The sequence below is a fragment of the Polyodon spathula genome, chromosome 9 (genome assembly GCF_017654505.1).
Source record: "Polyodon spathula isolate WHYD16114869_AA chromosome 9, ASM1765450v1, whole genome shotgun sequence".
In the NCBI taxonomy this organism is placed as follows: Eukaryota; Metazoa; Chordata; class Actinopteri; order Acipenseriformes; family Polyodontidae; genus Polyodon; species Polyodon spathula.
The window spans coordinates 2,768,112-2,829,059 of record NC_054542.1 but is presented as its reverse complement, the minus strand read 5'-3'; the positions used below and the strand labels follow the sequence as shown (position 1 = coordinate 2,829,059).

The 60,948-nt window shown below is 37.4% G+C and overlaps 6 protein-coding genes and 1 pseudogene across 6 annotated transcripts; 1 reads left to right on the top strand and 6 right to left on the bottom strand.

Annotated features, from left to right (window-relative positions):
* Positions 1 to 5,697: 5,697 nt before the first annotated feature.
* On the bottom strand, positions 5,698 to 6,666 carry LOC121321175 (olfactory receptor 1-like). Its single transcript, XM_041260072.1, has one exon. The coding sequence runs from the start codon at positions 6,664 to 6,666 to the stop codon at positions 5,698 to 5,700; it is 969 nt and encodes a 322-aa protein (XP_041116006.1).
* Positions 6,667 to 11,684: 5,018 nt separating this feature from the next.
* Positions 11,685 to 14,829, bottom strand: LOC121321304 (olfactory receptor 1509-like; the record flags this gene model as incomplete). Its single annotated transcript, XM_041260203.1, has 2 exons — positions 13,869 to 14,829; positions 11,685 to 11,704 (listed from the first exon to the last, which is right to left on the bottom strand). Coding segments are annotated over exons 1-2 (981 nt in total), but the record flags the coding sequence as incomplete, so codon positions are not given.
* A 9,047-nt stretch (positions 14,830 to 23,876) lies between these two features.
* On the bottom strand, positions 23,877 to 24,885 carry LOC121321292 (olfactory receptor 1-like). The gene has a single exon (XM_041260190.1). The coding sequence runs from the start codon at positions 24,843 to 24,845 to the stop codon at positions 23,877 to 23,879; it is 969 nt and encodes a 322-aa protein (XP_041116124.1). The 5' UTR covers positions 24,846 to 24,885.
* A 7,037-nt stretch (positions 24,886 to 31,922) lies between these two features.
* Positions 31,923 to 32,932, bottom strand: LOC121321310 (olfactory receptor 1509-like). Its single transcript, XM_041260209.1, has one exon. It carries the CDS (start codon positions 32,889 to 32,891, stop codon positions 31,923 to 31,925), a length of 969 nt encoding a protein of 322 aa, XP_041116143.1. The 5' UTR covers positions 32,892 to 32,932.
* A 3,001-nt stretch (positions 32,933 to 35,933) lies between these two features.
* On the bottom strand, positions 35,934 to 36,943 carry LOC121321303 (olfactory receptor 1509-like). The gene has a single exon (XM_041260202.1). It carries the CDS (start codon positions 36,900 to 36,902, stop codon positions 35,934 to 35,936), a length of 969 nt encoding a protein of 322 aa, XP_041116136.1. The 5' UTR covers positions 36,903 to 36,943.
* Positions 36,944 to 43,596: 6,653 nt separating this feature from the next.
* On the bottom strand, positions 43,597 to 44,565 carry LOC121321329 (olfactory receptor 1571-like). Its single transcript, XM_041260224.1, has one exon. The coding sequence runs from the start codon at positions 44,563 to 44,565 to the stop codon at positions 43,597 to 43,599; it is 969 nt and encodes a 322-aa protein (XP_041116158.1).
* Positions 44,566 to 59,997: 15,432 nt separating this feature from the next.
* LOC121321174 overlaps positions 59,998 to 60,948 on the top strand; it is a 973-nt pseudogene continuing 22 nt past the window's right edge.

Here is a 60,948-nt window from a genome sequence, read left to right as displayed (position 1 = left end):
TATATCTCTGAATACCTGGTGCAGTTGGCTCTTTTAGTTGCAGGCCTCAAAAGTTCCACGACAAGGAGCAGCAGCTTGAAAGAGACGAGTGGGGAGTGGATCCAGGACGCACATGGTGGGTATGTGGCCCTGGAGGAGGGAGGAGAGGTCAGAGTCTGAGAGGGGAGAGAAGGAGAAGAAGGGTGAGTTAGTAGGGGAAACAGAGGGCGTTGGGGTTGGAGTGGGAGGGAGTATGGTGGAGGGAAAGGTGTTAAAGAGTATGCAGATATGAGAGATTTTACAGGAGAAGAAAGGCAAAGTCATCAGAGGAGATAGAGGAGGGTTGAGGAGGGGGAGGAGGTAGAGAATAGTTTCCGTGGGTTATTAGTGGAGGATTGGATAATAGATTAGAAATAGGAACATTTAGCAGAGGAGAGAGTAGAGGAGAAGGAGAAGAGGAGGGAGCGGTAGAGGTCTAGGGCAGCAGGGAGTTTGGTTCTCTTCCATTTCTTTTCAACAGAGGGCAGTTTGGTTCTTGCTTTGTATGTTGCCAAACCATATAACCCACTAAAATATAAACTGATTTGTTTTTATATACAGTAGTTGTAATGTGTTCATCTGAAAGACCTGGGGATAGTTTGCATATCATACAATGTCGTGCTATATAACGTTGCTCACACAGATTGCAGGTGATGATAGCTGATCGAAAGACCGATCATATTTGAACTTACAATCTCGCAATATAGAAACGACCCCCCAGTTGGTGTCTGAGCAATACAATTCTCATTGAGCTCAAATGAGTTGACTAGTATTGCTAGAAACAGGAGCAGGACTAGTGGTTACAATCTTGGCTCCTGTTCCAGAAAGTCTGTTGCTTTGCTATGCAGTTGTGGAATTTACAGTCCTTTTAACAATTTTTTTAAGTATTTATTTTAGTTAAAATTAGTTAAATGTTTACCCATTTAGCAACCTTTTTTTGAGGATGTTTATTTGAATGGTTTCTTCAGCCGTCAGTTCTCGATTCTAGCTGACTCTAACCAGCAGACCAGTTAGTAGATAATTGAACTCACCAGCAGTGGTAGTGTCCCATCCTTCTAGTATGATTGACGCTCAGTGAGAAATACTAGAGTGAAAAGATCATGCCAAAATTAAAAAAATGAAATCAATCAATAAATGAATAAATGTAATGTATTTAGGTTTTTATTTATTTATTTATTTTAATTTTGGCACAAATTATTCTCCATATAATTAGCCCTACAATATCTAAAACTGTTTAATGATTAACTGTTACATTACCCTAGCTTGACTTGTTCGCTTTGTTTTGGCTGCATTTTGTCAGGTGAAACTGGAGGAAGCACCGTGTAACTGCACAATATAAGACTGATTTGGCATTCGAGAATTAAAAAAAAAAAAAAAAAAGAAAAAAAACGCATGTTGTGCTGAATATTCAGATAAATTGTAACATTGAAGAGCTGGACTTTGTATCAGAAAACTGGTGACAGAGTCAGAAAACGTGTCTGACAGTTAAGTGCATTCATTTTCTACACACATATAAATATACACAGTACCGTGAAAAAGTATTTGCCCCCTGTCTGATTTTCTGCATTTTTGCATATTTTTGACACTGAATGTTATCAGATCTACAACCAAAATCTAATATTAGATAAAAGGGACCCTGAGTGAGCAAATAACACAAAGTTTTGATATTTATTTCATTTATTTATTAAAGAAAGTTATGCAACACCCAATGTCCCTGTGTGAAAAAGCAATCGCCCCCTTAGACTCAATAACTGGTTACGTCACCTTTAGCAGCAATAACTGCAGCCAGTCGCATCCTGTAGTTATTGATCAGTCTCTCACAGCGCAGTGGAGGAATTTTGGCCCACTCCTTCATGCAGAAGTGCTTCAACTCAGTGACATTTGTGGGTATTTGAGCATAAACTGCTCGTTTCAGGTCCTGCCACAACATCTCAATGGGGTTTAGGTCTGGACTTTGACTAGGCCATTCCAAAACTTTAAATTTCTTGTTCTTCAACCATTCTGATGTAGACTTGCTTGTGTGTTTCGGATCATTGTCTTGCTGCATGACCCAGCTGCGCTTCAGCTTCAGCTTCAGCTTCAGCTCACGGACGGATGGCCAGACATTCTCCTGTAGAATTCTCTGATACAGAGCTGAATTCATGGTTGCTTTAGTGATGGTAAGTCGTCCAGCTCCTGATGCAGCAAAGCATCCCTAAATCATGACACTACCATCACCATGCTTGACCGTTGGTATGAGGTTCTTACTGTGGAATGCAGTTTTTGGTTATCACAAGACATAACGGGGCCCATGTTGGCCAAAAAGTTCCACTTTTGACTCATCTGTCCATAGAACATTGTTACAGAACTATTCCTTGTGAGCAGAGGTTTCTGCCTTGCTACTCAGCCATGAATCCCATTTTTACCCAGTGTCTTTCTGATGGTGGAGTCATGAACACTGACCTTAGCCGAGGTGAGAGAGGCCTACAGATCCCTGATGTTGTTCTACGATTCTTTGTGACTTCCTGGACGATTTTACGCCTTGCTCTTGGAGAGATTATGGCAGGACGGCCACTCCTGGGAAGATTCACTACAGTCCCAAACTTTCTCCATTTGGACAATATGGCTCTGACTGTGGTTTGGTGGAGCCCCAGAGCCTTAGAAATGACTTTGTAACCCCTTCCAGACTGATACGCATCAACAACTTTTTTTCCCCGGAGGTCTTCAGGAATTTCTTTTGATCGTGGCATGATGTGCCTCTAGAACCTGTGTGCTGACAACTTAACTCTGATGGTAAGGGCCAAAGTTAGTCTGATTGCATGTTTGATTACCTTGCACACCAAACAAATGAAAGAAGCACCAAACTTTGGTGTTATTTTTTCTCTTGGGCTCCCTCTATATACTACTACAACCCACAAAAAAGATCTTGCATGTTTGTGAAACCTTGCACAAAATGCAGAAAATGAAAGAAGCACCACTTTTTGGTGTGTATTTTTTCTCTTAGGCTCCCTCTATATACTACTACAACCCACAAAAAGATCTGAACAAATTCAATGTAAAAATATATACAAATCTGCCTATCTTCAGATATCTTTTACATACTGTATGACATAATATGTATGTATATATATGTATATATATATATATATATATATATATATATATATATATATATATATATATATATATATATATATATATATATATATATATTATATATATATATATATATATATATATAATGGGGACTGATTGTATTTTTAATACAAGGGCGGTAAAACGTGACTGACATATCTGGCCAACAGATATCTGAGTGCTGACTGTACCCCAGTGTTAATAAAACAGCTACAATGTAGTATACCGAGTCCCTCTGAGATACAGTATTTTCACATATCCAATGGACCGCTGGAACCAATCACATCGGATATGACTACTGTATTTCACAACTATATAATTTAGGCTATTGTTTAGTGAAAACCAGAAATAATATTAATAAAAATGAAAAAAGTACTATAGCCAAATATGTCTGTACCTTAAATACTACATATCAATGTGTGTTTCTACATAGAGAAGGATGAAGGCATCTACCAAATAAATAAGTAAATACAAAATAGTGATAAGAAATAAAATGTACCAAGAAAAAATTAATAATGAAAGAAACCTAAACGGTACAAGAACGGAAAGTGAGGAACAGAGCTCTTGCATGGGCAGTGGCTGAATGAGACACTGTGAGAACTTACACCTTACTAGTACTTGAAGCAAATATTTTCAGACACTTTTTGATCAGTTAGCTGAACAAAGAAATCTCCATTATGTGTAACACACTGGATCACCCATCATTAATAATGGATAAAGGGGTGTGTCAACAAATGTGTGTGCCAGACCTCATCTTTCACTGAGAGCACACCAGCTGAGGTGTGAAATGTTGCTCTGTTGGTAAAAAGCAGCAGGTACAGGTTCCAGAACCAGCAGCTGTGAAGCAGTGCAGTCAGCACATGGGAGGGGCACACATGCATGACGTGGTTGTAGAGATCTACAGGATTAACTTTAGGTCAAAGAGGTACGACCTGCAGATCGTATTTCATATTGTTAACACGTGTGTAATCAGTGCAGTCAGCACATGGGAGGGGCATTCTGACAGGGTACACAATGCCACTGTGTGCATATGTATTATTATTATTATTATTATTATTATTATTATTATTATTATTATTATTATTATTATTATTATTTAAAATGTATTGTTTGTGTGTGAAAACATGCAGTTTTATTATTATTGTTTGACAGCCTGGATGGGGTTAAAATGCCTTATCCAGATAAAATCGTGAGAATGCGTGGTCAAGAGCAAGTGATTATTGACAAACTGGATGTTGACCATGCATATGAGAAACCCTGTGATTGGGGGATAAACTAGGTAACTGGTAGCCAGTTAATCCCTCGGCCACAATATAAAAATAAGCAGCTTTGGCTGAACGGGGAGTGTGTTCAGTGTTTTGTTTCTTCTGTTTTGGCCACCGTACCATTTTGTTTCGAGTTCAGTGTTTGTTTCTGTTTAAACCTTTTATTTTTCAATAAATCTGCGCACCAGTTCATTCATTCATTACTCCAGTGCTGACTGTTGTCTGTCTCCTCCCTGGTCTGACGTCACCTACCAAGGAAATCTGTGACAGGCACACAAGCATAACATGCTTGTAGAGATGTACAGGAATAACTTCAGATCAAAGAGGTACGACCTGTAGATCTTATTTCATATTGTTGACAGTTGTGTAGTCAAAGCACAGGTCAGAATAAATCACACACCCCTACTTGGGGTGTTTATGTTTTTGTAATTTTATGAAATGCTTAATTTTCTGAACCTCAGAAGTAAATGTGGGCAGGAAAGGGTTACATATGAGGTAGATGTTTTAAATGCTTTGTGCCGTGCATCTGCTGATGCAGTTTTTAACAATGCAAATAATACAAAAAGGTGATGAAACTGGTACAATAAAAAGGAGTTCAATGCATCAAATATTCACAGAATTGTATTTTTAATATTACACATATACAGGTCTACCAAGTTTCATAAATTGCATTAAACAATTGTTAAAATAAGAAGTTTTGTAGCTCAAGTAATTCAAGCAATATGGAAGTAACTGAATATGCACACAAGTTTAATATAATATTACTGTCAGATGTTTACAGTACTGGTGAACTGAACAATGATTCAATTGATTACAATTAAGTCAGTTGCCATTAAATAAAAACGTTGTAGTTTAATCCAAGAACTGTTATACTCAAGTCACCTCAGCATTACAGCCAATTCAACACACACACAGACTTCGACAGTATTTTATAATTTAAAGAACTGAACTTCTAATATTTGCTTTCTGTAAGTATTTCACAGTTCCACACACAGAGTAAATTGCAATCAAAGTAGATATGTCTGTTAAAACATATTGTAAAATATAGGAGCTTCAGCCAACATGACTAAGACCCAAGGCAAATAAAAACTAACACAACAGGTTATCACAAATCATCATTCATTCCAGTTACTGTATGTGAAGAACAAGAAAAGAGTAGAATTACACAAGAACATCTGCAGTAGGGTCATTGTATCCACTAACATTTTACAGTATATACCTATATTTTATTAAAATGTGTAGATATATTGTAATATAATATGATACAGTCATTTGGTGTACAAATTATGCCATATTAAAATCAACTTTTCACCTGGAAAATTTTGGTTTTTTTAAACAGTTTTTTAATCGCTTCCATTATTTCCTCAGTTTTCAGAGTGTAAATGATGGGGTTCAACAGGGGTGGAATGGTAGCAGACAGTGAGTTATTTAAGATTCTAGCATTGGGATGAATAGCAGAGACCATTGCTGTTATATACGTCACTAATATTGGTAAAAAAAATATTATTACCAAAATTAAATGGGAGGTACATGTTTTAAGAGCTTTTCTTTTGCCCTCTCTAGATGCAATTTTAAAAAGTTCAAATAGAATGCATGCATAAGACAGTATAATGAGGGCCACTGGTAAAATTAAAAATAATGAAATCAACAGTATAGAAAAAATATAATTGGCGGATGTGTCATTACAGGCCAATTTGTAAACAGGTCCATGGTCACAAAAATAACTGTTAATCACAGTAGAGTTACAGAAGGACAGCCGTGCAACTAAAAGGACTAGGACAAGCAACATAACTGAGAGAATTACCCAAATTACAGCTATAATTATAATCATTCTAGTGTTAGTATTAATTGTGTGATATTGCAATGGGAAACATATGGCAATTAATCTGTCATATGCCAACAGCACAAGAGAAAGGGACTGCAAGCCAGTAAAAAAATGCACAAAAAACATATTAGCTAGGCAGGCCTCGAACACAATAAACTGGGAGCTGAAAATGAATGTGTGAATTAGATTTGGGATTACCGCTGTACTGCAACAGGTATCAACTACAGCTAAATGAAAAACAGCAACATATTTGGGGTTATGTAAACTTTGTTCTACACATATTAATAGCATTAGAAATGCATTGGCTAATATTGTTAAAACATAAACAACAGACAAGAATATAAAGTAATAGTTTGCATACAACATATTAGAAAAACCATTAATATAAAACAGTGGTCTACCAGAGGTAACATTCAAAGACATTGTTGTTGAATTGGGAGACATTGCAGAGTGAAAGATTCTTGAGTACCGGTATCTTCTCTTGCTCACCTAAAAATAAGAAAATGATTAAGAAGAAGCTGTTTCATTTCAAGGCTAACACTACACTAATTAACTAATGAATAAATAGAAGATCACGTGTATGATAACTTAAATTTGTATATATTACAGTATTTATTGTAATGGTATCTACTGCATTTAAATGAACATTAGAAAACATTTAACCTGATTGGTCAATACGAGGGCCTTAATCTCTGGTAAACAACCTTGAATGTTTAATCACTGTTTCAAATAAATCTGCAATCAAATACATAAATGCAGTATTTGTGTATTTTATGTTTTTTCTGCTTGAAGAAAAAAAAAAATCTCTCTACACACCGTCTGAATGTTGTCTGTCACTAAGATTGCTTCATCGCTGTTCTATACGCTCAGTCTATCTTTTTAAATTGAGTACAGCAAATTAATACAGTTTTAAAGGCAATTGGGAATTGTGTCTGCTTTTAGCAGCAATGCAGTAACCACAATAGCAACTCATCTCCGGTTTCAATGACAGGTTGACGGTAATAGAACAACACAGCACAGTGCTCTCTGCACTAACAAAGCCAGGAAGGAGGCTTTGAATAAACTTTATGAATACACTGTGAACAAGTTCCTGAACAAACAGCACGATCAGCATTAACACACAGGCTACTAGATAATTTGAATTACTAATATAATACATGTTCAGACCTGATGGTAACCTAAACACTGAAACTTACATACAAACATGAACCTGCACACAAAACCTAATTAAAAAATAAAAAGGTTAGCTGAACTTTATTCTTTTACACACTTTACAAACAGTTCACAAAGCAGGTTTGCTTTTCCGTACGAGGTACCTGAACTGAAGAACTGAAGATTTTGATTTAGTATTGAGGTATTATTTAGGCTATTAGAAATATCAACAACGCGACATAGTCCACCGGGGGGATAATGAAGCCTGAGTGAAGGCTATTCCAGACCGCAGACGGAATTCTGAGCAAACCGCATCACTCATGGAATAGTGAGAAAATAGTTTGCTTTTATTAGCAACAAAAACTAGTGCTCCATAAAATCACAAAAAAAAAAAAAAAAAACAGAAAAATTTTAAATGTTTTTTTTTTTTTTTTTAACGTATCTATTTTCTAATAGCAGTTTAACCCTCAAAAGAGGACTTTACCATCTAGTAAGGCCCTTCCTGTTATGTTAGATTCCATTGACTTCAAGATATTAAACCAGACAGCAAAGCCCTCTTCTTTGGGTTCTATTGCTTAACTAACAAAGGTTTTAAAATCAATTTTCTTACCTCTCAGTAGCTTGAATTCATTATCACTGCCCCCCCTTATGTTCTGTTTAGGATATTTTGTTCTTTACTGGTATTGTATACTTGAATGTGTAATATGCAGATATTTCAAAGACTACACTATAGTTGAAACGTTGAAGCCGTCTGTATCCTGTCCATTCTGTATCCTGTCGATTGTTCCTTCTCTTTTTAAGTTTGTCTTGTTTTCCCACAGGAGTGTGAGCGGGGTGTTTGTAAAGGGTCATGCTGGTACTTATCATCCTCAAGAGTGATGACTGGTAAACTTTAATGAACTGGTAGTCTACCATTTGTACTACAGAGAGATAGAGCGTATCAGTGGATATATTACAACAAAATGTTGTAATTGTGGCCACCTGGGTTTACAAGAGATAACTGAAGCATTTTATTTTTCATCCTTGCTTTTTTTCTACTAAGCAAAGGCTATCCCTGGTACTACTGTATGTTCTATATATTTTCTAACATAGCATTCGATTCTATAGGCTTAGATAGCACAAGGAAAGGCATTAACGATTAAACTACATGGAGAGTTGAGCCTTGCTAATTACATCGTAGTGTTTTTATCTGCAACAGTCTGGAGGTGTATGTTGACAATGTACTATATTTGTAATGTATATTCATAATTAAATCGATAAAATATGCAAAATGCCTATGCTTTGAACATACTTTTCCAAAACCTCTATAAATATAGTACAATTTGATGATAGAAAGGTCTTGCGAGTGTAGTGTTTTTTTTGTTTTTTTTTTTTTTTTTATTTATTTTTTTTTTAAAGTGCAGCAAAGGAAGTCTGCCTGAAGGAAAACTAGCCCCAGTCGATTGTTCTCTTGAACCCGCTGGGGCGCGAAGCCCAATCCAACATTCCCTGTGGGCCCAGCATTCAAACATCAAGCTTGCAAAAGTTAAATAAAAAAATTAAAAAAAGTTTCCCTAAATATTGGTTGCAGCCTATAAATTGTAAACTTGGTTGCTTTTCTGGGAGGAGCATCCCCCCATAACCAATACGTCATCAGCAAGTGCATAAAAGCTCTGTGTACTATTAATTCTTGTCGCTTCTTTTTGTTTCGGCTGCTCAGTCAAGTGCTGGGAGGCCGAAACGGGAGTTGACCGCTTAGAGCCTGGAGGAAGGGCTGCCCTCAGCCACGGATTTCCTGAGGTTTCCCCCTAAAAAAATATGTGAGTAGGGGGTTTTTCCTTACCAGAGTGCTGAGCGGTTCATATTTAGTAGTTCTGCGGGGTGCGTGGTCGGGTTGAGAGGCTGGGCTCTATCCCTTGGTGCAGTCATGCTCTGGGGAACGGGCTGTGTCTCAGCTGCTGATTTTCATTAAATTCTATATTTGGGGGTTAGGTGGCAGAATGCCACTGTGGAAAGCCTAAATATTTTTCATTATTCATTCATTGTTTGGCGGCCTCGTCATTTCGGGGAGAGGTGGCTACAGCCACTTCTTATCTGCGGCACTGGGATGCATGTATCTGTTCATGTATTTCCAGCCGGCCTCGCGCAGGAAGCCGTCGGGCACCCACGGACGAGGCCTCCAGCCAATTTTACCTCGCAATTCTGGGGTAAGTTAATTATTTATTATTCACCATTCATGGTTTGGTGGGCTCGTCTTTTGGGGGGAGGTGGCCCATAGCCACTTCCGATCTGCGGTACTGGGATGTATGTATCTGTTCGTGTATTTCCAGCCGGCCTCGCGCAGGTAGCCGTCGGTCACCCGCGGACGAGACCTCTGGCCAAATTTATATTTCACTCGGGCCCTGAGTGCCCTTCACAGTCATAAATCATCTGCAATTGCAATCGCTATCATCATCATTCATTCACTGCCATTCTTTTAAGCATATTCTCTGTGCTGAAATATTATTTTTATCTAATGGTACATTTCCCCAGTCCTGGTAAAGCTGGCTTCACATTACCCAGGTATGCTGCACTGTTCCTTTGCCTGGGTACCTTCACTTGCTACAGAAACATTTCCTATTACCCGGTGTAAGGGTTTGCTTTAGGAGGAGAAGGTGCATCTAGGCCCATATGGCCTATATATACTTTTACACATAACACTTTGGCTTTCAAATAGTTATTTAAAAGGCTCTGGAAATCCAGTCCTTTGTTCTTTATCTCAGCAAGCTTGGAGATGAATGTGTGGAGAACCCTCACGACTGCCTGTGTGAGCAACGACTAATCACCATGTGTGGACTGGATTAACCACAGCTGTAAAACAGGGATTAGTTTAGGGGATTCTAATCCCACTCAGTTTATTTGAGTGCGTGTAGCACAGAAGGTTCCTGGACCTGGACCCCCCTTTTAGTGGAGGTAGTGCTCAGCCGTTTGTAAGCCAACCTTTGTTTTACTAGTGTTGTAATGGTTTTGTTTTGCATGATTGTATATATCGTGACTTGCAATATTGGTGGTATTGGAGTATATCATACATCCTGAAGTGTCTTATTGCACTTATAACATGGATTAACTTACTAAATTGAAAAAAAAATAAAATAAAGTAAAAATAAATAAATAAATAAATATCCTTCCACCTAAAACTGAGTTAAGAAAAGATAGTTTCATTGAACTTTTTTTTTTTTAATAAAACCAAAAATGCATTAATATATATAAAAAAAAAGAAGCAATTTAGAGAGGTTGAATTGAACATTGCCATTGAAAGTGCAGTTTTTCTTTGTTTGATTCATTATACTTCTTGTAATTCTTGGTTAGTTCACTAAATTTTAATGTAAAATATTACTGGCCATTTTGTGCTACCGCTTCCCAATGGCAAAAAAGATGTTATTTGCATTATGGAATACCCAGTTACTTATCAAACTGGCTTTGCAGTTTATGGTTGGACAACGTGGAGAACTACTGGGCCAGTGTTACGAAACAATTTAAAACAATGCAGGGCACAGCAGAAGAGATGATACTATCGTACAGGGACACATTTATGTGGAGAGAAAGGTACAGCAGGAATTGTTGAGATGCATTTATAAATATTCTGGATCAAACAACACAGCTGCACAGGGGGTGGGACCTGTGGTAGCAGGCAGGGCAGGAGATGCAACTGACCAGAGAAGAACACAAAGAGACAGGGGCAGCGGCAACAAGACATCCATGTAACCACCACAGTCTCCTTTAAGAGCGATCCAAATCTTTTTAAAAAAAATGAAAGTTTAAGATTTTTGTTACAACTATTTACTTTCAGAATGGGACAGGGAAATGCTGCAGTGTAGTTTAGGGAGAAGCAGCACAGCGATCAGAATGGCAAGTTTTAAATTGATCTGAATACTTTTGCTTTTTTTCACTGTTTTAATGAATCATTGGTGCCCGATTGTAGACTCATTCAATATCCCATGCATACTTCGGTTTTCCAAAAGGTCAACATTTACATGAATATCGTCAGTCAGTTATTGAGATAAATTCCAATACTGGCGTATGGATATCCATCAGTGATTTGCCCCTTTTTGAAAAGAAGTGCTGACCCATGGTAATATATTTTAATATCATCACCCCATGTGAACTGTTTTGACTAATCAGGATAGAGTATTTGAAACATTAGGTTATTACCATAACCCTGGTTCCCTGAAAGAGAATGACAACCATTACCGAATGGGAAAGAGCCCTCTTTGACCGTCAATCACTGAGCATATATAAAAAAGCTGTCCTATCAGAGTGCTGCTGTGAGGGGGAAGTCCCTCCCACCTCCTGTTGGAGAGGGACGTCCTCACAGTAACATATCGCCATTTTCTTTCGAAATCAGAGGTCAGCTGAGGACACGATCTCGAGGGGTAATGGTTGTCATTCTCTTTCAGAGAACCAGGGTTATGGTAATAACCTAACGTTCCCTTTCAATTGAATGACAACCATTACCGAATGGGACGCTGTACCAAAGCTGTCGTGGCTCCAGATTACCAACAGTACAGCCTCACGGCGATTGCCACAGAGCCCACATGACGCCTCAAATTTAGCACAGAGAGAGAGAACAACAAGAGGGCATAAGTGGAAGCTGAATAAAAGTTTAGAACAGAAGGTAGGAAGCACTTTTTTAGACAGATAGTTATACATGTAAAAAAAAAAAAAAAAAAAAAAAATTTAAAAAAGACTAGATTCTGTGCTTTTAAATCCCTCCCCCGCCCCACCCCACCCCGTAGGGGAAAATGGTCTGCTAACATGGGACGAGCCTTGATGGGCCGAATGGACTTTACTCATTCTCAAATGTTTTTCTTATATATCTGTCAGTGGATCCCCACGCCCCCATTGCAGTGACATTGTTAATTTATAATACCCCAACGTTAATAAAACAGCTACAGTGTAGTATACCCAGTCCCTCTGAGATACAGTATTTTCACATATCCAATGGAATCCTGGAACCAATCACATCAGATATGACTACTGTATTTCACAACTATATAGTTTAGGCTATTGTTTACTCAGAATAATAATAATAATAATAATAATAATAATAATAATAATAATAATAATAATAATAATAATAATAATAATGAAAAAAGTACTATAACCAAAAATGTCTGCACCTTTAATGCTGCATATCAGTGTGTATTTCTATAGAGAGAAGGATAAAGGCACCTACCAAATAAATAAATAAATATTAAAAAGTAATGATAAAAAATAAAATGTAGCGAAAAAAATTCATAATGAAAGAAATCTAAACGGTACAAGAACAGAAAATAAGGAACAGAGCTCTTGCATTGGCAGTGGCTGAATGAGACTCTGTGAAAACCTACACCTTACTAGTACTTGTGTGTGCCTGACCTCATCTTTCACTGAGAGCACACCAGCTGAGATGTGAAATGTTGCTCTGTTGGTAAAAAGCAGCAGGTACACGTTCCAGAACCAGCAGCTGTGAAGCAGTGCAGTCAGCACATGGGAGGGGCACACATGCATAATATGCTTGAAGAGATTGACAGGATTAACTTCAGGTCAAAGAGGTACGACCTGTATATCATATTTCATATTGTTAACAGGTGTGTAGTCAGTGCACAGCTCAGAATAAATCACACGCCCCTACTTGCAGTGTTTGTGTTTTTGTAATTTTATGAATTGCTTAATTTTCTGAGCTTTAGAAGTAAATGTGGGCAGGAAAGGGTTACATATGAGGTAGACGTTTTAAATGCTTTGTGCCGTGCATCTGCTGATGCAGTTTTTAACAATGCAAATAATACAAAAAGGTGACGTGTTAATGGTATTGTTTTTCATAACAGTGTGAAAAGGTAAATCCATCAAGAAATTGGTAAAATAAAAATGAGTTGGTCGTGGCCTTTGTCAATAAATACATTCCATAGTTCTATACTGTACCTGAACTGAAGGGAATCAGATATTCACACAATTGTATTTTTAATATTACACATATACAGGTCTAACAAGTTTCATAAATTGCATTATTAAATCGATTGTTAAAATAAGAAGTTTTGTAGCTCAAGTAATTCAAGCAATATGGAAGTAACTGAATATACACACAAGTTTAATATAATATTAATGTCAGATGTTTACAAGTAAGTCAGTCGACATTAAATAAAAACGTTGTAGTTTTCTTCAAGAACTGTTATACTCACAGGTCATCTCAGCATTACAGCCAATTCACAAACACAAAATATTTCTACAATATTTTATAATTTATAGAACTGAACTTCTAATATTTGTATTTCAGTTTCAACTTCACACGTGCACGATATTAGAATCAGAATTCCAGTTAGTGTATCGGAAGAACAAAGGTAGAAAAGGGTAGAATTACACAAGAACATTTGCAGTAGGGTCATTGTATCCACTAACATTATACAGTATATACCTATATTTTATTAATTTTACATATATTGTAATATGATATGATACACTCATTAGGTGCACAAATTAGGTGAACAGATATCAGCTTTTTACCTGGAAAATGTTGTTTTTTTTATGCAACTTTTTAATCGCTTCCATTATTTCCTCAGTTTTCAGAGTGTAAATAATGGGGTTCAACAGGGGTGGAATGGTAGCAGACAGTGAGTTATTTAAGATTCTAGCATTAGGATGAATACCATAGACCCTTGCTGTTGCATATGTCACTAATATTGGTAAAAAAAATATTGTTACCAAAATTAAATGGGAGGTACACGTTTTAAGAGCTTTTCTTTTCCCCTCTCTAGATGCAATTTTAAAAAGTTGAAATATAATGCATGCATACGACAATATTATGATGACCATTGGTACAATTAAAAATAATGCAATCAAGACTACAGCAAAAATATAATTGGTTGAGGTGTCATTACAGGCCAGTGTGTAAACAGGTGCATGGTCACAAAAATAACTGTCAATCACTGTAGATTTACAGAAGGACAGCCGTGTAACTAAAAGGACCATGACAAGCAACATAACTGACAGAATTACCCAAACTGCTACTATAATCATAATCATTCTAGTGTTAGTATTGATTGTGTGATAATGCAATGGGAAACATATGGCAATTAATCTGTCATATGCCAACAGCACAAGAGAAAGGGACTGCAACCCATTAAAAAAATGCACAAAAAACATATTAGCTAGGCAGGCCTCGAACACAATAAACTGGGAGCTGAAAATGAATGTTTCAATTAGAAATGGGATTACAACTGTACTACAACAGGTATCAACTACAGCTAAATGAAAAACAGCAACATATTTGGGGTTATGTAAACTTTGTTCTACACATATTACTAGCATTAGAAATGCATTGGCTAATATTGTTAAAACATAAACAACCGACAAGAACACAAAGTAATAGTTTGCATACAACATATTAGAAAACCCATTAATATAAAACAGTGGTCTACCAGAGGTAACATTCACAGACATTGTTGTTGAATTGGAAGACATTGCAGAGTGAAAGATTCTTGAGTACCAGTATCTTCTCTTGCTCACCTAAAAATAAGAAAATGATTAAGAAGAAGCTGTTTCATTTCCAGGCTATTAACACTACACTAATGAAGTGATGAACAAATAGAAGCCCATATGTATATATTAAAAGGTTTACTGTAATGGTATGTACTGCTTTGAAAGGAACAGTATAATTGGAACGTTTAAAGGAACACTAACAAAGGTTTTAAAATCTATTTTCTTACCTCTCAATAGCTTTCATGTATTACCACTGGTCTCCTCCTATTCTGTTTAGGATATTTTGTTCTTTACTGGTATTGTATACTTGAATGTGTAATATGCAGATATTTCAAAGACTATACTATAGTTGAAATGTTGAACCCGTCTGTATCCTGTCAATTGTTCCTCCTCTTTTTATTAAGTTTGTACTGTTTTCCCACAGGGGTGTGAGCGGGGTGTTTGTAAAGGAACATGGTAGTACTGATCATCCTCCAGAGTAATGACTGGCAAACTTTAATGAACTGGTAATACAAGAGAGAGAGAGAGAGAGAGAGAGAGAGAGAGAGAGAGAGAGAGAGAGAGAGAGAGAGAGAGAGAGAGAGAGAGAGAGAGAGAGAGAGAAGGCAATCCCTAGTACTACTGTATGTTCTGAATATTTTCTGAAACAGCATTTGATGCTATAGGCTTAGATAGCACAATGAAAGGCTTTAATGATTGAACTGCATGGAGAGTTCAGCCTTGCTAATTAGTCAGGGAAGTCTCTTGTGAAATGCCAGACAAGTAGATTGTTTTACAATCGTGGCTTTGCTCTAATGCAGCTCTGTGCCCTTTCACATTTTTTTTTACATTTTTTTTTTTTTTACTGCATTATTAGTGTTCATGTTGTGTAATAGCATTTATTAAAACTATGTTTGAATGAACCAAAATGTCACTGACCAAACCCTTACAGGTGTTCTATGCTTTGAATACAATTTTCCAAACTAGCAAAATATAATACGATTTTGGGTTCCAAAAGTCGTTGCAAATGTAGTGCCTGGAGGTAAACTAGCTCCAGTCGATTGATCTCTTGAACTCGCTGAAGGTGTACGCAAGCAAGTCTTGGATTTATTGTGAAATTTTCAGGATCCCTTTGTTATACACTCGGAATTTCTACAAATAGCCCTTTCCTGTACAATTATTAATCTCACACTTTAGCATACTCCTTCTCTCACTCCATCACACTCTGTCAGCTGCTCCAGCTCAACTAGTGCTCTGTTATCTGTGTGCAGAGTGAAGAAGGAGATAGACTCACAAAGAAGAGTGGTTACAAATACAATACCTTGAAGGTGGAGTACAGCTTAATAAAAGGGTTCATTACACAGGCATGTCAGCATTTTCCATTACTTGGATTACTAGCACTTTCCTTTACATTGATAACCTGCAGTTTCTCATTGCTACCCACCTTGTCAAGTTTTATTTAATGCTGTTTTATTTAAAAGAAACTATTAATTTATCATATAAGTAGCAAGAGTTTTATGGGAGACATATCCACTGTTAGAGTACACATGCCCGTGCACCAGTGACCCCTGTAGATTGACCGGGCGCCTACGGGCTTGCCTGTAAGCTGCCCAGAGCTGCGTTGTCCTCTGATGCTGTAGCTCTGGGTTGGTTGTACCAGCAACAAATGTTTTACCGGCATGCAGTACTGGGCTGCACCAGCTTACTTTCACCTCTGTCTATAAAACAGTAAATTCAGCTCTTAGCAGGACAGAATAGATTCAACTGCATTCAAAAGCCAGGTACTAGATTAGACTAGAGGGGTATTGCTGCAGACCCAGAGGCATTTGAAAAAAAGTGCGTTGCGTAATGCAGTTTCACCTTTTACATGCTAGCTGTAACTAAGCTTATGTGAAACCAAACAACAAAGCGAGGTATTCACGTAGTTACTGTGCTGTTAAAAAGGTGAAATACATTTTGTTCGCCGATCTTCAAAGCCAGATTATGTTGTGGGCGCGCTTACGTTGTTGCTCTTGTTGTTGCACTTACGGTGAAAAGTGTCTGATTATTTTGGCATGGACTGAGAAAGCACGGTTAGAACTGTTTTTGGAATGCTGTTCTGTACATTGACAAATACTGTATCACAGTGCTTTATTTTGCTAATTTTCTTACCTTGGTGTTTTAGACACACTGATAGAAATAGTGTATTTTTATTTAAATGTATTTGGCAGGTCCGGAAGTTAGAATCCCCTCCTTAATTAAGACAATCCTGGAATGTGGCCAGGAGCTAATAGATTGAGTGAAACCCGGTTAGCAATGAGTTTTCATTGTGTGAGGATTGGAATGACCACAACTGTAAAACTGGGATTCGTTTAGGGGATTCTAACCCCTCTCAAAGTGTGTTCCTGCGGCAGGACCCTGCTTTTAGAGGAGGTAGTGCTCGGGCACTTGTAGAGCTTCTGTTTTACTAGTTGTTTTGAAATAAATCTTTCACATCTGACGGGCATGTCGACCACAACCTCGTCTCTCTCATATACCTTTCAGCAGATACCCACAGCCTCTATAACATTTTATAAGTAACTGGAACTCTGCAACTGTTTAAGAGCTGAAAATAATTAAAAAGATCTAATTAAGCAAATTACCATTTCAATCAAGAGTCTAGTTAAGTAATTGAGAGCTCAGTTGGAATGAAGACCGACAGACACAATGGGTCCTCAGAACCAGGGTTGACAGATCTAAAACCCCAGTGTGCTAGAGTGGACTTTTTGAAAAGAGCTTTGAAACACACTTTAAACTTATAAAGTTATAAGTGTAAATTATAGATGCGTTAGTTAAACAGTTATTGCAACACATGGGGACGTATAACATCATATTTTCTTAGAACCTTGCTACTTCATCTTTAATGTACATGTGACAAGATAGCATCAGTAAGGAGACTTCAAAGTCAGGAAGTTGCAATTAAAGCACTCTTGTGCATGTCTATTGACCCATAAACAAGTAAAATCACAGAAACAAAATAAACGAGACGCAAGGGCCAAAATAAAAGGCTCAAACAAAGCAATAATTGCACTTCCAACTTAAATTCAAAGTAATTAAATAATACACGCAAAAAATGCACTATATGCTTGTGCGTGTGCATGTGCAGCACTTCTGTCCTGCCACGGTACTCTATATCTAGGGGTCTACCTAAATTGTGATTTCGCGGAAATCGGGAAATTGAGGGGTCACTCTTAATTGTACACATCAAATCGTATTGCAGCAGCAGGGAGGAAACAATACGCTTTGCCAATATGACTGGAAATGACATATGTGAATAAATGTATGAGATCAGGTCATGTGAACAGAATCCCTGCAAGACAGTGCAGTGCATGAGGGTCAACAGATGCTAAAGACAGAGAGAAGAAAAAAAAAAAAAACACTGCGGGTTCCAGAGCGAACGTCCTAGAGCTGGGAAGAATTTCCAAGGATAAATATCGCGACTTGCTTCCTGTGCATCTGGACGCAGGACATTTGCTCAGAAATCAGGACTGTCCCGACCATATAGGCACTGTTGACATTTATGCTGTTATCGATTACTGTAACACAAATTGTGTTGGACGAGGAGTCATACTTTGTCCTTGGGTAAGGATGTTTCAATGAGTTGGGCAGGGTTTTAAAAATTACAGGTACTGGCAAGCAGACTTCTGACATGAAGGAGAGAAACACTGAACCTCTGAGCTGCAGAGGAAACAGGTCTGCTTGGGATGACAGATATTCAGATTTGAAACGTATGGTAGGAGCTAGAACAGAAAAGCATACCCACAACCACATTAGGGTGAGCTTCTTCTGATGGATGCTTTTATACCAGCTTGTGTCTCGTGTCACACACACACACAAACACACACACACACACACACACACACCTTGATATGACTACATAACTATGAACTCTAACAACAATGAAAACTGCAAATTCTTCAGATGCTCAGCACCGTACATTAACGCTTTGGCAGTAAAAGATTCGCTAATTGGTCGTAAACCATTGACGAAAAAATTTGGAGGCAGGTTACTTGCACAGTCATGTGATATAGACTGTTTAATTTGAAGGTTTGAATTTTCTGTGTCAATCTACATCTATTTACGTGAGCCAAGATCTTCTAAACATTATTTTGTTATATTTGTTAGTGATTAATGTAATCTTTGTTGTGTAGCTGTAGGTGATCAGAGACAGCTGATGTGCATTTCAGCTTCCAGATATTGGCTTTTAGATAGAAATAGATAATGTAAAAGGGGAAAGAGTGGTAGTGAGGATGATGATGTTGATTATGTACCATGGCAGGAAAAGTAGGTGATACCAGTTTACTAGACAACTGAAGATGAAGACGAGCCCTTCTGTAATGCAATCCATGGTAAAACAAAAAGCAAAACCCAACATAAATGGTGCAAGAATAGGAAGTAAAGAAAAGCATAACTTTAGCGTGAATAGTGGCTGAATTAGACATTGTGAGCACTGAATAAAAGGGCCAGCTGCCACCAACTCCATACAGTGAACTTACACCTTACCAGTGCTTGAAGCAAACATTTTCAGACAATCTTTTTGTTCAGTTAGCTGAACAAACAGATCTGTATTCTCTGCAATGCACTCGATCATCCATGAATGCAACTGGATAAAGTTGTTTGAAATAAATGTGTGTGTCTGTGATAAGTGCGAGTAGTGCAGTGAATACAAAAGGCAGTCCAGGCAGTGAGTTTCTCCCAAAACGCCTGTGTATTTAATAAATAACAACAATAAAGCCACCCCTCTAGCAGCAATGGTATCGGGGGGTACAACGGGCTGAAGAAAAAACAGATACATTCTGTTTATGCTGTCTGAATACATCTGGTACAGTCGTTCAGCATTGTAGTTCCGTTCAGTGTCCTTTGAAAGCTGGAAGTGCAACTTCAGCTCTTCGTACTGAGAAAGCACTCAATCAACACACTGACCAATTGCGAGCCATCTTGTATCAGAAAGCTGCAAAATCTTCAGCAGGGCTTCTCTAACATTAATGGTGACATAGAAATCGCAGTACTTATTTTGACGCTGAGTGCAGTGGGAAAACCACGAGTACGTCTGTGATACCATGTACTCAATGTTTCGAGGAAGTACGTCCATTGCTTTAGATGCACAGAGCTGCAGTGAATGACAAACACACTTAATGTACACAATTTTTGGATTTACCTCCCTTAACTTTGTTAGTACCGAATTATTTTTCCCACACATTGTACTGCAACCGTCTGTTGCCAGACCAATGCATCTTTTCACTTCCAATTGGTTTTCCTTTCAGAATTTGAATAAGGCTGTTGAAATGCTGTGAGAATCACTGGCTGGCAAGCTAACAATCCCGGCAAACCATGTTATGAGACGTTCAAGTTTTCTGCTGAAGTATCTTAACACCACAGAGTTGCTTGTTTGCACTGATGTCTGGGCTTTCGTCTACAATTAGAGAGTATGGCTTTTTGCCGATGTCTTCAAGCATCTCTTGATGAACAGCTTGCCCAATGACAGATTTTATAAGTGCTGAGCATTTTGTTCTATTAAGACTAATATCCATCTGTGCAACTTCCTTGACCATGCATCCCAAATGATCTACTGTGAGGATGCTGGAATGGCAAGTAATATGGGCTGCCAGCTTCAACTCATATTTAAACGAATTGTCAACTTTTTTCTTAAATCCTGTGTCAAATAAGCTTCTTGCACTTGAAAATGCAGCCGCGTTTCTAGTGTTTCTCTGTCTTACAGTGAGCTAACAGATTGTTGTGATGTGCTGGGACTTCACATTTACAGTACCTACACGCTGTTTTTGAGTCATCGCCAGGTACACTGCTAATCCACTCTTTTAACCCTTTTTCTTTCTCCCAGTCTTTACAGTATTTAGTCCACTTACCCAGTGGCATCTCTGGTTCTTTACTTTTCTTAAACATCTTTACTTTTCCTGCTTTTAGCGGTTTGGATATTTCTAGCGTTTCTTAATATGGCTGCTTTTTCCCTGTCAATTAACACAATCGTTCGTCTCTCCTGTCCACATGCATGGTCATGCGCAGTGGTGGATGTGGTTGTAGTAATGTGGTTTATTTCTAGTCAGGCAAGCGGCATCTGCCTAGCGTCCTACTGTATAACGGGGAGCCCTTTGCTGTTTTGGCTCATTCAGTAGTAGACCATTAGTGAGTGGTACCTGCAGTATCGTCCTGTAAATCAAGACTGTGAACTTCCATATGAGTCTTCTACCTATTCCCTACAGAACATAACATTGGGGACGAGGTAGACATACAAAACAACTCATTTAAATTAAAAACAGAAATTAGGGAATATGGCAATTTATTGGAAAATAAGCGAATTTGAGCCTGACTCAGAACACTGGCTACAATATGTGGAGCGATTAGGGTATTATTTTGAAGCGAACAAAATAAGTGACGCAGCAAAACATAAAGCTATTTTCTTAAGTGTTTGTGGAAGCAAAATCTATCGTCTTTTGCGGGACTTAATCCAGCCCCGCAAGCCAACACATTTAACGTTTGTGCAGTTAACAACGGTACTAACCAACCATTTCAAGCCAAAACCGAGCGTCATAGTACAACGTTTTAAATTCCACAGTAAAGTCAGGAAAGAAGGGCAGACAGTGTCAGTTTTTGTAGCCGAGCTACGCAGACTTACCAAATTCTGTGTCTTTGGTGCTTCGTTGGATGACTTGATATGAGACAGACTGGTGTGCGGGATAAACGATGACCAGATCCAACGCCGGTTGCTTTCAGAATCCGATCTGACTTTACAACGAGCCGTGGAGTTAGTAACAGCCATGGAAACGGCGGCCAAAGATGTGTTGGAGTTACAGCAGCAGTACAAAGCCGAATCTACAATCAACATAATCCAGTCTTCTGCGTCAAAAACAGGAGGTACGTTCGGGTGTTTCCGATGCGGTGGAAAACACAGTGTTGAGACTGCCGATTTTCTGATGCAATTTGTCACTCCGGCCACAAGAGGGGGCATTTGGCCAGAAAATGCAGAAATAAAGCAAATGAAAAATCTGTAAGAGCACCATTTAGAGGGAAAAGTGACGTTCTTGGAGCAAATTTCTTGAAGGGGGGAGAGGACATTGGAGAGGTTTATACACTGTATCACATGAAGGGGAAGAAGGTTGATTCATTCCGAGTCCTAATAGATTTAGATGGAGATTCTGTGGAAATGGAAGTGGATACAGGTGCTTCTTCCACAATATTAAGTGAACATACTTACAAAAGTTTAGGATTGGGAGATTTAGAAAATACAGATGTAAGCTTGCGAACCTATACAGGAGCCCAGGTTCTAGTCCTGGGAGTTGTATCCACCAGAGTGAAACACCAGGGCCAAGAGAAGCATTTACCAGCATTGGTGGTAAAAGGGAAGGGTCCAGACCTTCTTGACAAGGACTGGCTACAAGAAATTAGGTTAAATTGGAGAGCCATATTAAAACTAGAGACGGATAAACCTCCAAGACTTCAGTCAGTTCTAGGTAAATACACTGAATTATTCAAAGAAGGCCTAGGCACATTAGTAGGAACCACTGCAAAAATATATGTGGACTCTGAAGTAAAGCCCAGATATTTTAAACTCAGGCCTTTGCCCTATTCACTGAGAGACAAAGTGGAGGCAGAGCTTCAGAGAGTGGAAAAGGCAGGAATAATTGAACCAGTGTCTTTCGCTGAGTGGGCAGCACCAATTGTACCGGTGGTCAAGTAAGACAAATCAATTAGAATATGTGGTGATTATAAAGTCACAGTCAACCAAGTTTCAAAACTGGACAATTATCCAGTTCCGAAAACTAAGGACTTGCTAGCAGTGTTAGGGGGAGGTCAGAAATTTACAAAGCTGGACATGTCTCAAGCATATCAACAGATGATATTGGATGAAGGTTCTAGGAAATTCACCATAATTAATACGCACAAAGGGCTTTATCAATATACCAGACTGCCTTATGGAGTTTCTTCAGCCCCAGACATTTTCCAACAAACAGTGGAAAGTCTGTTGCAGGGCATCCCACATGTGGTGGTTCACATTGATGATATACTTATCACAGGGAAAGATGATGCAAGTCACATGGATCACCTAGACACCTGGGACTAAGAGGGGAGGAGATGTAGTAATGTGGTTTAGTTCTAGTCAGGCAAGTGGCAGCTGCCTAGGGTCCTACTGTATAACGGGGAGCCTGTTGTTGTTTTGGCGCATTCAGTAGTAGACCACTAGTGGTTGTACAGCTCAGAATAAATCACACGGCCCTACTTGCAGTGTTTTTTTTTATTGCTTCAGACGTAAATGTGGGCAGGAAAGGGTTAGATATAACTAAATAAATATAACTAAATAAACTTCTTGCTGCCTCAAGAAACTGGTACAATAAAAATGATTCAATTCATCAAATACTCACTTAAATTTATTTCTTATATTACACATATACAGGAATACCAAGTTTCAAAATTTGTATTTTGCAAGAAGTTTTATAGCTCAAGAAATATAAAACAATATTACTGTCAGATGTTTACAGTATTGGTGAAAGGAACAACGATTCAATTGATTACAATTAAGTCAGTCACTGTTAAATAAAAACACTGTAGTTTGAGCCAAGAACTGTTACACTCACAAGTCATCACAGCATTACAGCCAATTCAACTCACACTCAGATTTCTACAGTATTTTATAATTTAAAGAACTGAACTTCAAATATTTGCTTTCTGTAAGTATTTCACAGTTTCAACTTGCTTCACACATGGAGTAAATTGCAATCAAAATAGATGGGTCTGTTAAAACATATGGTAAAATATAGGAGCTTTAGCAAACATGACTAAGACCCAAGGCAAATGAAAACTAACACAACAGGCTATCACTAATCATCACTCATTCCAGTTAGTGTATGTGAAGAACAAGAAAAGAAAAGGGTAGAATTACACAAGAACATCTGCAGTAGGGTCATTTATCCATTAACATTTTACAGTATATACCTGTATTTTATTACAATGTTTACATATATTGTAATATACAGTAATATGATAGAGAGATTAGGTGTACAAATTATGCCCTATTAAAATCAACTTTTTACCTGGAAAATTTTGTTTTTTTTATGCAACTTTTTAATCGCTTCCATTATTTCCTCAGTTTTCAGAGTGTAAATGATGGGGTTCAACAGGGGTGGAATGGTTGCAGACAGTGAGTTATTTAAGATTCTAGCATTGGGATGAATAGCAGAGACCATTGCTGCTGTATACGTCACTAATATTGGTATGAACAATATTGCTACCAAAATTAAATGGGAGGTACATGTTTTCAGAGCTTTTCTTCTACCCTCTGTAGATGTCATTTTAAAAAGTTGAAATAGAATGCATGCATATGACAATATAATGATGAGCATTGGTAAAATTAAAAATAACGCAATCAAGAGTACAGAAAAAATATAATTGGCTGATGTATCATTACAGGCCAGTTTGTAAACAGGTCCATGGTCACAAAAATAACTGTCAATCACTGTAGATTTACAGAAGGACAGCCGTGCAACTAAAAGGACCAGGACAAGCAACATAACTGAGAGAATTACCCAAATTACAGCTATAATTATAATCATTCTAGTGTTAGTATTAATTGTGTGATAATGCAATGGGAAACATATGGCAATTACTCTGTCATATGCCAACAGCACAAGAGAAAGGGACTGCAATCCATTAAAAAAATGCACAAAAAACATATTAGCTAGGCAGGCCTCGAACACAATAAACTGGGAGCTGAAAATGAATGTGTGAATTAGATTTGGGATTACCGCTGTACTACAACAGGTATCAACTACAGCTAAATGAAAAACAGCAACATATTTGGGGTTATGTAAACTTCGTTCTACACATATTAATAGCATTAGAAATGCATTGGCTAATATTGTTAAAACATAAACAACAGACAAGAACATAAAATAATAGTTTGCATACAACATATTAGAAAACCCATTAATATAAAACAGTGGTCTACCAGAGGTAACATTCACAGACATTGTTGTTGAATTGGGAGACATTGCAGAGTGAAAGATTCTTGAGTACCAGTATCTTCTCTTGCTCACCTAAAAATAAGAAAATGATTAAGAAGAAGCTGTTTCATTTCCAGGCTATTAACACTACACTAATGGAGTGATGAACAAATAGAAGCCCACATGTATGATTACTTAAACATATAATATAATGGTATCTACTGCATTTAAAGGAAAATTATCAGAACTTTTAAAGAAACATTAGAAAATGGATCAGAGATTTCCTTTAACCTGATTGGTCAATGCGAGGGTCTTACTCTCTGGTAAACGACCTTGAATGGTTAATCACTGTTTCAAATAAATCTGTAAGCAAATACGTAAATGCAGTATTTGTGTATTTTATCTTTTTTCTGCTTGAAGAAAAAAAAAATCTCTGTACACACCGTCTGAATGTTGTCTGTCACTAAGATTGCTTCATCGCTGTCCTATACGCTCAGTCTATCTTTTTAAATTGAGTACAGCAAATGAATACAGTTTAAAAGGCAATTGGGAATTGTGTTTGCTTTTAGCAGCAATGCACTAAGCACAGTAGCAACTCGTCTCCAGTTTCAATGACAAGTAGAAGAAATCCAACAACTGGATGCAGCTTGATTACTTTCAACAACTTTATTTCAGCAAATCACTGTAACAATACAGGAGGGTGCTCTCTGCACTAACAAACACAGGAAGGAGGCTTTGAATAAACTTTATGAATACACTGTGAACAAGTTCCTGAACAAACGGCATAATCAGCATTAACACACAGGCTACTAGATATTTTAAATTACTAATATAATTAATGTTCAGACCTAATGGTAACCTAAATACTGAACGTGCACTAAAAACCTGATTAGAAGATTTTGTTTTAGTATTGAGGTATTATTTAGGCTATTGGAATTATCCACAATGTGGCATAGTCCACTGCTGGGATGATGAAGCCTGAGTGAAGGCTACTCCAATCCATTTTCTTACCTTTCAGTAGCTTGAATGTATCACCACTGGCCACCTTCTATTCTGTTTAGGATATTTTTTTTTACTGGTGCTTTATACTTGAATGTATAATATGCAGCTATTTCAAAGACTACACTATAGTTGAAACGTTGAAGCCGTCTGTATCCTATCCATTCTGTATCCTGTCGATTGTTCCTTCTCTTTTTATTAAGTTTGTCTTGTTTTCCCACAGGAGTGTGAGCGGGGTGTTTGTAAAGGGTCATGCTGGTACTTATCATCCTCAAGAGTGATGACTGGTAAACTTAATGAACTGGTAGTATATCATTTGTACTATAGAGAGATAGAGCATCTCAGTGGATAAATTACAAGAAAACACACCTAATTGTGGCCACCTGGGTTTACAACAGATAACTGGAGCATTTTATTTTTCATCCTTGCTTTTTTTCTACTAAGCAAAGGCTATCCCTAGTACCACTGTATGTTCGGAATGTTTTCCAACACAGCATTCGATTCTAGAGGCTTAGATAGCACAAGGAAAGGTTTTAATGATTGAACTACATCGAGAATTCAGCCTTGCTAATTAGTCAGGGAAGTCTCTTGTGAAATACTGGAGAAGTAGATTGTATTACAATCGCGGCTTTGCTCTAATGCAGCTCTGTGCCCTTTCACATTTTTTTAATAGTTTTTTTTTTTACTGCATTATTAGTGTTCATGTTGTGTAATAGCATTTATTAAAACTATGTTTGATTGAACCAAAATGGCACTGACCAAACCCTTACAGGTGTTCTATGCTTTGAATACAATTTTCCAAACTAGCAAAATATAATACGATTTTGGGTTCCAAAAGTCGTTGCAAATGTAGTGCCTGGAGGTAAACTAGCTCCAGTCGATTGATCTCTTGAACTCGCTGAAGGTGTACGCAAGCAAGTCTTGGATTTATTGTGAAATTTTCAGGATCCCTTTGTTATACACTCGGAATTTCTACACATAGCCCTTTCCTGTACAATTATTAATCTCACACTTTAGCATACTCCTTCTCTCACTCCATCACACTCTGTCAGCTGCTCCAGCTCAACTAGTGCTCTGTTATCTGTGTGCAGAGTGAAGAAGGAGATAGACTCACAAAGAAGAGTGGTTACAAATACAACACTGTGCCAGAGCAAAGCTCTGCCCTTTTTAAATTGGCAGGGATGGGGTTAATTTCCCCTACCTGCCTGGGTTTATTATGTTCAGGTGGCTGGGGTTGATTAGGTTAATTAACGATCAATCAGCGCCCAGCCACCTGACATAAAAGGAGGCCTCTGCTTCTCATTTGGGAGGAGGGAGCTGAGGAAGCAGGTTGGTTTTGGTTGGTTTTGGTTGGTTTTGGTTGGTTTTGGTTGGTTTTGGTTGGTTTTGGTTGGTTTTGGTTGGTTTTGGTTGGTTTTGGTTGGTTTTCTAATTCCAGTGAAGGCATTGCCCAGCCTGGAAATCTTTATTTTTGTAAGTTTTGCTTTTTTTGTTTGGTTATTTTTTTAAACATCATTATTTTTGCCCTTGTGCCTTTTTATTTTGTGTTTATTTATAATAAAAGTATATTTTTTTTTAACTGCAGTCTGTCTCTGGGCCTCTTTCCACTCGCCAGCCTGCCACAAACACCTTGAAGGTGGAGTACAGCTTAATAAAAGGGTTCATTACACGGGCATGTCAGCATTTTCCATTACCTGGATTATTAACACTTTCCTTTACATTGCTAACCTGCAGTTTCTCTTTGCTACCCACCTTGTCAGGTTTTATTTAATGTTGTTGTATTTAAAAGAAACTATTAACTTTTCATATTTGTAGCAAGTGTTTTATGGGAGTCATATCCGCTGTTAGTGTATATACTATATGTCCACACTATTTTTTTTTTTTAAATAAATTTAAACTTATGTACAGTAAAGCCTATCACATCACCTCCTGAAAAATACAATACTCTGTATTAACCAACGGACCTCTGGCATTTACGCACACTGGCACAAATTGAATGGTACAGATGGAAACTGATCAATGCACATTTTATTATGGATATAAACAGAGGTGAAAGTAACTTTCATTTCTTACCGGTACTGTATAACTATATAATAGATTTTGGTGTCTGACCAAATTTATATCCGAGCTTTAGTTTTTCACTTAGTGAAACCAAACAACAAAGCGAGGTATTCATGTAGTTACTGTGCTGTTAAAAATGTGAAACACATTTTTTTTGCAGACCTTCAAAGCCAGATTATGTTGTCGGTGAGCTTACGCTGTTGTTGTTCTTGTTTCGGAATGCTGTTCTGTAAATTGACGAACACTGTATCACAGTGCTTTATTTTGCTGATTTTCTTACTTTGGTGTTTTAGGCACACTGATAGAAATAGTGTGTTTTTATTTAAATGTATATGGCGGGTCCGGAAGTTAGAATCCCCTCCTTAATTAAGACAATCTTGGAATGAAGAACAGCAGACACAGTGGGTGTGAGCTTTGAAACACACTTTAAAGTTATAAGTGGAAATTATAGGTGCGTTATTTAAACAGTTGTAGCAACACATGGGAAGTATAACATCATAGTTTTTAGATCCTTGCTACTTCATCTTTAATGTACATGTGACAGGATAGTATCAGTAAGGAGACTCAGAGTCAGGAAGTTGCAGTTAAAGTACTCTTGTGCATGTTTATTGACCCATAAACAATAAAAATCACAGGAACAAAATAAACAAGACACAAGGGCCAAAATAAAAGGCTCAAACAAAACAATAATTACACTTCCAACTTAAATTAAAAGTAATTAAATAATACACACAAAAGTGCACCATATGCATGTGCACGGCTTCTGCCCTGCCACGGTACTCTATATCTAGGGGTCTACCTAAATTGCGATTTTGCGGAAATTGGGAAATTGAGAGGTCACTCTTAATTGTACACATCAAATCGTATTGCACCAGCAGGGAGGAAACAATACGCTTCTCCAATATGACTGGAAATGACATATGTGAATAAACGTATGAGATAAGGTCATGTGAACACAATCCCTGCAAGACAGTGCAGTGCACGAGGGTCAACAGACGCTAAAGACAGAGAGAAGAAAAAAAAAGCCACTGCGGGTTCCAGAGCGAACGCCCTAGAGCTGGGAAGAATTTCCACGGATAAATATTGTGACTTGCTTCCTATGCATCGGGACACAGGACATTTGCTCAAAAATCAGGACTGTCCTGACCATATAGGGACTGTTAGCATTTATGCTGTTACCAATTACTGTATCACAAATTGTGTTGGATGAAGAGTCATACTTTGTCCTTGGGTAAGGATGTTTCAATGAGTTGGGGAGGATTTTTAAAGCCAGAGGTACTGTTGGCAATCAGACTTCTGACATGAAGGAGGGAAACACTGAACCTCTGAGCTGCGGAGGAAACAGGTCTGCTTGGGATGACAGATATTCAGATTTGAAATGTGTGGTAGGAGCTAGAACAGAAAAGCATACCCACAACCACATTAGGGAGCTTCTTCTGATGGATGCTTTCACACACACACACACACACACACACACACACACACACACACACACACACACATACCTTGATATGGCTACATAACTACGAACTCTAACAACAATGAAAACTGCCCATTCATCAGATGCTCAGAATTGTACATTAAAGTTTTGGCAATAAAAAATTCATTGACTGGTCATAAACCAATAATGAAAAATATTGGAGGCAGGTGACTTGCGCAGTCATGTGATCTACACTATTTAATTTGAAGGTTTGAATTTCCTGTGTCAATCTACATCTATTTACATGAGCCAAGATTGTCTAAACACTATTTTGTTATATTTGTTAGTAATTAATGTAATCTTTGTTGTTTTTTTTTTGTTTGTTTGTTTCGGTGACAGTAATACCAAGAAGTATGTTAAACAGAAAGGCAAAGAACAGATGTGCAGGTGTAGCTGTACCCACAGGTAATCAGAGACAGTCGATGTGCATTTCAGCTTCCAGATATTGGCTTTTAGATAGAAATAGATACTGTAAAAGGGGAAAGAGTGCTAGTGAGGATGATGATGTTAATTATGTACCATGACCGGAAAAGTAGGTGATACCAGTTTACTAGACAACTGAAGATGAAGATGAGCCCCTTTGTAATGCAATCCATGGTAAAGCAAAAAGCAAAACCCAACCTAAATGGTGCAAGAACGGGAAGTAAAGAAAAATAGAGCTTTAGCGTGAACAGTGGCTGAATTAGACATTGTGAGCACTGAATAAAAGGGCCAGCTGCCACCAACTCCACACAGTGAACTTACACCTTACCAGTGCTTGAAGCAAACATTTTCAGACAATCTTTTTGTTCAGTTAGCTGAACAAACAGATCTGTATTCTCTGCAATGCACTCGATCATCCATGAATGCAAATGCATAAAGTTGTTTGACAACAAATATGTGTGCCTGACCTTATCTTTCACTGAGAGCACGCCAGCTGAGATGTGAAACATTGCTCTGTTGGTAAAAACCGCAGGTACAGGTTCCAGAACCATCAGATGTGAAGCAGTGCAGTCAGCACATGGGAGGGGCACACATGCATGACGTGCTTGTAGAGCTCTACAGGATCAACTTCAGGTCAAAGAGGTACTAACTGTATATTGCATTTCATATTGTTAACACCTGTGTAATCTGTGCAGTCGGCACATGGGAGGAGCACTCTGACAGGGTACACCACACCACTGTGTGCATATGTATTATTATTATTATTATTATTATTATTATTATTATTATTATTATTATTATTATTATTATTATTTAAAATGTATTGTTTGTGTGTGAAAACATGCAGTTTTATTATTGTTGTTTGACAGTCTGGATGGGGTTAAAATGCCTTATCCAGATAAAATCATGAGAATGCGTGGTCAACAGCGAATGATTATTGACAAACTGGATGTTGACCATGCATATGAGAAACCCTGTGATTGGGGGATAAACTAGGTAACTGATAGCCAGTTAATCCCTCGGCCACAATATAAAAACAAGCAGCTTTGGCTGAATGGGGAGTGTGTTCAGTGTTTTGTTTCTTCTGTTTTGGCCACCGTACCATTTTGTTTCGAGTTCAGTGTTTGTTTCTGTTTAAGCCTTTTATTTTTCAATAAATCTGCGCACCAGTTCATTCATTCATTACTCCAGTGCTGACTGTTGTCTGTCTCCTCCCTGGTCTGACGTCACCCACCAAGGTAATCTGTGACAGGCACACAAGCATAACATGCTTGTAGAGCTGCACAGGATTAACTTCAGATCAAAGAGGTACGACCTGTATATCTTATTTCATATTGTTAACAGGTGTGTAGTAAGTGCACAGCTCGGAATAAATCACATGCCCCTACTTGCAGTGTTTTTGTTTTTGTAATTTTTTTTAATTGTTTCTGAAGTAAATGTGGGCAGGAAAGGGTTACATGCGAGGTCATGTTTTAAATGCTTTGTGCCGTGCATCTGCTGATGCAGTTTTTAACAATACAAATAATACAAAAAGGCAATGTTTTTTTGCATAATGGTATTGTTTTCTAATACAGTGTAAAGAATAAACTGTTTGCTGCCTCAGGAAAATGGTACAATAAAAATGAATTAAATTCATCAAATATTCACACAATTTTATTTTTAATATTACACATATACAGGTCTACCAAGTTTCATGAATGTGCATTATTAAATCAGTAGTTAAAATAAGAAGTTTTATAGCAATTCAACACACACAGATTTATACAGTATTCTAAAATTTAAAGAAATGAACTTCTAATATTTGCTATCTGTAAGTATTTCATATTTTCAACTTGCTTCACACATGGAGTAAATTGCAATCAATATAGATGTGTCTGTTAAAACATATTGTAAAATACAGGAGCTTCAGCCAACATGAGTAATACCCAAGGCAAATAAAAGCTAACATAACAGACTATCACAAATGATCACTCATTCCAGTTAGTGTATGTGAAGAACAAGAAAAGAAAAGGGTAGAATTACACAAGAACATCTGCAGTAGGGTCGCTGTATCCACTAACATTTTACAGTATATACCTGTATTTTATTACAATGTTTACATATATTGTAATATACAGTAATATGATACAGAGATTAGGTGTACAAATTATGCTCTATTAATATCAACTTTTTACCTGGAAAATTTTATTTCTTTTTAACACCTTTTTAATCGCTTCCATTATTTCCTCAGTTTTCAGAGTGTAAATGATGGGGTTCAACAGGGGTGGAATGGTAGCAGACAGTGAGTTATTTAAGATTCTAGCATTGGGATGAATAGCAGAGACAATTGCTGCTATATACGTAACTAATATTGGTATGAACAATATTGCTACCAAAATTAAATGGGAGGTACATGTTTTCAGAGCTTTTCTTCTACCCTCTGTAGATGTCATTTTAAAAAGTTGAAATAAAATGCATGCATATGACAATACAATGATGAGCATTGGTAAAATTAAAAATAATGAAATCAAGAATACAGCAAAAATATAATTGACTGATGTGTCATTACAGGCCAGTTTGTAAACAGGTCCATGATCACAAAAATAACTGTCAATCACTGTAGATTTACAGAAGGACAGTCGCGTAATTAAAAGAACCATGACAAGAAACATAACTGAGAAAAATACCCAAACTACAACTATAATTATAATCATTGTAATATTTGTATTAACTGTATGATAATGCAATGGGAAACATATGGCAATTACTCTGTCATATGCCAACAGCACAAGGGAAACTGACTGCAATCCATTAAAAAAATGCACAAAAAACATATTAGCTAGGCAGGCCTCGAACACAATAAACTGGGAGCTGAAAATGAATGTGTGAATTAGAAATGGGATTACAACTGTACTACAACAGGTATCAACTACAGCTAAATGAAAAACAGCAACATATTTGGGGTTATGTAAACTTCGTTCTATGCATATTATTATCATTATAAATGCATTGGCTAATATTGTTAAAACATAAACAACCGACAAGAACATGAAATAATAGTTTGCGTACAACATATTAGAAAACCCATTAATGTAAAACAGTGGTCTACCAGAGGTAACATTCAAAGACATTGTTGTTGAATTGGGAGACATTGCAGAGTGAAAGTTTCTTGAGTACCAGTATCTTCTCTTGCTCACCTAAAAATAAGAAAATGATTAAGAAGAAGCTGTTTCATTTCCAGGCTATTAATACCTCACTAATCAAGTGATGAACAAATAGAAGCCCACATGTATGATTACTTAAACATGTACATATTACAGCATGTATTGTAATGGTATCTACTGCATTTAAAGAAAAAGTATCAGAACTTTTAAAGGAACATTAGAAAATGGATTGAGATTTCCTTTAACCTGATTGGTCAATACAAGGGTCTTAATCACTAATAAATGACCTTGAATGTTTAGTCATTGTTTCAAATAAATCTACAGCAAATATTTAAATGCAATGTTTGTATATTTTCTCTTTTTTCTGCTTGAAGAAAAAAAAAATTCTGAATGTGGTCTGTCACTAAGATTGCTTCATTGCTATCCTTCACGCTCAATCTATCTTTTTAAATTGAGTACAGCAAATGAATAAAGTTTAAAAGCCATTTGGGAATTGTGTTTGCTTTTAGCAGAAATACAGTAACTTGTTTCCGGTTTCAATGACAAGCAAAAGAAATCCAACAATTGGATGCAGCTTGATTACTTTCAACAACTTTATCTCAGCATGTCACAGTAACAATACAGGAGGGTGCTCTCTGCACTAACAAAGCCAGGAAGGAAGCTTTGAATAAACTTTATGAACACACTGTGAACAATTTCCTGAACAAACAGCCTGATCAGCATTAACACACAGGCTACTAGATATTTTTAATTACTAATATAATACATGTTCAGACCTAATGGTAACCTAAACACTGAAACTTACACACAAACACGAACCTGCACTCAAAACCTAAATAGAAGATTTTCTTTGAGGTATTATTTAGGCTATCTGAAATATCTACAACGCGACATAGTCTACCGCTGAGACAGAGAAGCCTGAGTGAAGGCTATTCCAGACCGCGGACGGAATTCTGAGCAAACCGCATCACTCATGGAATAGTGAGAAAATAGTTTGCTTTTATTAGCAAAAAAAACTAGTGCTGCATAAAATCTAAAAAAAAAAAACAAGCAAACCGAAAAACCGTGAATGATATATTTTTTAACATATCTATTTTCTAATAGAACCCTCAAAAGGGGACTTTACCATCTAGTAAGGCCTTTCCCGTTATGTTAAGTTCCCTTGACTTCAGGAAATTAAACCAGACAGTAAAGCCCTCATCTTGTTTTATTGCTTAACTAACGAAGCTTTTAAAATCAATTTTCTTACCTCTCAGTAGCTTGAATGTATTATCACTGGTCCCCTTATATTCTGTTTAGGATATTATGTTCTTTACTGGTATTGTATACTTGAATGTGTAATATGCAGATATTTCAAAGACTGCACTATAGTTGAAATGTTGACGCCGTCTGCATCCTTTCGATTGTTCATTCTCTTTTTATTAAGTTTCTCTTGTTTTCCCACAGGGGTGTGAGTGGGGTGTTTGTAAAGAATCATGCTGATATTTCCCATCCTCCAGAGTGACGACTGGTAAATGTTAATGAACGGTTAGTATGTCATTTGTACTACTGAGAGATAGAGTCTCAGTGGATAAATTACAAGAAAACATACCTAAAAAACGTACCTAATTATAACTGGAGCATTTTATTTTTCAGCTTTGCTTTTTATCTACTAAGCAAAGGCTATCCCTAGTACCACTGCATATTCTATATATTTTCTAACACAACATTTGATTCTATAGGCTTACATAGCACAAGGAAAGGCATTAATGATTGAACTACATGGAGGGTTCAGTCTTGCTAATTACATCGTAGTGTTTTTATCTACAACAGTCTGAAGGTGTATGTTGACAATGTACTATATTTGTAATTTATATTCATAAGTAAAACTAATTAAAATGTTTTGAGATTTGTCAGGATAGTCTTTTGTGAATGCCTGAGAAGTAAAAAAAGAAAAATACATTCATGGTTCTGAAGCAGCTCTGTGCCCTTTCACTATTTTTTTTTTTTCTTTTTTTTACTAGCCCCTGCATTATTTGTGTTCATGTTGTGTCATAGCATTTTTTCAACTATGTTTAATTAAACCAAAATGGTACTGACCAACCCCTTACAGGCATACTATTGCTTTGAACTAGGAACAATTCCACAAGCATAACATGCTTGTAGAGCTGCACAGGATTAACTTCAGATCAAAGAGGTACGACCTGTATATCTTATTTCATATTGTTAACAGGTGTGTAGTAAGTGCACAGCTCGGAATAAATCACATGCCCCTACTTGCAGTGTTTTTGTTTTTGTAATTTTTTTTAATTGTTTCTGAAGTAAATGTGGGCAGGAAAGGGTTACATGCGAGGTCATGTTTTAAATGCTTTGTGCCGTGCATCTGCTGATGCAGTTTTTAACAATACAAATAATACAAAAAGGCAATGTTTTTTTGCATAATGGTATTGTTTTCTAATACAGTGTAAAGAATAAACTGTTTGCTGCCTCAGGAAAATGGTACAATAAAAATGAATTAAATTCATCAAATATTCACACAATTTTATTTTTAATATTACACATATACAGGTCTACCAAGTTTCATGAATGTGCATTATTAAATCAGTAGTTAAAATAAGAAGTTTTATAGCAATTCAACACACACAGATTTATACAGTATTCTAAAATTTAAAGAAATGAACTTCTAATATTTGCTATCTGTAAGTATTTCATATTTTCAACTTGCTTCACACATGGAGTAAATTGCAATCAATATAGATGTGTCTGTTAAAACATATTGTAAAATACAGGAGCTTCAGCCAACATGAGTAATACCCAAGGCAAATAAAAGCTAACATAACAGACTATCACAAATGATCACTCATTCCAGTTAGTGTATGTGAAGAACAAGAAAAGAAAAGGGTAGAATTACACAAGAACATCTGCAGTAGGGTCGCTGTATCCACTAACATTTTACAGTATATACCTGTATTTTATTACAATGTTTACATATATTGTAATATACAGTAATATGATACAGAGATTAGGTGTACAAATTATGCTCTATTAATATCAACTTTTTACCTGGAAAATTTTATTTCTTTTTAACACCTTTTTAATCGCTTCCATTATTTCCTCAGTTTTCAGAGTGTAAATGATGGGGTTCAACAGGGGTGGAATGGTAGCAGACAGTGAGTTATTTAAGATTCTAGCATTGGGATGAATAGCAGAGACAATTGCTGCTATATACGTAACTAATATTGGTATGAACAATATTGCTACCAAAATTAAATGGGAGGTACATGTTTTCAGAGCTTTTCTTCTACCCTCTGTAGATGTCATTTTAAAAAGTTGAAATAAAATGCATGCATATGACAATACAATGATGAGCATTGGTAAAATTAAAAATAATGAAATCAAGAATACAGCAAAAATATAATTGACTGATGTGTCATTACAGGCCAGTTTGTAAACAGGTCCATGATCACAAAAATAACTGTCAATCACTGTAGATTTACAGAAGGACAGTCGCGTAATTAAAAGAACCATGACAAGAAACATAACTGAGAAAAATACCCAAACTACAACTATAATTATAATCATTGTAATATTTGTATTAACTGTATGATAATGCAATGGGAAACATATGGCAATTACTCTGTCATATGCCAACAGCACAAGGGAAACTGACTGCAATCCATTAAAAAAATGCACAAAAAACATATTAGCTAGGCAGGCCTCGAACACAATAAACTGGGAGCTGAAAATGAATGTGTGAATTAGAAATGGGATTACAACTGTACTACAACAGGTATCAACTACAGCTAAATGAAAAACAGCAACATATTTGGGGTTATGTAAACTTCGTTCTATGCATATTATTATCATTATAAATGCATTGGCTAATATTGTTAAAACATAAACAACCGACAAGAACATGAAATAATAGTTTGCGTACAACATATTAGAAAACCCATTAATGTAAAACAGTGGTCTACCAGAGGTAACATTCAAAGACATTGTTGTTGAATTGGGAGACATTGCAGAGTGAAAGTTTCTTGAGTACCAGTATCTTCTCTTGCTCACCTAAAAATAAGAAAATGATTAAGAAGAAGCTGTTTCATTTCCAGGCTATTAATACCTCACTAATCAAGTGATGAACAAATAGAAGCCCACATGTATGATTACTTAAACATGTACATATTACAGCATGTATTGTAATGGTATCTACTGCATTTAAAGAAAAAGTATCAGAACTTTTAAAGGAACATTAGAAAATGGATTGAGATTTCCTTTAACCTGATTGGTCAATACAAGGGTCTTAATCACTAATAAATGACCTTGAATGTTTAGTCATTGTTTCAAATAAATCTACAGCAAATATTTAAATGCAATGTTTGTATATTTTCTCTTTTTTCTGCTTGAAGAAAAAAAAAATTCTGAATGTGGTCTGTCACTAAGATTGCTTCATTGCTATCCTTCACGCTCAATCTATCTTTTTAAATTGAGTACAGCAAATGAATAAAGTTTAAAAGCCATTTGGGAATTGTGTTTGCTTTTAGCAGAAATACAGTAACTTGTTTCCGGTTTCAATGACAAGCAAAAGAAATCCAACAATTGGATGCAGCTTGATTACTTTCAACAACTTTATCTCAGCATGTCACAGTAACAATACAGGAGGGTGCTCTCTGCACTAACAAAGCCAGGAAGGAAGCTTTGAATAAACTTTATGAAACACACTGTGAACAATTTACTGAACAAACAGCACAATCAGCATTAACACGTGTAGGCTACTAGATATTTTTAATTACTAATATAATACATGTTCAGACCTAATGGTAACCTAAACACTGAAACTTACACACAAACACGAACCTGCACTCAAAACCTAAATAGAAGATTTTCTTTGAGGTATTATTTAGGCTATCTGAAATATCTACAACTCGACATAGTCTACCGCTGAGACAGAGAAGCCTGAGTGAAGGCTATTCCAGACCGCGGACGGAATTCTGAGCAAACCGCATCACTCATGGAATAGTGAGAAAATAGTTTGCTTTTATTAGCAAAAAAAACTAGTGCTGCATAAAATCACAAAAAAAAAAAAACAAGCAAACCGAAAAACCGTGAATGATATATTTTTTAACATATCTATTTTCTAATAGAACCCTCAAAAGGGGACTTTACCATCTAGTAAGGCCTTTCCCGTTATGTTAAGTTCCCTTGACTTCAGGAAATTAAACCAGACAGTAAAGCCCTCATCTTGTTTTATTGCTTAACTAACGAAGCTTTCAAAATCAATTTTCTTACCTCTCAGTAGCTTGAATGTATTATCACTGGTCCCCTTATATTCTGTTTAGGATATTTTGTTCTTTACTGGTATTGTATACTTGAATGTGTAATATGCAGATATTTCAAAGACTGCACTATAGTTGAAATGTTGACGCCGTCTGCATCCTTTCGATTGTTCATTCTCTTTTTATTAAGTTTCTCTTGTTTTCCCACAGGGGTGTGAGTGGGGTGTTTGTAAAGAATCATGCTGATATTTCCCATCCTCCAGAGTGACGACTGGTAAATGTTAATGAACGGTTAGTATGTCATTTGTACTACTGAGAGATAGAGTCTCAGTGGATAAATTACAAGAAAACATACCTAAAAAACGTACCTAATTATAATTGGAGCATTTTATTTTTCAGCTTTGCTTTTTATCTACTAAGCAAAGGCTATCCCTAGTATCACTGCATATTCTATATATTTTCTAACACAACATTTGATTCTATAGGCTTACATAGCACAAGGAAAGGCATTAATGATTGAACTACATGGAGAGTTGAGCCTTGCTAATTACATCGTAGTGTTTTTATCTACAACAGTCTGAAGGTGTATGTTGACAATGTACTATATTTGTAATTTATATTCATAAGTAAAACTAATTAAAATGTTTTGAGATTTGTCAGGAAAGTCTTTTGTGAATGCCTGAGAAGTAAAAAAAGAAAAATACAGTCATGGTTCTGAAGCAGCTCTGTGCCCTTTCACTATTTTTTTTTTTTCTTTTTTTTACTAGCCCCTGCATTATTTGTGTTCATGTTGTGTCATAGCATTTTTTACAACTATGTTTAATTAAACCAAAATGGTACTGACCAACCCCTTACAGGCATACTATTGCTTTGAACTAGGAACAATTCAGTAATTGATAACACTATGTAACACAATTTTTGTTCCTGGGTAGTAAGTATTATTTCCTAATTGCTTATGCCTGAAAAGTATAGAAAATGGCTATTATTCCCCACAAACTTTGATTTTGTGACCAGGACAGTGATATTTCAAAATATCACTATTTCCAATGGGAAAACGGGCAAATGTGTGTCTTTTTGTTCACATAAAGTCAGAAAAAAACAACATATGAATCCAAATTAACATGTATTTATACTAAAGTAATAAAAAAATGACTACAAAAGATTTAGAAGTGAGTAGTTTTTCGAGATTTACGATTATACTGTATTTACAGTATAATCGTAAATCTCGAAAAACTACTCACTTCACAGTTCTGATCCCTCTATCTACAGGGATGATTCCTCGCTTGCTACTGCATAAAGTATATCTGCAGCTGCTGCGTCTTTCCTATGGAAACTCCCTATTTTACGGGACCAGTTTTCTCGTGCCTTATCCACTATCACATCCATTGGGAAAGCAGTGTTCACAACCAAACTGGCTAACTCTCCAATCACTGGATGCAAGCTTTTGAAATACAACTTTCTAAACTGTATCATTTTATCAGGATCCTCACCTGGACCACAACCTGCTTTGTATGTGCACTTAAGCTTATTGTAAAAATCATGAGGATCTTCCTTTTCCCTACATTTCATGTTGTAAGCCCCAGTTAGAGCTACATCTGGGTTGGCAAAAGGGGAGTATCTCTATATTGCGGCATTACCTGTGGGCCCAGTATACTGCCAAGATTTGACCATTAAGCTTTCAAAAGTAAAAAACGTTTCCCTAAATATTGGTTAAAGCCTATAAAATATATTTTATCTATGGATGCATTTCCCCAGTCCTGGGAAAGCTGGCTTCCCATTAACCAGGTATGCTGCACTTTTACTTTGCCTGGATAACCTTCGCTTGCTGCAGAAACATTTCCCATTACCCGTTGTTATCATTTGTCTTAGGAGGTGAAGGTGCATAAAAGCCCAAAAAGCAGAAAGGCGTTGCAGCAAGTCTCTGATTTATTGTGAAATCTCAAGGATCCCTTTGTAAGACATAACTCTAGACAGGTTAGTTTCAGACATTCATATCTATAACCCTTTCCTGCTTCTTTTACCAGCTTTCAAATACAGTTATTAATGTTCACACTTTAACCCTATTCTTTCTCTCACTAGTGCTCTGTTGTCTGTGTGCAGAGTGAAGGAGGAGCTACACTTGCAGAGACTTCCCATTACCCAGTAATGCTGCACTTTTCCTTTGCTACAGAAACATTTCCCATTGTAAGGGTTTGTCTTAGCTGAATACTGGCATGACTGCATTTTCCATTACTTGTATTACATTTCCTTTATATTGATAAGCTGCACTTTCCCTTTGTCATGCTTTATTTAATGTTGTTTTATTTATAAATAACAATTAATTTATCACTTTAGTAGCAAGCATTAGGGATGAAAGAAATATCCGCTGGTAGTATATATATATATCCAAAGCAAGTTTTTTTTTTTTTTTCAATATAGCAAGAACAGATTCAGTTGCATACAAAAAGCAGGTGCTAGATAGGTCAGGAAGGGTATTGCTGCAGACCCAGAGGCTTTCGGAAAAAAAGGTGCGTTGTGTAATGCAGTTTCACCTTTTACATGCTAGCTGTAACTAAGTTAATGTAAAACCAAACAACAAAGTGAGGGATTAATGTAGTTACTGTACTATTAAAAAGGTGAAACACATTTTCTTCGCTGACCTCCAAAGCTATATTGTGTTGTGGGTGTGCTTTCGTGGTTGAAAACTGTTAGCTTATTTTGGCACGGGCTAAGAAAGCACGATAAGAACCGTTTTTGGAATGCTGTTCTGTAAATTGCCAAATGCTGTATTACAGTGCTTTGTTTTGCAATCATTTTTGAATTTTTCTTTGTATACGTGCAGTACCATACACAAGTACCTGATTGTGACAGGGAAGAAACCCTGCACGTGGAAATAGGGTATTTTTATTTAAATTTAGTTTATGCTACATATTGCAGGGCTGGGAGTTAGAATCGCTTCCCTAATTAAGAGTGCAAAGTGGCCAGATGTTATGTTGATTCGATACCTGTCAAGCTGCATGTTGATTGGTTACACCGCGTGTGAACAGGAGCAGTTTAAAGTTTTGGGAAGAAAAATAAATAAATAAAATAACTAGAGTTGCCAGCAACTTTACAGCTACAGTACCAGTACCAGTACCAGTACCAAACACTGCAGTAGATAGTGCGGAATGCCATTTTACATTTGATCTGCCCTAGAAGATTGGCTGTACCTCCTCTACACTCCCCTGCCTCCATAGCCTGCTCCTTCTCCAGTGCCTGATGGCGAAACTAACAGTAAATAATAATGATATTAAGTAATGCAGCAAATAATAGTCCCATTTTTATTATACACCCACACAAAACACAAAACACATACACAAGTCTGTTAGTGCGTGAATCAGTGCTAGTGGTGCAAATACAGTTTATTGTGATACAGTGCAGTGATGCTCCAGGTTTTTGCTGGCCTATGGTGACAGCTCCAGTATCGTATTTAGTCGTCAGTAATACATAACACAAGACAATTACAGACAAACAAAACCAAACACTCACAAATGTTTTTTATTCCTCACGGGGTCTCTCACAGTCCTTACAGTTCAAAATGCTTTTAAAGCAAACGAAGGAACAAATACATCGTTTCGTCCCCTATTTATACCGTCACTCATGACCCCTAGGTAAACGATTTCAGCCGCTCCTGTAATCCGCGGCTGCCACATTATTTACCTTTCGGGTCAGTGAGTTAGTGTACCGAAGCTCTGTCGCTTTTCTACATGACCGACTTCCTTTTAACCCTTGGAACGAAGTGTCAGGTCAAGTAGGTCAAGAGTATTCTGTTCCAGTTACTTAGTGCCCTCACAAGTCAGGAGGGAGATTTACCACAGAGAATCATTGGCTTTCTGTCACAGGATGTCAGGACTGCCCAGTCTCTGACAACCTTCCTGCGCCTCCTCAAGACACACCTCTTCAGACAACACCTGTAAAACTCAACTCTTCCGTTCTGGACAATATATCACTCTGCCTTCAATGAACTTTAACTTGCACTTATCTGCTCCCTATTTTACTGTATTTAATCCTGCACTTAACCCAATCTGTAATATTTTGTATTTCACTTGCACTCGTGTCTAACCCTGACCTAACTATCAACACTGTTATCTGCTCTTGAATGTCCCCAATATCAAATCGTACTGTGTTTTGTATGTGCTCTTATTAAGACTGAAGTCATTGTATTTTGTATCTTGCTCTTAGTTGTACTATAATTCTTGATATGTATTTTATTTTTTATACAACTGTAAATTGCTCTGGGTAAGAATATCTGCTAAGAAACAAATAATAATAATAATAATAATAATAATAATAATAATAATAATAATAATAATAATAATAATAATAATAATAATAATAATAATAGGCTTCCCAAGCCAGCTTGGAAGCCTAAAAAAATATGTACAAATACAATAGGCTTCCCAAGCCAACTAGCTCAGTGCCAGTCAGAAATTTTGGCAAGCTGTAGCAACAACAGATCGGTTTTATAGAGCAGTTTCAATTCAAAATACTGCATTAGTTCATTATCTCACTATAATTTAAACACCATAGCAACCATCACCTTATCTACTCACTGTCAGGAGTTATAAAAGCTAACTTTACATTTAACCTTAAGGAGAAGTCAACGGTCACAATCAAGGTAATTTTTGAATAGAGCATATATGACTTCCTAAATGTGTTGTTAGTAACCATTAACCTATATCCACTCTGTAAGGAGTTATAAGCTAGTTTTACATTTGACTGAAGATTTTGAAAGGTTTTTAAAGAAATGTGCCAGGTGGCTATGTTGGTTTACGCACAAACACCATTTTTGAAAGAAAATGATTGTATTGACACAGGGATGATGCTTATCAACTTTGGAGTTAATCAAAGGAACCTTTTTTTCAACTGAAGTGGTTTTAAATTTAAGAAGAAAATGTAGGCCTGGCGGCCATTTTGTTTTACAAAAGAACACCATGTTGCCCTGTTTGAATTCTATTGTCCCAGGAATGATGCCTACCAAGTTCAGAGTTAGTTGGTTAAACAGTTTACAAACAGAAGCAGTTTGGTGTTTGGGCACATTTTTGGCCGATTTGTTGGCAGTCATTTTGATAGTAAAATTTATTGCAGCTAGTTCTGACATATGCCTAGTTTCAGATTAATCACTTCAACCGGTTCCAAAGAAGAAGTGCATTTTTTAAATTTGCATCTGAATTTTATTCAACCCAGGATGATACCTGCCAAGTTAGCTGTTGATTGGTTACACAGCGTTCGAGCAGGAGCAGTTTGATGTCTTGGGAAGAATAAAAAATAAATAAAAATAACAAGAATAATAAAAAATCTTTACAATAACAATAGGCTTCCCACTCCATCTTTAATGTGCATTATTCAAATAATTAATTTACTTTCGCATTTCATTGTAAATACAATCCTCCAGAATACTTTAATAAAAAATAAAAAAAGTTTTATTTTGCTTGAAAAATTCTGTTTCTTCTGTAAAGCCTTTTAAACGATTCCATTATTTCTTCAGTTTTTAGAGAATATATAATGGGGTTTAGGAGAGGTGGAATGGAAGCTGACAATAAATAATTTAAGATTCTGGTGTTTGAATTAGTCTCAGAGACCATTGATTGTATGTACGTCGCTAATAATGGTATATAATATATTGCCACCAACATTAAATGTGAAGTGCATGTTTTAAATGCTTTGCACCGACCGTCTGCTGTTGCAGTTTTTAACAGTGCAAATATTATGCAAACATATGACAATGTAATCAAAATCAGAGGAGCAAAAAGCCCTATTGTCATACTGATTCTGGCCATTATAAAATTTGGAAAAGTGTCATTACAGGCCAGGTGGTAGACAGGTCCATGGTCACAAAAAAAACTTGTTATCACAGTGGATTTACAGAAGGACAGACGATGAACTAGAAGTACAAGTACAATCACAGCAACTGTTGTAAATACCCACACTACTGCAACAACAACACCCATCCTTGTATTAGTATTAATTACATGATATTGCAGTGGAAAGCAGATAGCAATTAATCTGTCATAGGCTAATATTACAAGAGAAAATGATTGCAAACAAATAAAAAAAAACACAAAATACATGTGAGCCAAACAGGTTTCATAATTAATAAATTGGGAACCTAAAATAAGTGTTTCAATTAATTTGGGAATGATTGTTGTACTGGCACACACATCAACAACAGCTACATGAAAAACAGCAACATATTTTGGGGTATGAAGACGTTGCTCAACACATATTATTAAAATAATGAAAGAATTAGCTATCACTGTTAAAATATAAACAGCAGATAATAAAACACAATAGTATTCTATATATGGTATGTTGGAAAAACCAGTTATATAAAATCCCAAAGGACGAACATAAGTATCATTTAAAGAACTTGTTGAATTCTGAGAAAGCATTGCAGTGTGTTTCTTTCTTCAGTGACCTATAAAAGTAATAAAAAGAATTATACTTCAGAAATATCTGTCATGCAATACTTTAACAAAGTCATTGGCACACATGAATTTACTTGTGTTATCAAAGGCTAAATTTACAATTAATCTGTGCAAGTCAAAATGGAACATATGATTCCCATAATACAGTACGGGGTACATTCTATTTTGGCTTAATCAGCTTACTGTGCAATACACAATGTCCTATTGTAGGAACAGAAAGAAATGCCATTCCAAATCCTTATAAAGACTGGTATGCTCTCTTACCCTCCTTGTTAAAGGTGCAAACACAAATCTTTCAAAATGAAACGTTGATAGCCCACAAATATTGCTTTTAAAAAAAAAAATTCTTCTGTTGTTAAAAGTACGCAAAGCAGGTTAATATAATGACATTTGTGGGTTACCAAGATTTTCTATGAAACACCTCATTTGTGGTGCTTGATCCCTCTGGCATGATAGACACAGGAGCAACACGGCACTATATTTGTGATATGAATAAATACATGCATTTTCATTTAATAAAAGATTTTTACAGAACCACCTAACCTTGACCAAACGACAAAGCAAACAAGCTTTCATTACAGTATGCAAGCAACAATAACAGACATTTGAATCCTTTTTAAGGTAAGGTAATATACAGGTTTAGTATTTACTTTTTTTGTTCTGTGTAATATAACAACATACATATCCTAATTTAAACACACACCAAAACACGCATATTCTTTTTTTTTTGAGAAACACCTTAATAATGAATGCAGGCAGTGTCCTATAAGTGATCCTGTCCTATAAACTGTACATTGTTTTAATGCCTTACCTTTATAGCTCTTGAGGAAAGCTTTACAAGTGCTTAAACATTGTTCAGTATTGAACATAATCTATCAGGCAATGGAAGTTAATACTAGATTTTGTTTTTAACATGTTTATTCATTTTAACAATGAGTAGTAAAGATACACAACACACACACACACACACACACACACACACACACACACACACACACACACACATACACACACACAATACCATTTAACTTAGTTAAAGAGAAGAAGAGAATGTTAAAGTTACTTCATGCTCCAGATTTTCTGACAGTTTGTTTGATAAATGAGCTGCAACAATCCAAACTGATTTGAAGAATATAAAATTCAAACAATAATGTTAATCAATCTGTAAATACTAATAATGAATCTGTGTGGATAATAATTACCAGAGTATATGATTCTGAAAGGAAAAAAAAAAAAAAATCTTTGATGGGTTTTTCAAAGCTGTTTAATCTTCTGCGTCATTTAAAAAAATAAAAAATAAAACTAGGTTAGGACTCCTTCAGTGGTTCAAAACGTTTGTACAGGCATGGTGTACTGGAGTTTCTTTTATATAAGAGAATCTGGTGCCTTCAACAGGGATTCATTTAGAATTACATTTAAACAAGGAACGAGCTGTACTCATGGGAGTGGAAAATCATATTTAGCTCTAATTAACCTGATGGAGGCATGTGAGCAAAAGGGGGTGGGCGAGTGTGTTTGTGGGTGTGGGAGGATGGCTTATCAGAGGTCTGAAAATGGTGGCGCACTTTTATTAAGGAGCTAACAAAAACAAATACTTTAGCTCAAATCACAAAACAAAATGAATAGATACATTAATCTTGTCTACCTGAGTGTGCTATCAAAAAACAGCATGCAAAAAAGTAAATGGCAGAGGGTACTTATTGCAAGGCAGGGGGGGAAATTCTGCCGGTACGTACCGGTACTAAGTACCGGGACTTATTTTAATGCCGGTACTGGTTACCAGGACTTATTTGATCTACTTTTCATCCATCCTGCATGCATTCCAGCATTGATTCCAGTAGGGTTCTGTTAGAAAGCAGTCTCGTCACAGAAACAAAACAGTTGAAATCAACCAAATGGCAATGGATCATATATTTACCTTAGTTCTTGGCAGCAACATAATGAGGAGAAGTTATTTGGCAGCTTTGGTGTGAATCATTATTAAACCAATCAGCCAGTCTCATCCACCTCTGGATTTATATGATTGGTCAATAATGATGTCAAAATAATGTGCTTTCGGCACCCTCTCCTGATATCTAATACTAATTATTTAACAAATGGAAAGTAAAATATTAGAAGTAAGTTTACTGTTATGAAATGTTTAATTTAGTCTCCTAATTTATATATATATATATATATATATATATATATATATATATATATATATATATATATATATATATATACACTACAAGGATTCAGTACAGTAATGCAATACATTGGAGGTATTCATAGGTGTCTGACGGCATGTCAATTACTTGTTATTGTTTATATATACAGTGCCTTGCAAAAGTATTCCGATCCTTCCTATGGTGTCCCTTTTTGTGAAATTACAAAATGATGCATACACATTTTTTAAAAGTTAATATTTTATTCAAAACTTGAACTGAAGTCTTCTAAGAGTAAGATAAGTTACTGTAAATATCAGCAAAAACTAAAGAGAAAAAACTGAAATGTGTTGATTGCATAAGTATTCAGACCTGCTCACTCAATATTTGGTGGAAGCACCTTTGGCAGCAATTACAGCCGTAAGTCTTTTTGGGTCACTTTGCACACTGGCTTGGTAAAATTTGTGTCCATTCTTCTTGGCAGATTTTCTCTACATCTCTCAAGTTGCTTGGGGATTGCTTATGGACAGCAGTTTTCAAGTCTTTCCACAGATTCTCAATAGGATTCAAGTCAGGACTTTGACTGGGCCACTCAAGAACATTCACGTTCTTATTCTTAAGCCACTCCAGTGTAGCTTTGTCCTTGTGCTTTGGATCATTGTCTTGCTGAAAGGTAAATTTTCACCCCAGTTTTAAGTCTTTAGCAGACTGAAACAAGTTTTCCTCTAGTATTTGCCTATACTTTGCTCCATCCATTTTACCTTCAATCCTAATAAGCTTTCCAGTCCCTGCTGAAAAGAAGCATCCCCACAACAGGACTCTGGGAAGGTGTTGACTGGGAGATGTGCTGTGTTAGGTCTGCAGCAAACGTAATGCTTGGCATTTAGACCAAAAAGTTCCAATTTGGTCTCGTCTGACCACAACACCTTTTGCTACATTTTTGCAGGATCACTCAGGTGCTTTGTTGCAAACTCCATGCAGGCTTTGAGATGGCTTATTTTTAGTAATGTTTTCCTTCTTCCACCTTGCCATACATACTACTTTTGTGAAGTGTTCTTGATATTGTTGACTAATGCACATTTTCTTCCATCTCAGCCATTGAACTCTGTAGCACATTCAAAGTTGTCGCTGTCCTCACAGTGGCATCCTTCATCAGTTTCCTCCTTGCCTTTGGAGGGACGACCTGATCTAGGCAGTGTCTGGGTGGTACAATGCACCTTCCATTTCTTGATGATTGAGTAGACTGTGCTTACAGGGATATTCAGAGACTTCGATATGTTTTTGTACTCTTCTCCTGATCTGTGCTTTTCAATGACTTTATCCCTGACTTGCTTTGAAAGTTCTTGGGTCTTCATGGTTGAGTCTTGAGTCTTGAGCTTGAAATTAACTACCTGACCAAGGAACCTCACAGATACAGGTGTTTTTATTTTGAAATCATGAGAACCACTAATATTGCACTCAGACAGAGGCCATTCAATTAAAATATATATAGTGCTTCAGTCACTAACACCCACTTCCTTATAGATTGTTATAGTGTTTCAGCAATTCTAAATTGGTTGAAAAATAAAGTAGCTCGGTGTCTTAAAATATCTCTATGCGGGAGCAACTTGGAAAATGCACGATTCCCGCAATCACGAGCTGAAATTCAAGCCCTGACCAGTCCGTGAAGTTACAGGCTTTCCATCTTCCTCCATTTGATTCAGAGGAGGATAGGAAACTGAATTCTCTCTGCCCCGTGAAGGCATTGAGAGAGTTAACGGATAGGACGAAGGCGCTGTGTCAGTCTGAAGAGGTCTTTGTTTGCTATGGTGAAGGGACCCTGGGGCAAGCCATCGTGAAGCAGTGACTGGCCCACTGGATTGTGACACAGTATCGACTGCTTATAATGAGGTCGGCCTACCATCACTGGGGAGGGTGGCCGCGCATTCTACTAGAGGGGTGGCCACGTCATGGGCGCTCTTTCGAGGTGCATCATTGACTGACATTTGTACTGCGGCTAGCTGGGCTACTCCTCATACATTCAGCAGGTTCTACCAAATTGTTGGTGCACGTCCCTCGTGTGCTGTCCACTCACACTCCCTCACGACTGCTCTGGTATACTTTCCCAAAAGTATTGGTTGGTGGTCGTCTTCAAATTGAAAGGGAGTGCTAGGTTACTTACTGTAACCCTGGATCTCTGAAAGAGGAGACGACCACCAAACCTTGCGAGGTTGCATCAGTTTTGATGCTAAAGAGGAAGTGAGCTCCATGGAATGACTACTTATTCCCTCGGCAGGTGGGACAGATGACGTCATTCCACAGAGGGGCCTATCGGCAGCTCTGACATAAAATGCTCAGTGAATACCTGCCTAAGGCAGGCATATCCCAAAAGTATTGGTTGGTGGTCATCTTCTCTTTCAGAGAACCAGGGTTACGGTAAGTAACTTAACATTTTTCATTTTTAGTTAAACTGCTAGAAACTATTCAGTTTTTCAAGTAAACGTAAATGCACTGTCAAAATACATCAAATATAGATATTGTACCGATCTGTGCATTTGTATTTATGTACTGTATTCCCTGTCTGTTTGTGTTTGCATGTTGCGTGTTATTCCCTCCCCACTGTATTCTGCCATTGCTTGTATACCTTGTGTGTGTGTGTTCCCGTACCATAGACAATAGTTCCAGCTGCATTGGCTTTTACAGATTTGTTGTATTAATTCAAATTTAAAAGAAAAGTATTAAATAGTGCTGCTTGCATCAATTAAATAAAATAGCAAAAAAACAAAAAACAATAAACCAAACAGTGCATCATCTAATAACCAGTAAACAAAACTAAGTGTTGCATACGGTGCAGTACATTACTTTTCCAGCTATAAAAATACATTAATTTTGTTAATCAGAACCATACACATCAGCTCGTTTTTTGTTTTACCATATTTAATTTTGTCTTTGTTTCGTCTCCGGTCATGTACTGTTTTTTCAGCATTGCAATGCATTTTCGGTGCATGCAGCAACGCGCAATTTTAAACCTGTTGTGCAGTATTTTTGTTCCTACTTTATCTAGTGTAACCAAATCATTGGCTTTGGCTCTCGGGTTTGTTCAGGGCATACTTTCGCACTTTATTCATATAACAAAAAGCCGAGAAAACCTTGTAATGGTCGAGTGAGACTGCATAGCAAAGGACACTCCAGCCAAGCCCCACCCCTTGTTCGCTGTATTATTCACATACTTCTTCATAGTCGTGCATACTGATTAATCCTCTCCTGATCACTCGTTTTATCACCAAACTCCTCAATAATGCGATCCAAGTCATTATTTTATTACTATAACATCTCAAAAAGCTCTGCAAATGTCTATAATATTCTTTGAGCGCTGGATGCGGAAGCAGCTATCTCCTTTGTTTGTGTCCATGTTATCTCTGTGGTGCAGGGGGCTGTCAGATACGACCTTTTTTCTGGATTCATTTGGCTCCTATCCATCACACTCGGCCATTGAAAGGTTTTCTTGGCTTTTTCTGGAAAACATCGACTAGAAACCTGTGCTTGACGTCTTTTTGATGATGTCAGATGGGGTCCGACATTGGACTGGAAAGGGAAAATTGTAATATCGGACCTAGTCTGACATAGGACCGCAAAAGGTTAATGAAAATATTGAAACTATATGACAGTGTACTTACTTGCTGTGGTGTATTTAATATCATGAATATAGCAGAACAAACTCACTGCAATTTAAACTTGTTTTTACTGAAAAATAAAAGGTATATAATCATAAGAATTCTGTTACATGCTGTCAGATCAGCACTTCACTAACACTGGGCATGGAATCTGCAGCTTGCTATTTTTCATATTACAACTGTGCACAATTAAAGGTGCGGGCACCAATTTCATACACAACACTTGCAAAAATTTTCAAATATAAACATGTTGAGTTCATTGCAGTCATCAGCTGCATAGATTAACCATTCAACAGAATGTGGCAAATAACAAGTGAGTACAGACACACTGTTTAACATTGCACATAGTTACAGGTACACCTGGTTATTCCTGCTGGAAACACGGGTACTTGACATGAAAAGAATGAAAACCACTGGTGTAGAAGACGGCAAGTGGTCCTCTGTGTAATGTAAGGTACTTTCCGATACTTTCTATAGGCAGCAGTGGTGTAGTCAAGCCAGAAATCGCATAACAGGCAAGCTGAGACTAATGACTCACATCTCCCGCACAACTGTCTGATTCAGTCAGTAGTACTATTGATGTAATGAAAAGAGGATTAGGAACTTTTATTACGAACCACTTATTTAATAAGGCTAGAAATGCTGATGAAGATGACATCAACAGTTCATCCTCTACAATTGTGGACAAAAACACAAAATAAGCCACTACCACACAGACATGTAAAGTAAATAAATTGTGCTCAAGATGGAAAAGGACACTTTGTGGAAATACTTGAAGAAATTCGATAAATGCATTATCTATATGTGTTACAAATAAAATGTGAATTCGTATAGGAATTGTTTAAGAAAATCTATATTTTAGTGGCGTTCCAGTACCTTCAGATTTAGGACTAGACTGGGTAAACTGCCTTGTCACAGTGGGGTCGGAATAACTTTTGTGTGGGCCTATTCGATTGGCCTCATATTCAATACAATGCATCTCATGTGCATTCAATTACCAGGAAAGAGGTGTGCACGCATATATTTCAAGGTTCTGTTTGCTGCAAATTTGCTGTTACAAATCCACCCTCTTTTCATATCAGTTGTACAACCATTCTGAATTATTCCTTTACAATGGACAGGGTTATAATGCTGAAATCTAAAATAGGTTAGTCAAGTCTAGGAGACCAATTACTCATATTAGTACTTGTGCATGTCATATATGGCATGTACTTGGAAGACATCACTGGTGCTTGTTTTGTATAATTTTTACACAGAAAAAGGGCTTGTAATGGATACTGATATAATCGAAGTACTCGGAACACTTCTTGCTGATGGGAAACACTATACTTAGGGGTTAAATTTAATAAATAAAATATACTCTCAGAGAGTCATATCAAACATGATCAATTGGAATGAGATCCAGGGATTGTGGTGGCCAAAATACCTGGTCATGATCCTCAAACCATTCATACACCACTCTGACCACCGCCATCAGGGTACAAGTGCAGCATTGATGGGTGGTCTTGATTTGCAATAATCTTAAAATAAGCTACAGCATTCTTTCAGCCTTCCAGCATTATAAATAGACCCGCAAATGTCATGACAATCGTGACATCAAGCTGACATTGTGGGTAAGCAATTACATGCTTGGTTAAATAGCCAAGAGTGTAGAGTAGAACACATTGATGAGACAACACTGAGAATACTGCACTGCACTGCCTTCAAAGCAACTCTCAGAAACACCAATATTGAAATGCTTATAATTACATCACTTTGTTAGTATGAAATCTGTTCAGAGCAAGTCAGTACTTCATGAAATTCCAGTTCTTGAAACTTCACCTTAAAGTTAGTTTAAAAACAAATTGAACAGTATGGCACACGACACTGGAGAAAGGATAGAATAATCATCAACTTGTAAAAAATGCCTCTGTGACCAGTACATTCTTTATCATAGGTTCTGTAATATGCAGGGGTTAATTTGTAAGCAAAAAGATACTGGACCTAATAATGAAGGATAGCATTTTTGATTGCAGACCTAATGTGCTGACCAGTAGCTCTCGCATATGCTCCATGTTCTCACCGTTTTGTGGATTGGGGTTTTGTGCTTTACTATTGGTGTTGGTAACTGCACGCCCACCTTTGCCTAGCCATGTTTTAACATAATCTTTAGGTTTGAACAATGCGTGACGAAAACTGTTGTTCATGCATTTTTTGGAGTTTTGCCTTTTGGGGTGTAAAAAATAAATGTTCTTACTTACAGACATCACCCCCTAAAATATATTGTTACAGCACATGTTTGTAATTTAATGCATGGAACAGGAAAGCTTTTTTTTGTGTGTGTGTGTGTGTGTGTGTGTATATATATATATATATATATATATATATATATATATATATATATATATATATATATATATATATATAAAAGCTATATATATTTCCATATATATATATAGTGCATATAGGGTTCATAATTTGAAAATGGTTAAATTTTCACCCATCAGACAAAAAGGTACCGGATCCAGTGTGACACGACACAAATGAACCCCTAGTAATATAGTATACAACTGAACTCAGTGTTTGGTTACTTTTGGGAACATTAGCTGTGATTAGGGGCTAGATTTAATTAATGACATATTAATTACTGTTAACTTGCTTCTGGGAGCGTTACAAACCTTAAGCCTACATGGGGATTAATATTAATTAACACTGCACAATCTGTATGAGTACAGCATAGCTATATTTGCACCTATACCATTTCATACCTAATAGTGCAGCTATTCACACAAATATCTGCTAAGGCAGGAGTTCCCAAACTGTGGGAACAGTGGGCTGTGATGCTGTCCTGAGTGGGCCGTGGAAGCAACATCATTCTATGTATTATTTTTTATATATAATAACAAATTATTTATAGTTTTACATGTTTTTTTTTTTGGGTGGTGGTGGTGGGGGGGGGGGGGGTTGCCATTGTTCTTAGGAAGTGCTAATAGTGGGCTGCAGTGCAGCTCAACATGTGGGCCTCAGGTAAAAAATATTTGGGAACCCCCTCTTCTGGGGTCTCTGCTTACAAATACAGTTGAAAAGAGCCGGGTCCTGGCTATACAAGAGGAGTCTGTTTTGATCTTAGACAATTCTGAACTCGCAAAAGATAATGGCATTGTGCCCAGTCTCTGAGATGTCAAAACACACTCTCTGTGAGGTAGATCATCTGGGGGTTAATTAGGTGTCAGGCAACAGTTGCAATCTCATTAAAACCTTGTAGTAATTAAACGACGACAGAATCAAATCTTGAGAGTCTCCTGTCAAAGAAGACATGCTTAAAATAACATGGGAAAAACAAAGCTGCCTGCATGTTGTTTCAGTTAAGCTTGTGGAAAATCACAACTATAAAAAAAGAAGTGTATAAGAGAAGTACAGTAAAAGCTTTTCTTTATGTTCGCCTGAATTTACTAGACAGTAACCCCAGAAAAAAGTAAATGACAAGCAAGCACACACTCTGTTTCATTGTGACCCCTACTAATAGTGGAGGCTGGTGGGAAGTATTTCATTTGGAACAAGGTCAGTTTGGATTAAGGGTGTTTAGAAAAAGGGAGACCCACACACCTTATAGGACATAGCTTTTTCTAACAATATTTGTAACTGTTTTAATGGCTGGTATTATATTTTTTAAGGACAGTTTTTAATACGTTAGTTTAATAGAAAACGTACATTGTTAAAAGAAAACAAAATGCAAAAGGTACTGTTCAGCACAATCCTCAATAGCTCTGCATGTTTGACATCATTTCAGTGCATCCAATTAACAAGCCATCACAAAGGAGTTCCAGTCAGGTGAGCTGGGTGGGATGCTGGGGATTTTCAGGTATCTGTGGAGATTAAACAACATATAATGAGGCTTTGTAACAAAACATTTCACTCACAGGAACCAAGCTAATGTTGTACCTGTTCAGCTGACACCTGATTAGCAACATATTTGACGTAGCTTCATATAATACACAGAAGTTACATCATATCTGCATGCTTTTTTTTTCCAATATGAAGTTTCTCATATGAATTCTTCTTCCCTTGTTGCACACTTTTCTCCTATCTTGGTGTCAACACACATGCAGTTCATTGCCATTTAGCAATCCATTCTTCATCCCAGAATTCAGTCACACGCTATATTAGCATGGGTAACAATTGTCAGTGATTATAGAGTAATTAATAAGGTAATTACCTTTGTTTCACAATAATAATTATTAATAGTTAAATGTGAAGATTGTAACTGAGGCTAGGGTCAGGTAATTATTCCAAATATTGTATATCAATTGTAATTATTAATGACAATTGTTGCCAAATTAACATAAAATGATACCCCAGGACCATACACTCCCTCTAATTAGCTTCACTTGTCTCTGAGTGCCATTCTGCTGCTTGGTAGAAAGCTCCACACCAAACCCATTCATACTTGAGACAACAGAACAACGTCCCCTAAAATACTGTAGAAATCATCTAGGGCGGCTTACAGGTCAGTAAAGCCCCTCATTTGTATCGACTCACCATTGATTTCAACTGGCCTCTTCAGAAGCCCTCTGGGAAAGCTTTGGGTTTGGCTTGTCCAACCCTGCAGTGCACCAGATCATTTCATTAAAATAGAAACCCTCACAGGAGCCGTGAGGTTCTGTATTCCGGGACCCCATTCAGAATGTAACTGTACATTGGCTCTTATCCGCAATGTTACATTAAATTGAATGAAATGACAATGAGTCGTTTAAATATATATATATATCTGCTCCATTCTACAGGTTTATGAGGTATATGTAAATAATTGAAATGCTTTAGGATGTAAATAAAGGTTACATTCGTTCAATAAAAAAGAAAAGTAAGGCTGGAACAAATGCCTGGTCTGGATGGGCCAAAGTTGCCTCTCCCTGATATAGAGACACAGCAGCATTATTAGACTTCCATTCTGTTCCATAACATGCAAAGAATCGTTAATATTCGCTCACAGTGCACTTTGTTAGAAGTCTTTATTCCCTCTCTAACATCAGATTGAATATGTCCATGGAAAAAAAGATATCTTACCTATGAGCTCCCTCTGGTGGTTTATTTAAACCTAGCACATATTACTGTTACCCTCTAGTCATGCAAGTTACTGTGGTGTCTATATTTAGATCAGTCATCGATATACTTTCATTACAAATTTCATTACTAAAATATGTATCTGGATAATCTTTTTAAACACACATTTTAAGTCACAAATATAGTATATATTATCCTTAAACAAGTATTGTGCAGTTAAACAATTGTTGTCTGTTTTACAACACTCAGACCCCTCTGAATGTATAATCGTCATAACATGCAAACACAGAAGGAATTATTGTTATATAAACAGAAAAGTCTGAAGGACAGAAGTTTCTGAGAATAAAATTGTGAAGGACAGAGTTATTATATACCCCAGGACCATACATTCCCTTACACCGTGCCAATAGAAAGTCTACACCCCTTGAACTTTTTTCACACTTTGTTGTGTTAGTGCTTCAGATTTTCATGTATTTAAATTAGGATTTTTTTTTCCACTTATGTACACACCATACTCCACACTGTTAAGGGGAAAAACACATTTTATTGAGAAAAAAATTATATATTAACAATACAAAACTGAAAGATCATAATAATAATTGGATAAGTCTCCACCCCCCTGAGTTAATACTTGGTGGAAGCACCTTTGGTAACAATTCCAGCTGTGAGTCTGTTGGGATAGGTCTCTACCAACTTTGCACACCTAGATTTGACAATATTTGATCATTGTTCTTTACAAAACTGTTCAAGCTCTGTCAAGTTCCTTGGGGAGCATTGATGGACAGCAATCTTCAGGTCATGCCACAAATTTTCGATTGGATTTAGGTCATGACATGACTTGAAGATTGCTGTCCATTGAAGCTCCCCAAAGAACTTGACAGAGCTTGAACAGTTTTATAAATCCAGGTGTGCAATGTTGGTAGCGACCTATCCCAACAGACTCACAGCTGTAATTACTGCCAAAGGTGCTTCCACCAAGTATTAACTCATGTATGTGACTGTTTGTGGTTATGGTAGGCACCGTTGCATTAGCTACCCCCACTCAGTGCACTCAGTGCCCATGGTACTTTGGTACATTGGTGTGCATTGCACCTCGGTGTGCATTGGTACTTGGTGCTTGGTATGCACGGTGCCCTCAATGTTCCCAACGTCTCAGAGCCTCCCGACACCTCAGAGCCTCGGTGCTTATCCCTCAGTGCTTTAACACTAACTGTATCGGTGCCCTCAATGCCCCCTGTCTGTAGGCAGTGCTCCACTCTGTTCCAAGCTACGTTCTGTCCCGGTTGTGTGACTGCAAGCAGTCCAGGCTACACACCCTTGTCCCGTTGCTGCGTTCAAGCTCTCTCTCAAATTTTCTGGAGTTTCACTTCCCTGGAATCAGAAACTCTGCTTCTGTGAACTCAGCTATAAACTGCACAACTTTCTTTTCAACAGCCTACAATGGTTGCTGTTTTGTGTTTTTTCCTCTGCTATTGCAGGTGTGCCCCGCTGTTCAGTTCACTCTGCCGGCTTGCATTGTATATATATAATACATTTTTACAGCTCGCCCGCCTGCCGTGGTGACTGTTTATCTCCCATAGCTGAACTGCTGTGTGCTATTACTGCCTTTCAAAAAAAAAAAAAAAAAAAAAAAAAAAAACAGTACACTTTTTCTTCCTGTTAACACACTGTAGGTGCCCGGTTGTGTGACTAAACACAGTCCTGAACCAGGTTATGGCTGTGCTGCACCCTGGTGCAGCAACTTGCAGTTCCCTGTACTGCTCTCCTGATTGCCTACTGCAGACACTCGAGCCTGTGTATCCACCCCGGTGCATGCGATATGCTACCCCTGGTTGTGTTGACTACATGCGGTTAATGCTGTCGGTGCCTCAGAGCCTCGGTATTTCGGCGCCCTTGGTGCTTAGACGCTCCATGCCTCCGTGATTCAGCTCCCTAGCATGTCAATAACACCTACACTCAGTGCCTCCATTCTTTGGTGCACCAGTACTGTATTATACCTCACTCAGTGTCCTCAGTGCTTCTGACCAAGCAACTTGAGACAGGAACAGGATATTACAGACTTAAAAAACCAAATGGTCCAAGTCCTTGAGTATTTGGCCAGGCAGTAGAGTTATCAGCTGATAATGCCGGCTCCGGAGCTGACCCTGGCAGCACCGGTGGTCACCCCAGATGTTACAGAACCGGATGTCAGCATTGCTGAGGAGGACCATAATGCGATTTCAATCGTGGCCTCATGGGAAGGTAGCTCCTTCCTTCAGAAGCAGCTACGGCAGTCGGCGCCCCTACCTCCCCTGAACATACCTTTGGACCAGCAGAAGAAGAATTGCTGCAGTGCACTCACCGAGAACACAAGGCATCTCAACAGTTAGCCTCAATGCTCCCCTCCACTGCTCTGGTACGGGAGAGAACCAAACGCTGGCGTCCGCCATACTCACACGGTGACTCGGACGGTTCCAATCCCCACTGCCCTGCATTATGACCCGAGGCACCGCCTTCAGGCTTCTGTGGCAGCTAACAGCTGGACTTACCCGCAAGGACGGGAGGGAACCGGACGTAGGATTCCAACGCTGCCACAGGCAGTTCCCATAATGGGCTCCGTCCTCAGCCTAAGCAGCCCCAGCAGGATCGCTGAAGGCTTGTGGCTCGGGTGCACCTGCACCTCAGACACTGGTTATGCACACCATCACATTCTCCAGTCTGTCCGGCAATGGGTGACTGATTTACTACTGTGGACTTAAAAGACACCTCCACAAAACGGGAGAGTAAGCTACCGACTCTGTCAGTGCACAGTGCCTATATGTGTATTTGGGATAACGGAAACAGGGTATCATTACGCACGAACCCCGATTTTCACCATAAGGTGGTTACGGTTTTCTTCGGAGGATCGGAGAATAAATTCCCTCTGCCTTGGTTCGGGCATTGAGAGGTTATGTGGACAGGACGAGAGCACTGCGCCAGTCTGACCAGCTCTTCGTCTGTCATGGTGAAAGGACCCTGGGTCAAGCCTTCGAGCAGCAACTGTCCCACTAGATTGTGGACACAGTTTTGACTGCATATACCAATGCCAGCTTACTCCCACCTGGGTGGGTGGCCGTGCACTCTACCAGAGGAGTGGCTACGTCACGGGACTTTAGCAGTGTCTCTTTGACTGATATTTGTACTGTGGCTAGCTGTGCTACTCCGCATACATTCACCAGGTTCTACCAACTTAATGTGGTAGATCCCGTTATGTCTTCATTAGGCACGAGGGTCCTTGAGGTTGCACACTCGCACTGCTAACCCTTGGGTTAAGGGAACGTTTGGTTACTTACCGTAAACCTTGTTCGCTGAAAGAGAAGATGACCACCAGCCAGCGAGGTCGCATCGGTTGCCATCACTGGTTAAATGTAAAAGAGGATATGGTCTCCGTGGGTTGACTATTTAATCCCCCGGTGGGTGGGACCGAGGACGTCACCGCACGGAGGGGCCTATCAGCAGCGCTGTCATAAAATGCTCAGTAAGTACTTGACCTGCGGCAGACATATTCCAAAAGTAATGTTGGTGGTCGTCTTCTCTTTCAGGGAACCAGGGTTATGGTAAGAAACCTAATGTTTTGTATGGTGAGAGAAAAGGCAGCTTCAGTTTGCAAGACAAGAGCCAAAATACCACCTGTCAAGATAAATGATATGTTAATGTACTTAATGCATTTAAAATATAACACAAGCACATCAAAAGAAATGAAAACGCTGTTAATAATGTATGTCCCTGCATTCCACTTCAACAGGTCGCATGAAGAATACGTGGGTACAAGTCATTATAAAAAACATTGCAAACTTTTTTGGGGGAGTTTTAAAAGAGCTCAAACTCACACTTAAATCTCTGGCTCTCCTCCTCAGTACCAAGGAACATATTTTGCTATGATTTATTTGTTTTCAACTTAAATTGTGTTAATTAATTTCTTAGATTTTTGTCTGTATTCATACAGGAAATGACAGTAATTAATACTGGGTAAGATTTACTAGAATGGTTTTATTAGCTTCACATTCTACTAACTAGTTGAGTAAAGCCACATTGTTAGTGCTACTAGCTGATAATTGGTTGCTTTAAGATAGCTTTATGATTATGAAAAATATTAGACTCCATTTGCTCCCTTAATAAAATGTTACAATCAGAAGTGCCATGACATGGTTACTAACATAGCTTTTTTTCAATGGTCTCTGCAATGTGATCAGCAATGTGATCAGTAATATCGTCTCTCTCTCTACACACACAAACACCCTCCTACACAGGCACACACACACACATTCTGAACACAGAATCTGATTGGGCCATGTGAAACCCTGGGCACAAATGTATGCTTTTAAAAGGCGATTTCTTTTTAGTAAACAGTGCCAGAAGGAAGGACAAGGAACTGAGAGTCACACAGACATCCACTTTCACAACAGTCAAGGTACAGCATCTGGATGTATACTGTGTGTGTTAATATCTCTTGAAACAGCTGTAGATGATGATTACATGTATATTTCATATATTTGTTTTACAGGTTGAAAAGGATTAAATCAGGGTCAGAAAAAACAATGAACTCTCAGCTTCCAGCAACAGCAGGACAGAATACCACAGTTTTCAGACCCCTGGGGTTCTATATTGCTGGTTTCCAGTCTCTGCAACATACCAACTATTATTTTATATTCCTGTCTGTTGTTTATGTTGCAACATTATTAACAAACCTTCTACTAATGTCAACTATATGCCTAGCGGAAAACCTCCGTACACCAAAGTACCTTGCAGTTTTCAGCTTGGCTGTAGTAGATGTAAGTATAGCACTGATTCCAAAATGCATTGCTGTGTTTCTTTTTAACTCAAAATTTATTTTATACGAGACTTGTTTAGCTCAGATGTTTTTTGTACATTATTTTTATTCAATGGAATCATTTTCCCTTGCCATATTGGCATATGATAGGCTGATTTCTATATGCTTTCCACTGCGATGCAGTACAATTAACACAAATATTAAGATGCTTTTAATAATAGCAGCTGCTTGGGCAATCACTTTAATTCTCCTGGTCGCCTCAATTGTTTTAATCACACGTTTGTCTTTCTGCACACCTACTCCGCTGATTATTAGCTACTTTTGTGATCACGGGCCAGTGTTTAAAATGGCTTGCAGTGATAACAGTCCAAATTATTTTATAGCTACGGTTTACATGATTGTAATAGTTTTTTTTGCCATTGGCTTTCATTATCATATCATATTTGTGTATTAGTGTTGCCCTCTTAAAGATAGCATCAGCAGAAGGAAGGCGGAAAGCATTTAAAACATGCTCTGCCCATTTAACCTTAGTAGCAGTATTTTATATACCTCTGTTAGTGACCTATATCATAGCGTGGGTAAACGTGACTATCAACACAGACACCAGAATTCTTAACACATCTCTATCTGCGACTATACCTCCTCTCCTTAATCCGATTATATACACCTTAAAGACTGAAGAAGTTTTGGAGAAGATTAAAATGTACTTCAGAAAAAG

Bases quoted from the DNA above. Each gene is read 5' to 3' on its own strand.
- LOC121321303 (XM_041260202.1), bottom strand. From the start codon at position 36,902: ATGTCTCCCAATTCAACAACAATGTCTTTGAATGTTACCTCTGGTAGA.
- LOC121321310 (XM_041260209.1), bottom strand. From the start codon at position 32,891: ATGTCTCCCAATTCAACAACAATGTCTTTGAATGTTACCTCTGGTAGA.
- LOC121321292 (XM_041260190.1), bottom strand. From the start codon at position 24,845: ATGTCTCCCAATTCAACAACAATGTCTGTGAATGTTACCTCTGGTAGA.
- LOC121321329 (XM_041260224.1), bottom strand. From the start codon at position 44,565: ATGCTTTCTCAGAATTCAACAAGTTCTTTAAATGATACTTATGTTCGT.
- LOC121321175 (XM_041260072.1), bottom strand. From the start codon at position 6,666: ATGTCTCCCAATTCAACAACAATGTCTTTGAATGTTACCTCTGGTAGA.